Raw genomic sequence first — 72,089 nt, forward strand, 5'->3', positions numbered from 1 at the left:
ATATGTGTGTATGCTTCTTCTATCAAGACTTACAGCTATTTATATGAAGTTGTACAAAAACGCTTTATTTCGTCAAGACAGTGCGTTTCCTACGATTACATGCATTTGAATGGGGAACTCGCCCGAAACAAAGTATAGGTTTTAATTATGTGAATAACTTGAAAATCTTAGCTCAAACAGCTTCAAAACCTGTTTGCCCAGCACGGGGATCTTGAACTGTATAAGATAACGCCTTAAATATGTGTGTATGCTTCTTCTATCAAGACTTACAGCTATTTATATGAAGTTGTACAAAAACGCTTTATTTCGTCAAGACAGTGCGTTTCCTACGATTACATGCATTTGAATGGGGAACTCGCCCGAAACAAAGTATAGGTTTTCATTATGTGAATAACTTGAAAATCTTAGCTCAAACAGCTTCAAAACCTGTTTGCCCAGCACGGGGATCTTGAACTGTATAAGATAACGCCTTAAATATGTGTGTATGCTTCTTCTATCAAGACTTACAGCTATTTATATGAAGTTGTACAAAAACGCTTTATTTCGTCAAGACAGTGCGTTTCCTACGATTACATGCATTTGAATGGGGAACTCGCCCGAAACAAAGTATAGGTTTTCATTATGTGAATAACTTGAAAATCTTAGCTCAAACAGCTTCAAAACCTGTTTGCCCAGCACGGGGATCTTGAACTGTATAAGATAACGCATTAAATATGTGTGTCTGAGTCGTCTATCAAAACTTACAGCTATTTATATGAAGTTGTACAAAAACGCTTGATTTCGTCAAGACAGTGCGTTTCCTACGATTACATGCATTTGAATGGGGAACTCGCCCGAAACAAAGTATAGGTTTTCATTATGTGAATAACTTGAAAATCTTAGCTCAAACAGCTTCAAAACCTGTTTGCCCAGCACGGGGATCTTGAACTGTATAAGATAACGCCTTAAATATGTGTGTCTGAGTCGTCTATCAAAACTTACAGCTATTTATATGAAGTTGTACAAAAACGCTTGATTTCGTCAAGACAGTGCGTTTCCTATGAATACATGCATTTGAATGGGGAACTCGCCCGAAACAAAGTATAGGTTTTCATTATGTGAATAACTTGAAAATCTTAGCTCAAACAGCTTCAAAACCTGTTTGCCCAGCACGGGGATCTTGAACTGTATAAGATAACGCCTTAAATATGTGTGTATGCTTCTTCTATCAAGACTTACAGCTATTTATATGAAGTTGTACAAAAACGCTTTATTTCGTCAAGACAGTGCGTTTCCTACGATTACATGCATTTGAATGGGGAACTCGCCCGAAACAAAGTATAGGTTTTCATTATGTGAATAACTTGAAAATCTTAGCTCAAACAGCTTCAAAACCTGTTTGCCCAGCACGGGGATCTTGAACTGTATAAGATAACGCATTAAATATGTGTGTTTGAGTCGTCTATCAAAACTTACAGCTATTTATATGAAGTTGTACAAAAACGCTTGATTTCGTCAAGACAGTGCGTTTCCTACGATTACATGCATTTGAATGGGGAACTCGCCCGAAACAAAGTATAGGTTTTCATTATGTGAATAACTTGAAAATCTTAGCTCAAACAGCTTCAAAACCTGTTTGCCCAGCACGGGGATCTTGAACTGTATAAGATAACGCATTAAATATGTGTGTCTGAGTCGTCTATCAAAACTTACAGCTATTTATATGAAGTTGTACAAAAACGCTTGATTTCGTCAAGACAGTGCGTTTCCTATGAATACATGCATTTGAATGGGGAACTCGTCCGAAACAAAGTATAGGTTTTCATTATGTGAATAACTTGAAAATCTTAGCTCAAACAGCTTCAAAACCTGTTTGCCCAGCACGGGGATCTTGAACTGTATAAGATAACGCCTTAAATATGTGTGTATGCTTCTTCTATCAAGACTTACAGCTATTTATATGAAGTTGTACAAAAACGCTTTATTTCGTCAAGACAGTGCGTTTCCTACGATTACATGCATTTGAATGGGGAACTCGCCCGAAACAAAGTATAGGTTTTCATTATGTGAATAACTTGAAAATCTTAGCTCAAACAGCTTCAAAACCTGTTTGCCCAGCACGGGGATCTTGAACTGTATAAGATAACGCCTTAAATATGTGTGTATGCTTCTTCTATCAAGACTTACAGCTATTTATATGAAGTTGTACAAAAACGCTTTATTTCGTCAAGACAGTGCGTTTCCTACGATTACATGTATTTGAATGGGGAACTCGCCCGAAACAAAGTATAGGTTTTCATTATGTGAATAACTTGAAAATCTGAGCTCAAACAGCTTCAAAACCTGTTTGCCCAGCACGGGGATCTTGAACTGTATAAGATAACGCCGTAAATATGTGTGTATGCTTCTTCTATCAAGACTCACAGCTATTTATATGAAGTTGTACAAAAACGCTTTATTTCGTCAAGACAGTGCGTTTCCTACGATTACATGCATTTGAATGGGGAACTCGCCCGAAACAAAGTATAGGTTTTCATTATGTGAATAACTTGAAAATATTAGCTCAAACAGCTTCAAAACCTGTTTGCCCAGCACGGGGATCTTGAACTGTATAAGATAACACCGTAAATATGTGTGTATGCTTCTTCTATCAAGACTTACAGCTATTTATATGAAGTTGTACAAAAACGCTTTATTTCGTCAAGACAGTGCGTTTCCTACGATTACATGCATTTGAATGGGGAACTCGCCCGAAACAAAGTATAGGTTTTCATTATGTGAATAACTTGAAAATCTTAGCTCAAACAGCTTCAAAACCTGTTTGCCCAGCACGGGGATCTTGAACTGTATAAGATAACGCCTTAAATATGTGTGTCTGAGTCGTCTATCAAAACTTACAGCTATTTATATGAAGTTGTACAAAAACGCTTTATTTCGTCAAGACAGTGCGTTTCCTACGATTACATGCATTTGAATGGGGAACTCGCCCGAAACAAAGTATAGGTTTTCATTATGTGAATAACTTGAAAATCTTAGCTCAAACAGCTTCAAAACCTGTTTGCCCAGCACGGGGATCTTGAACTGTATAAGATAACGCATTAAATATGTGTGTCTGAGTCGTCTATCAAAACTTACAGCTATTTATATGAAGTTGTACAAAAACGCTTGATTTCGTCAAGACAGTGCGTTTCCTACGATTACATGCATTTGAATGGGGAACTCGCCCGAAACAAAGTATAGGTTTTCATTATGTGAATAACTTGAAAATCTTAGCTCAAACAGCTTCAAAACCTGTTTGCCCAGCACGGGGATCTTGAACTGTATAAGATAACGCCTTAAATATGTGTGTCTGAGTCGTCTATCAAAACTTACAGCTATTTATATGAAGTTGTACAAAAACGCTTGATTTCGTCAAGACAGTGCGTTTCCTATGAATACATGCATTTGAATGGGGAACTCGTCCGAAACAAAGTATAGGTTTTCATTATGTGAATAACTTGAAAATCTTAGCTCAAACAGCTTCAAAACCTGTTTGCCCAGCACGGGGATCTTGAACTGTATAAGATAACGCCTTAAATATGTGTGTATGCTTCTTCTATCAAGACTTACAGCTATTTATATGAAGTTGTACAAAAACGCTTTATTTCGTCAAGACAGTGCGTTTCCTACGATTACCTGTATTTGAATGGGGAACTCGCCCGAAACAAAGTATAGGTTTTCATTATGTGAATAACTTGAAAATCTGAGCTCAAACAGCTTCAAAACCTGTTTGCCCAGCACGGGGATCTTGAACTGTATAAGATAACGCCGTAAATATGTGTGTATGCTTCTTCTATCAAGACTTACAGCTATTTATATGAAGTTGTACAAAAACGCTTGATTTCGTCAAGACAGTGCGTTTCCTACGATTACATGCATTTGAATGGGGAACTCGCCCGAAACAAAGTATAGGTTTTCATTATGTGAATAACTTGAAAATCTTAGCTCAAACAGCTTCAAAACCTGTTTGCCCAGCACGGGGATCTTGAACTGTATAAGATAACATCGTAAATATGTGTGTATGCTTCTTCTATCAAGACTTACAGCTATTTATATGAAGTTGTACAAAAACGCTTTATTTCGTCAAGACAGTGCGTTTCCTACGATTACATGCATTTGAATGGGGAACTCGCCCGAAACAAAGTATAGGTTTTCATTATGTGAATAACTTGAAAATCTTAGCTCAAACAGCTTCAAAACCTGTTTGCCCAGCACGGGGATCTTGAACTGTATAAGATAACGCCTTAAATATGTGTGTATGCTTCTTCTATCAAGACTTACAGCTATTTATATGAAGTTGTACAAAAACGCTTTATTTCGTCAAGACAGTGCGTTTCCTACGATTACATGCATTTGAATGGGGAACTCGCCCGAAACAAAGTATAGGTTTTCATTATGTGAATAACTTGAAAATCTTAGCTCAAACAGCTTCAAAACCTGTTTGCCCAGCACGGGGATCTTGAACTGTATAAGATAACGCCTTAAATATGTGTGTATGCTTCTTCTATCAAGACTTACAGCTATTTATATGAAGTTGTACAAAAACGCTTTATTTCGTCAAGACAGTGCGTTTCCTACGATTACATGCATTTGAATGGGGAACTCGCCCGAAACAAAGTATAGGTTTTGATTATGTGAATAACTTGAAAATCTTAGCTCAAACAGCTTCAAAACCTGTTTGCCCAGCACGGGGATCTTGAACTGTATAAGATAACGCCTTAAATATGTGTGTATGCTTCTTCTATCAAGACTTACAGCTATTTATATGAAGTTGTACAAAAACGCTTTATTTCGTCAAGACAGTGCGTTTCCTACGATTACATGCATTTGAATGGGGAACTCGCCCGAAACAAAGTATAGGTTTTCATTATGTGAATAACTTGAAAATCTTAGCTCAAACAGCTTCAAAACCTGTTTGCCCGGCACGGGGATCTTGAACTGTATAAGATAACGCCTTAAATATGTGTGTATGCTTCTTCTATCAAGACTTACAGCTATTTATATGAAGTTGTACAAAAACGCTTTATTTCGTCAAGACAGTGCGTTTCCTACGATTACATGCATTTGAATGGGGAACTCGCCCGAAACAAAGTATAGGTTTTCATTATGTGAATAACTTGAAAATCTTAGCTCAAACAGCTTCAAAACCTGTTTGCCCGGCACGGGGATCTTGAACTGTATAAGATAACGCCTTAAATATGTGTGTATGCTTCTTCTATCAAGACTTACAGCTATTTATATGAAGTTGTACAAAAACGCTTTATTTCGTCAAGACAGTGCGTTTCCTACGATTACATGCATTTGAATGGGGAACTCGCCCGAAACAAAGTATAGGTTTTAATTATGTGAATAACTTGAAAATCTTAGCTCAAACAGCTTCAAAACCTGTTTGCCCAGCACGGGGATCTTGAACTGTATAAGATAACGCCTTAAATATGTGTGTATGCTTCTTCTATCAAGACTTACAGCTATTTATATGAAGTTGTACAAAAACGCTTTATTTCGTCAAGACAGTGCGTTTCCTACGATTACATGCATTTGAATGGGGAACTCGCCCGAAACAAAGTATAGGTTTTCATTATGTGAATAACTTGAAAATCTTAGCTCAAACAGCTTCAAAACCTGTTTGCCCAGCACGGGGATCTTGAACTGTATAAGATAACGCCTTAAATATGTGTGTATGCTTCTTCTATCAAGACTTACAGCTATTTATATGAAGTTGTACAAAAACGCTTTATTTCGTCAAGACAGTGCGTTTCCTACGATTACATGCATTTGAATGGGGAACTCGCCCGAAACAAAGTATAGGTTTTCATTATGTGAATAACTTGAAAATCTTAGCTCAAACAGCTTCAAAACCTGTTTGTCCAGCACGGGGATCTTGAACTGTATAAGATAACGCCTTAAATATGTGTGTATGCTTCTTCTATCAAGACTTACAGCTATTTATATGAAGTTGTACAAAAACGCTTTATTTCGTCAAGACAGTGCGTTTCCTACGATTACATGCATTTGAATGGGGAACTCGCCCGAAACAAAGTATAGGTTTTCATTATGTGAATAACTTGAAAATCTTAGCTCAAACAGCTTCAAAACCTGTTTGTCCAGCACGGGGATCTTGAACTGTATAAGATAACGCCTTAAATATGTGTGTATGCTTCTTCTATCAAGACTTACAGCTATTTATATGAAGTTGTACAAAAACGCTTTATTTCGTCAAGACAGTGCGTTTCCTACGATTACATGCATTTGAATGGGGAACTCGCCCGAAACAAAGTATAGGTTTTCATTATGTGAATAACTTGAAAATCTTAGCTCAAACAGCTTCAAAACCTGTTTGCCCAGCACGGGGATCTTGAACTGTATAAGATAACGCCTTAAATATGTGTGTATGCTTCTTCTATCAAGACTTACAGCTATTTATATGAAGTTGTACAAAAACGCTTTATTTCGTCAAGACAGTGCGTTTCCTACGATTACATGCATTTGAATGGGGAACTCGCCCGAAACAAAGTATAGGTTTTCATTATGTGAATAACTTGAAAATCTGAGCTCAAACAGCTTCAAAACCTGTTTGCCCAGCACGGGGATCTTGAACTGTATAAGATAACGCCGTAAATATGTGTGTATGCTTCTTCTATCAAGACTTACAGCTATTTATATGAAGTTGTACAAAAACGCTTTATTTCGTCAAGACAGTGCGTTTCCTACGCACTGTCTTGTCCTTAAATATAGATGTAAGTTTTGATAGACGACTCAGACACACATATTTAAGGCGTTATCTTATACAGTTCAAGATCCCCGTGCTGGGCAAACAGGTTTTGAAGCTGTTTGAGCTAAGATTTTCAAGTTATTCACATAATGAAAACCTATACTTTGTTTCGGGCGAGTTCCCCATTCAAATGCATGTAATCGTAGGAAACGCACTGTCTTGACGAAATAAAGCGTTTTTGTACAACTTCATATAAATAGCTGTAAGTTTTGATAGACGACTCAGACACACATATTTAAGGCGTTATCTTATACAGTTCAAGATCCCCGTGCTGGGCAAACAGGTTTTGAAGCTGTTTGAGCTAAGATTTTCAAGTTATTCACATAATGAAAACCTATACTTTGTTTCGGACGAGTTCCCCATTCAAATGCATGTAATCGTACACAGTAAATTTCCCAGTGTTAAATCAGCAGTGTTAAAGTGTATTTACTCTAATAGAGTCATTATAACAACAGCTGGAGCAAAACGCCCCCCAGTGTGGGTGATGATTCGTGGAGTTAAAAGAGGCAGTGTCAACGTTACTCTAGAAAGCTCCTCCCACCACAGACTCGTTTTCAAACCAAGACGATTTTTCAGGACGCCATTTTCTTCACATCAGTTGCAGGGTAAGTTGTTCATATTTACTTATTAAACCAACAATTCGACATTTTAAGCACAGGTAGCACGTTAAAATAAGGTTACATTCCTTTTGTCCATGTTTATTATATATTTTATTTTGCACCAGAAGCAAATGTGACACTGTCTGTATGCTAATGTAAGGTTGTTAATTAGCTAAAAAAAGTTGACTGATATCAGTGTTGGACTGTAAGGCTTGTTATCAAAATTTATTTCAGTGTGTAGTGGTGATTGTGTTGTGTTCTAGCATGTTCGAAATTCCATTAAATTAAACCCTCCATGTGTTGGGATTTACATCTTAACATTAGCTAGCTAACTAGCATTTTGGCTAACCTCAGTGCGCGGGCAATTCGCTAGTTATCGTTAAATTTTAAATTACATAACCCAAGCATTAACTAATTAAAGGTTTACACTAAATGTTACATTTTTATTTTTTTATACCTATGTACCAGATATAGAGGTCGTTTTCAGTAAGGTTATTGTCTTATTTTAACTCGGCTGTCTTCAGCGATTTTACAGTTACAGGAGTACAACCAGCAGGTGTTATAAGCTTGATAAAGTATCCAAAATGTTCAGGATTCAGTTTTTAATGCTTGTTTTTAGTAGGTTGAATTTAAGATGACAGCGTTTGTATTTATTGTGAGTTGATGGTATTGACAAAAGTTACCCCGCTCCTTTTTCCATTTTGGTTACCAGACTGTTCAGTATGTTACCTAATGATTACAAAATACTGACTCCCTAGTGCTAAGTTAGATCAGACAAATGGTAAAAAGTAGTAGTAATTATTTTAGTTTTGTATTGAGGATTATATCTCTTGTAAATGAAATACTCATTTAGTAAAGGGCTAAAAACTACCGCCAAAGAGCTGAAACACCTTGTTACACTGACATAAAAGTAACATACATTAAGAAATAACATTGCAAGGCTATTTTGCTGGTATTTATTGGACTTTTTTAATATTCACATTTTCTGTTTACTGTAGTTCAATGAAGAGCACTGACTATAAGTCTGTCTACAGGAAGCATGCTGCTTAAAGCAAAACTCGGAGGTGTGCAGAAATTTGTTAGAGTATCTGAGCCAAGCCTTAAGGAGTTTTTGATTGCCGGTAAGAAACCAACATTGTATAAAAAAGGTGTACAGGGAGCTTTAAGTTCTTCTTGTTATTTAGTCTCTTCAAACTGCATTTTATGATTAATTGAAAATGATCTGTGTTTTGGAAGCATCTTAGTTATGAATGTATATTTAGTGGGGAAAAAACTGCATAATGTGAGTGTCACCCATTTTAATCTACCACTTATCAAGCATGTTAGTGGTGCTTAATAATTTAGCTTTTATTTATCTGACTCACTTTTGAAGAAGTATCTTGAAATGATCTTCATTTTAAGCTACAAAACATTAGATGTCATGTAATCTTTTTGTTTACACAAAGTTGTGTGCTTGTTTCCAGCATTTGCAAAGTTTGGTGTGCCAGCCGTAACAGAAGGAGTGAAAGTTTTTGATAGTTCAGGGACTGAGTTGGATGAGGATGTATTTGAGGATATAGTAACAGATCCCTCAACCGGAGTACTAACCATCAAATATGAAACAGGTTTGTTTGAGTGATGTGTGTTTCATTGGATGTCATTTTTGTGTGTGTCATTATTACATTGTTTATTCAAAGAGTGTATAAAATTAGTCTAAACTGATTTGTTTTGCTCCTATTCTTGAGGTCTGGAAACATCTGTTGCAGAAGTGTCTCCTGAGCGGTTCCAGTTATCATCGCCACATTCATCAGATTCACAGGATACTGTCATCCTTTCAGACAGCCCTTTGAGGAAACGTCAGAAGCTGGATGCAGAAGCTAAGCAAGTAAGAGTTAACAGATTTCCACATTCTTCTAATAGTGTCTTTTTTGTTTGTAGTTTAAGTGTTCTGAACTGTAGTGGTTATATCAACATGTAGAATGTTTTTATTGTTTTTTTCAGTTGGTGGAATCCATTCTCACCAGCAAACCTGGTGGAGAATGTATAATAAACTAGAAAAATTTGCATTTCCTGCGAAAATGCAGTGTGGATGCTTTAAAGCTGAAGCTGTCTGCAAAAACTAGCTGAAAAAGCTGAAAAGTTGCAGAAATTGTAAAAACTTTGCAGAAGCAAAGGAACTTTGCTAAAAAGTAATAACTTAGCAGAACTGCAATATCTTAGAGGAAACATAATACTTGGCAGAAATACAATAGCATAGCAGAACTTGGCAGAAATATTGTAACTTACCAGAAACATGATAACTTCTCAAATATACAAGAATTTAGGAGAAATAGTATAAGATAACAGAAAAAAATATATTTAGCCAAAAATACTTAAACATTACAGAAACACTATGATTTAGAAAAATAGTACAACATAGCAGAAATACTGTGATTTACCAGAGACGCTGTGATGAACTATGAATATTGTAATTTTAAATTAGTACTATGTTTTAGCACAAATACTATAATTTGACAGACATACTATCATTTGGCAGAAATACTATGTTTCAGCACAAATACTCTGGTTTAGCACAAATATTATAACATAGCAGAAATACAATTATATAGCAGAAATGCTATATTTAGAAAGAAAAATATAATATAGTAGAAATACTATGATTTAGCAGAAATACTGTAATCAGCACATATACTGTAACATGACAGAAATTCCTCCACTTAGTAGTAATACTATAACATGACACAAATGTTATGATTTGGCACAAAAACCATGATTTGGCAAAAATACTATGATTCAGCAGAAATACTATGATTGAGCAGAAGTACTAAGATGTAGTAAAAGTACTTTGATTTAACATAAATACAATTATGGAGGAGTAATACTTTAAAATGGGAGAAATATTGATACACACACACACATACACAGAGCCTAAAGGGAACAGTATTTGTGCCATTGAGTGTTAACAAGAATGTGAGGTCCATATTAGAAAAGCTGGTAAAATCATAAACGTTTGCAGAATTGTAATAAATGATGAATATGAATTACTGGTCTGTGATAGTGTATTAATTTGTAGGGAGAAAAACATGTTGATCAAGGTGGAATCGAACCAACGACCTTTTGGTTGCAGACCCGTGTCATTACCAACTACGCCACTGGGAAAGAGAGCGAGCGCCTGGAAAACAGGGTCATGAGCAGTCAGAATTAGATTGTGGTGAGAGGCGAAAAACGCCGTTTTTTTTGAGTTACAAAGCATCGTGTCACTCAAAAACTAGGTGGACTAGAAACATAATTCTTGTACTGGGTGAATCAGTGGACTTTGGTGTACTTTGACTGCGATTTTCATTGCTCTTTGTACAACCGTCGCTGAGATATGACGAGAGAAGAAACGGCACACCTCAGATATGATTGGCTGGCTGGGAAGCCGTGCAGGCCCTGATTTGTAAATTTGAATGTGTCAGTCCTCACAGAGGATTGTCTGCCTGGGGACCTGGCAGTAATATATAGAAATAGTATGATTAAGCATAAATGCTACATTTAGTAGAAATACTATGTTTTAGCACAAATACTATAAAAAGCAGAAATACTATAATTTAGCAGAAATACTATATTAAGCAGAAATACTATAAAAAGCAGAAATACTATAATTTAGCAGAAATATTATAAAAAGCAGAAATACTATATTAAGCACAAATCCTATATTAAGCACAAATCCTATAAAAAGCAGAAATACTATAATTTAGCAGAAATACTATATTAAGCACAAATACTATATTAAGCAGAAATACTATAAAAAGCAGAAATACTATAAAAAGCAGAAATACTATGATTTAGCAGAAATACTATATTAAGCACAAATACTATATTAAGCACAAATCTTATAAAAAGCAGAAATACTATAAAAAGCAGAAATACTATAATTTAGGAGAAATACTATATTACGCACAAATACTATATTAAGCACAAATACTATAAAAAGCAGAAATACTATAATTTAGCAGAAATACTATAATTAAGAAGAAATACTATATTAAGCACAAAAACTATATTAAGCAGAAATACTATAAAAAGCAGAAATACTATGATTTAGCAGAAATACTATAAAAAGCACAAATACTATAAAAAGCAGAAATACACACACACACACACACAGAGGGAGAGAGAAGCAAGTTTTTAGGTCAGTCAAGCAGCCTGGGAGCTGCTTAATTTGAATGCACCAATCAGAGAGGCTGTGTACTTTTTCCCGCCAAAACAGGTGCAGCCGTTTTTACACACGCAGCAGAGAGACAGGATTTTTGCAGTCTATTTCTCATAGTGACGACTACCCTGCAACAAATGGCCATAATTTCCTAACCGTAAGGGCTAGAACGGTCATTCTTACACCGTTTTGTTCAGAAGAGATGGGGGAATCTTCAAGTGTTGACAATTTATCATTAAAATATGAATTATTAAAGATATTTGACTTGTAATGCACCATAACTGAGTAGAGGCGATGCAAAAACTGCCTTGACTTCCCCTCAAACAACGCTTTGTAACTCTAAATCTATTTGGAGTATCGATATCATTCTTTCACCGTAAGAGACAGCAGGCTTTGGTGAACAACCATGGAAATTTTCAGGTCTTTGTGGAAATCTATCAAAAAGATATGACGAGAGAAAAAAGTGGCTCATTTCCAGAGTTTGAAATCTGAAGAAATCTGAGCGAAGGACGAATTACCTACCCTCAAACAAGTCTAACTCATCGCAGAACGGTAATAGGTGAGAAAAAAATTCTTAAATTGTGAGCGTCAGGAGTGTCTGAAGATATACTGGGACAAGCCTCATGTTTTAACTTCGCTTCGTTAAGGAGATATGATGATTCGAATATGCCTCTCATTACAGAAATCCAGCGATGATTTTGAACAAACTCTCCATTGACTTTCTATGGAGAGTTTTCAGACTTTGTGTTGGTCTGAGGAGATTTGCCAAAATTCTATAAATTCCACAACAATGATAGTGACATTTTCTGAAAGCCAGCAAAAATACCTACATTTTGATGTATAATTTGTGGGAGTTGAGTGAGAATTGAGCAAGTAGCCAGAAGTTGTTCGGACATGAAGAGAAAATTGCCAAAGGTACAGCGGCTCACTTAGAACCAACAGCATAGCAACCATAACAACCCATGTATTTTGTGAAAAATCACAAAGATGAAACTCAAAACTTGAAGAGGGATAAGATGAAAATGGTAACAGATATGAAAAAGCTGAATCATACATGAATAGCCCAATAATTTGTGAACATTTTAAAGTTTGAATGGTTGTTCTAGGTGAAAGTATGAGGAAGTAGTTAAGTTTCAAAAACAAGCAAGTTTTAGCAGAATTCTGGAAGTTTTCCATTCATTTCAATGGGACAAATTAAAGGAAAAAAGCTTAGTATTTTAAAAAGTATAATAGCAAAAAATAGCAAAAGTCATAGCTGGAATTAGCAGAAATAGCAGAATAGTTTAAAATTTGAACGGTGAAAATCGGCTGAAAATTGTGGAAGTAGTTAAGTGCCAAAAAACTTACAAAAAGTGGCAACTAGAATAATAATAAAGTATAAAGAACTAGAAAAATTTGCATTTCCTGCGAAAATGCAGTGTGGATGCTTTAAAGCTGAAGCTGTCTGCAAAAACTAGCTGAAAAAGCTGAAAAGTTGCAGAAATTGTAAAAACTTTGCAGAAGCAAAGGAACTTTGCTAAAAAGTAATAACTTAGCAGAACTGCAATATCTTAGAGGAAAAATAATACTTGGCAGAAATACAATAGCATAGCAGAACTTGGCAGAAATATTGTAACTTACCAGAAACATGATAACTTCTAAAATATACAAGAATTTAGGAGAAATAATATAAGATAACAGAAAGAATATATTTAGCCAAAAATACTTAAACATTACAGAAACACTATGATTTAGAAAAATAGTACAACATAGCAGAAATACTGTGATTTACCAGAGACACTGTGATGAACTATGAATATTGTAATTTTAAATTAATACTATGTTTTAGCACAAATACTATAATTTGACAGAAATACTATGTTTCAGCACAAATACTCTGGTTTAGCACAAATATTATAACATAGCAGAAATACAATTATATAGCAGAAATGCTATATTTAGAAAGAAAAATATAATATAGTAGAAATAATACGATTTAGCAGAAATACTGTAATCAGCACATATACTGTAACATGACAGAAATTCCTCCACTTAGTAGTAATACTATAACATAACACAAATGTTATGATTTGGCACAAAAACCATGATTTGGCAAAAATACTATAATTTAGCAGAAATACTATGATTGAGCAGAAGTACTAAGATGTAGTAAAAGTACTTTGATTTAACATAAATACAATTATGGAGGAGTAATACTTTAAAATGGGAGAAATATTGATACACACACACATACACAGAGCTTAAAGGGAACAGTATTTGTGCCATGGAGTGTTAACAAGAATCTGAGGTCCATATTAGGAAAGCTGGTAAATGATAAAAGTTTGCAGAATTGTAATAAATGATGAATATGAATTAGTGGTCTGTGATAGTGTATTAATTTGTAGGGAAAAAAACATGTTGACCAAGGTGGAATCGAACCAACGACCTTTGGCTTGCAGACCCATGTCACTACCACCTGTGCCACTGGGAAAGAGAGCGGGAGCCTGGAAAACAGGTTGATGAGCAGTCAGAATTAGATTGTGGTGAGAGGCGAAAAACGCCGTTTTTTGGCGTTACAAAACGTCGTGTAACTCAAAAACTAGGTGGACTAGAAACATAATTCTTGTACTGGGTGAATCAGTGGACTTTAATGTACTTTGACTGCGATTTTCATTGCTCTTTGTACAACCGTTGCTGAGATATGATGAGAGAAGAAACGGCACACCTCAGATATAATTGGCTGGCTGGGAAGCCATGCAGGCCCTGATATGTAAATTTCAGGGCTAAATGTCTCAGTCCACAGAGGATTGTCTGCCTGGGGACCTGGCAGTAATATATAGAAATAGTATGATTAAGCATAAATACTACATTTAGTAGAAATACTATAATTTAGCAGAAATACTATATTAAGAACAAATACTAAATGAAGCACAAATACTATAAAAAGCAGAAATACTACAATTTAGCAGAAATACTATATTAAGCAGAAATAGTACAAAAAACAGTAATACCATAAAAATAGAATAGAATAGAATAGAATTCAACTTTATTGTCATTGCCCATGCACAGGTACAGGGCAACGAAATGCAGTTTGCATCCATCCAGAAGTGCTTTAGTGATATAGATATATTACAATATATATTAGCAATAATATAGATATGTAAGTATGTTACAGAAATGGGTCTATTATGGTATGTTATAATGTACACGGTATGAAGTATGTTATGAATATTCTATAACTATAAGTATGTACAGGCTGTAGTGAGTACAAGCTATGTACAGGCTATGAACAGGATATAAATATGAAATAAAAAAACTATACAGAAATCTGAGATATTCAGTTATACAGAAATGTGAACTATGCAAGTTATAAACAGTTGTAGGATTAAAAATATCGTATGATTATTTACATAGAACTATACAGTAGTGCAGTTAAGATAAGTGAGATATGTGGATAATTTCTACAGAGGTATATAAAGTGCTAGTGATTGTGAATGGTGGTTCAGTCCATGTTATTATTGTGTGTTTGAGGGTACGGTTGTCCATTGTGTGTGTGTGTAGGTGGTTGTGGGTGTGTGTATGTCCAGTCCATGAGTTTAACGTGGGTCAGATGTCAGGAGGCAGAGTTCAGGAGTCTGACAGCTGTGGGGAAGAAGCTGTTCCGGTACCTGGTGGTCTTAGTCCGGAGGCTCCTGTAGCGCCTCCTAGAGGGCAGGAGGGTGAAGAGTCTATGTGATGGGTGACTGGGGTCTTTGATGATTTTCCCAGCCCTTTTCAGACACCGCTTCCTGTATATGTCTTTTATGGCAGGAAGTGGTGCTCGTTTTCACTGATGAGGCCAATCACCGTGGTGTCATCTGCAAACTTAATGATGGTGTTGGAACCATCAGCAGGTCTGCAGTCGTGGGTGAAGAGGGAGTAGAGGAAAGGGCTCATCACACAGCCTTGTGGTACACCGGTGTTCATTGTGATTGTAGATGAGCAGTGGTTATCCAGCCGGACATGTTGGGGGCGGTTGGTCAGGAAGTCCAGTAACCATTTGCAGATGAGGGAACTGATGCCCAGGTCTGTCAGTTTTCTGATGAGTTGTGAGGGGTGGATTGTATTGAATGCTGAACTGAAGTCTATAAACAGCATTCTGGCGTATGTGTTGTTGTTGTCCAGGTGTGAGAGGACAGAGTGCAGTGCGATGGAGACTGCATCCTCTGTGCTCCTGTTCTGGCGGTATGCGAATTGGTGGGGGTCAAGGGTGGGGGGAGACAGGATTTGAAGTGTGCTAGGACCAGCTGCTCTAAGCACTTAGTGATGATGGGGGTGAGTGGTACTGGGCGGTAGTGGCAGAAATACTATAATTTAGCAGAAATACTATAAAAAGCAGAAATACTATAATTTAGCAGAAATACTATATTAAGCAGAAATAGTACAAAAAGCAGTAATACTATAAAAAGCAGAAATACTATAATTTAGCAGAAATCCTATAAAAAGCAGAAATACTATATTAAGCAGAAATAGTACAAAAAGCAGTAATACTATAAAAAGCAGAAATACTATAATTTAGCACAAATACTATATTAAGCACAAATCCTATAATAAGCACAAATCGTACAAAAAGCAGAAATACTATAAAAAGCAGAAATACTATGATTTAGCAGAAATACTATAATTTAGCAGAAATACTATAATTTAGCAGAAATACTATAAAAAGCAGAAATACTGTAATTTAGCAGAAACACTATATTAAGCACAAATACTATAAAAAGCAGAAATACTATAATTTAGCAGAAATACTATAAAAAGCAAAAATACTATATTAAGCACAAATCCTATAAAAAGCAGAAATACTATATTAAGCACAAATCTTATAAAAAGCAGAACTACTATATTAAGCACAAATCCTATTAAAAGCAGAAATAGTATGAAAAGCAGAAATACTATGATTTAGCAGAAATACTATAATTTAGCAGAAATACTATAAAAAGCAGAAATACTGTAATTTAGCAGAAACACTATATTAAGCACAAATACTATAAAAAGCAGAAATACTGTAATTTAGCAGAAATACTATAAAAAGCAAAAATACTATATTAAGCACAAATACTATAAAAAGCAGAAATACTATATTAAGCACAAATCCTATTAAAAGCAGAAATACTATAATTTAGCAGGAATACTATAAAAAGCAGAAATACTATAATTTAGAAATACTATAACACACACAGAAAGAGAGAGAAGCAACTTTATAGATCAGTCAAGCAGCCTGGGACCTGCTGGATTTGAATCAACCAATCAGAGATGCTGTGTACATTTTCCCGCCAAAACAGGTGCAGCCGTTTTTACACACACAGCAGAGAGACTGGATTTTTGCAGTCTATTTCTCATAGTGAGGACTACCCTCCAAACAAATGGCCATAGTTTCCTAACCGTAGGGGCTAGAACGGTAATTCTTACACCGTTTTGTTCAGAAGAGATGGGGGAATCTTCAAGTGTTGACAATTTATCATTAAAATATGAATTATTAAAGATATTTGACTTGTAATGCACCATAACTGAGTAGAGGCGAAGCGAAAACTGCCTTGACCTGCCCTCAAACAACACTTTCTAACTCTAAATCTATTTGGAGTATCGATATCATTCTTTCACCGTAAGAGACAGCAGGCTTTGGTGAACAGTCATGGAAATTTTCAGGTCTCTCTGGAAATCTATCAAAAAGATATGACGAGAGAAAAAAGTGGTTCATTTCCAGAGTTCGAAATCTGAAGAAATCTGAGCGAAGGACGAATTTCCTACCCTCAAACAAACGTAATTCATGGCCAAATGGTAATAGGTGAGAAAAAAATTCTTGAATTGTGAGCGTCAGGAGTGTCTGAAGATATATTGGCACAAGCCTCATGTCTTGACTTCGCTTCGTTAAGGAGATATGGCGATTCGAATATGCCTCTCATTAGAGAAATCCAGCGGTGATTTTGAACAAAGCCTCCATTGACTTTCTATGGAGAGTTTTCAGAGTTGGTGTTGGTCTGAGGAGATTTGCGTAAATTCTATAAATTCCACAACAATGATAGTGACATTTTCTGAAAGCCAGCAAAAATACCTACATTTTGATGTATAATTTGTGGGAGTTGAGTGAAAATTGAGCAAGTAGCAAGAAGTTGTTCGGACATGAAGAGAAGACTGCGAAACCTACAGTGTCTCACTTAGAACCAACTGCATAGCAACCATAACAACCCATGTATTTTGTGAAAAATCACAAAGATGAAACTCAAAACTTGAAGAGGGATAAGATGAAAATGGTAACAGATATGAAAAAGTTGAATCATACATGAATAGCGCAATAATTTGTGAACATTTTAAAGTTTGAATGGTTGTTCTAGGTGAAAGTATGAGGAAGTAGTTAAGTTTCAAAAACAAGCAAGTTTTAGCAGAATTGCGGAAGTTTTCCATGCATTTCAATGGGACAAATTAAAGGAAAAAAGCTTAATATTTTAAAAAGTATAATAGCAAAAAATACCAAAAGTGATAGCGCACATTAGCAGAAATAGCAGAATAGTTTAAAATTTGAACGGTGAAAATCGGCTGAAAATTGTGGAAGTAGTTAAGTGCCAAAAAACGTACGGAAGCAACTGGAATAATAAAGTATAAAGAATAAAGAGAAACAGGAACTCAATAGTGTGGATGCCTTAAAGCATCCACACAATAAAGAGAAACAGGAACTCAATAGTGTGGATGCCTTAAAGCATCCACACAATGAGTACAATCGGACCAAGTCCCTGGTGGATGAAACCAGAAGAAAAATGGTCAACATACTGGTAGCTGACATGACAGAAAAAAATGGGTAATTTATTTCTGGCCCTGTGATTTTTACTATCATTTTCAAATTATTTTAAATCTCTATTAATTCCAGGGAAGCTGACTAGTTCTTTTCCTTTTGATCTTGCAGTACATCACCACCACGGCAGGTGAAAGAAATGTATGCCAGAGGAATTGTAACCTTTTTCCCTTACCTCAGTGACCCATACTCAAAAAATGGCTATGTAAGTAGCTAACAGTAATAACTGATACAACTAAAATCAAAATTTTTAAATCCTGCCAAAATGTATGTCCTTATCAACTGTTCATGGTTACATAACTTACTGATAAATTAAACAAAATGTCTGTATATGTCCCTCTCCAAGGAACATTATTATGATGGCGAGAGTGGCACTGGGTACTTGGCCTGGAGGATTAAAACCATACAGAGATGCACTGCTAAAGAGAGGCAATTATCATCTGGAGGTAACATTTATAATTAAGTGGAAACATATAATACAGTTCCAAATTGTGGTACTGTATTAATAATGGTTATTAAATGTTATTATTAGTTTTGGTAAAGTTGTATTTCATATTGTCTAGCACCAGGAGATGGATCATCGGGTGAAGACCAGTGTGGTGGACCAACTGTCAGACGAAAGTTGCAGTTTGTTACAGAGAACGTGCTGAGTGAGGATGAGTGTAAGGAAGCAATCTCTCTGATGAAACATTCAGCTGATGAAGACACAGTCAAGAAGAAGATGAAGTTGACATTTGTTTATCGACACAACATGGTCCTTGACCCCCTGCTGTCAAGCAACATACTGTCTGTTTTTCCACGTTTCAAAGATATCAAAGGCTTGGTGAATATTTTTCATTACGTTGACAATGTAAACACATTTTATTTTTTGCAGATAGCAGATATAATTCTCTATTCTCTATCCCTGTTACAGATCGAACAGGATTTTGTACTGATGTTTGGTGAGGATGTATCAGGCAGGTTGCTGGAGAGGTGGCCAACAACATTCAAAAGAAAGATTATCCAACAAGGCAGAAAGCTTCCTTCTACCAGTGACCTGGAAGAACTCTTGCTGGCAGCTGACTCTCCTGAGGATGCCACTGAAGTTAATGCTGACATTGGTGAGCTGTTATTTTTTAGCACATTCACAGCATATATAATGTTTGTCACAGAACAGCTGTCCTTTTGTATTTTGGGTCTACTCAAACATTTTGTCAATGCATTGAAATTTGTTATTGATGATGATGATTCAACTTTATTAAAAACAAATATTTTTTTCAGACTGGGACAGTGACCTCTCAGCGATTCTATTGCTATTACATCTGATTCCACCATCTGGTCAGGGTCGGAAGAGACCAGGAAAGGTGTCAGCTTCTCAAGCAGAAAGGCATCTTGTGGTCTTCAAGAAGGTTTGTTTCTTTTCTATTTTTATGGTATGAATTACCAGTTTAAGAAACACTTGATTCTTATTGCCTGTCTGTATTTGTCTTTTCAGACTGGAACAAATATCCAAGAGCATCTTGATGCCATCACTACCAGCACTCAACCCTACCTCCTGGCTGTTGGGGTGAAAAAGAATGACATCCACCAGTTCTTCATTATTCTTGACAAGAATGCCATACCATGCAAGTCTACCTCTTCACTTGGTGCTTTTGATGAACTGTTTAAAGCACATTTTGTGTTTGGCACATCTTACAACACCATGCTTCACAACATGTACACGTTCATCCAAACCACTGTGTACAATATAGATGTTGGCAAAGTCAAAGAAAGTCCCAGAGTTGCTGAAATAAGGGCAAGGTTGCTTCATTAGGGCTTGAAGGTTAATTCTCCATCATGAAGTGTTTTGTCTGTCAGGCTGAGTTTACTGGTTCAAACATGCTTGTTAGGCATTTACGGTTAGTCCATGGTTACTTACCTGGAAGAAATCTTCGCCTTAAATGTGCCCAGCGTGACTGTGGCTGTGTGTTTGGCACTTTTTCAGGTTTTAGAAAACATTTAAATACCAAACACCTTAACTATTTCGACCAACAGGCTGACACTGATGTTAATTTACAGCCTGATGTGGCAGTTAAAGAAGTTAGCACTACAGGGAAGGTGGTGTCAACTAATGTAGAAGAAACACCCACAACATCTGAAATGTTGAAAAGTTCAAATAAGAGCACTTTGGATATGTGTGCCTCTACTGTTGCACAGCTCAGGGCAGCTGGATTAAGCCAATCTACTGTGAATAGTTTTGTCTCCTCAATGGAGGAAGTGTTTTTTGAGATTCATACTCAGGCTAAAGATGCAGCTTTACAGAGCTTACCTTCACAGGACACTAGGGCTGGGCGATATATCGAGTTTTTAAAAAATATCGATATATTTTCATATGAGATATAAGATGTGACAATATCCTTTATATCGATATAGTCCATGTTACGTTATAATTATACTTGTGGAGCCACAAGTTTGCCTCTCTTTCGTCCACTTTTTTCTCTGCGCAACATTACTCGGCCTCGCCTCTCCTTCACTGAACACAACTCCCCCTCCTCCCCCATAGCTTCACCTGCAGGCAGCGACAAGATGGACACGGCAAATCTCCGTTAGCGAGTTGTGGGGCTGGACGGCGTCAACGTGTTAGCGAGCTAACCGCGCTAACGAGCTAACCACGCTAACCACGCTAACGACATGCAGCCCACAGGGGCTGCACGGCCTAAAATCCTTTCATTTTCTCAAAAGTTGACAGCGCGCCTTATGTATGAATTCTGGTTGTGCTTACTGACCGCGAACCGATTTTAGGTGGTACACGGCGCTCAGCAATCTGTCAAAAAATGTTTTAGTACGACTTTGGTAAGCTACGGAGCTGCAGCGCTTGATGGATTGTCGGAGCATTACGGCTACCGTAGTCTGGAGCAGTGTTGCCAACTCCTCAGTAAGGAAAATCGCTATTGGCTGTCCTAAAAGTCACTAGAAGTCGCTAAATGACGTCATCACCTAATTTGCATAATTGGTCGTGCTAATATAATTGTAACCTACGCTGCTGGAGAGAGAAATAACATCGTGGACGAGACATAAAGTGAGCAAAAAGCGTCCTAAATGCATTTAGAATTTATTTAGAACTACAAATTAAATTTCTTTTAGCAATTATTGTTTTTTGTAATGTCACAATTCCAACCCTGCTCCTTTACCTGGGCTTGGACCGGCAAAAGTGACCCGAAATAGGCACTCTGGTGGAGTTACTTTGTGTGTGTGTGTGTTTATAAGTAGTTTTAAACCTGATCCACAAAGCAGCATAAGAGTAAAAGAAGAACTGACTGCGTTACAGCACCCGCTGCTTGTTGAGAGTAAAAGCGATATGCGCTTTCACGTCTTTTTTTTAGCGACTTTTTTTCTAAAAAAGTCGCTAGGGGGTCTGAAAACTCGCTAAATATAGCGACAAAGTCGCTAAGTTGGCAACACTGGTCTGGAGCCTCGCGGAGTGATACGTACTGTGCTTCAACGTAATATTACCGTATTGTGTGTGTATAAGGGCCATAAAGAGGATTTCAAACTCAAGGCTGTTAGTCACGCAGTAGAAGTTGGGAACAGAGCACCTGGGAAATCTGTCTTTGTTATTATGCTCAGGGTCTGTTAGTTTACATTTTGACTGCACAATTATGAGCTTTTTGTTATGCACAAAAACAACATTGTTTTCTTTTATTTATGGAGCGTCATTATTTAATAAATGCTGATAATTTATTTTTTGAGTAATTTCTTCATGTAAATTATGCTGTATGTAAATAAAAATGCCTGTGTGACATCTGGGACACAGTGTGACTAAGAACTCTCTTTTTGTTCTTAACTTACGGCTTTAAAACAATATCGAGATATATATCTTATATCGCCACCCAGCTAAAAAATATCGAGATATGAATTTTAGGTCATATCGCCCAGCCCTACAGGACACTACAAGTAAAAAGAAATTAGAGCAGTCATTCAAAAACTTTGAAAATCCATTCACACTGTTAAATTCAGAAGCTAAACGAAATAGGCACTTTAAACAAAAATGGGCAACTGTTGAACCTGTTGAAATGGTGCTTGGCACAAGATTTGACAGTAGAAGAAACAAGATCACAGGGACTTTTGATCAAGTCATTGTAACTGATAGGTTTGCATATGTTCCTATTTTGGAAACACTGAAAACTATCTTTCAAAACCACCATGTTGTCGACATGTTCAAGTCAAGGAATATGTCCAGAGAAGGTGTGTATGCAGACTTAATCGATGCTGCCTATGTTAAAAGATGTCCCCTATTTTCTGCAGAAAAAGATGCCTTACAAATTCAACTGTTTTATGATGACTTTGAAACTGCAAATCCCCTGGGCTCTAAAAAGGATGTACATAAATTGGGTGCAATATACTTTACACTAAGGAATTTTCCTCCAATCTTTAATTCGTTGTTGGTCAATATTCATTTGTGTGCTCTTTTTCATGCACAAGACTCAAAGCGTTATGGCTTTAATTCAATCCTTGAGCCACTTGTCAATGATCTGAAAGTTCTTGAGACAGAGGGACTGAAACTTCCCATGTTTAAAAACTTGGTTCATGGCACTGTAATCCAGGTCACTGGGGACAATCTTGGCTTGCATAGTCTGTTTGGGTTCGTGGAGTCATTTGCAGCTCGATATTGTTGTCATTTTTGTCTGCTGGAGAAGGATTGTTTTCAAAGTGTGTTCTGTGAAGATGATTCTGGTGTTGCACTAAGAACTCTTGATATGCATAAGCAGCACTGTGAAAGTGTACAAAGAGATCCTACGCTACCTCATGTATGTGGTGTGAAACGCACTTGTCTCTTGAATTCACTTAAATATTTCAACACAGCCAACAATTTTTCTGTAGATATCATGCATGACATTTTGGAGGGAGTTGCTCAGTTAGAGGTGAAACTTGTGCTGCAGTACATAAAGGAGAACTTCCTAAGTGCTGAACAACTTGCTGGTAGAATACATGCCTTTGACTATGGCTTCAATCAGCAGCGAAATCGCCCACCAAGGGTAAAGTTGTTTGATGGCAGTAATGATTTAGGACTAAATGCAATTCAATCTTGGTGCTTATTGCGTAATGTACCTTTGATGTTTGGCGATTTAGTACAGGTGGGTGATAGCTACTGGCATCTTCTACTTCTGCTTCTACAAATTGTCAATATTGTGTTTTCACCAGTGCTGTCAGAAGGTATGACCATCTACCTCAAACATTTAATTATTGATCATCATCAGCTCTTTAAGCAGTTATTTCCTACACTCAGTCTCCTACCAAAGCATCACTTCATGATACATTACCCTCGCAGTATACGAAATATTGGCCCAATTCTGCACATGTGGTGCATGCGTTACGAAGCCAAACATAACTTCTTTAAGAAGCAATTAAAAAGCTTTAAAAACATTACAATGACTTTGGCCAAGAAACACCAAAGTTGTATGGCCATGTATTGGGAGTCTTTTAGCCTTGAAAGATTAGCTTTAGGACCAGGAAAGATGGTGACACTTGGAGAGCTGAAAGAAGGTCCAGAAATTGCTTTAAAATTTGGAGCTGCGTTGTCTACCAGTGTTTTTTCAGCTAAGTGGATAAAGCATCATGGTATAGAGTACCGCCCTGACTTTATCATCTGTACAGAGGTAGTGTCTGAGATTCCAGTGTTTTATAAGATCAAAAGTATTGTTGTGAAAGATGACATTGTATTGCTCTGTGGAAAACTGATGGAAACCCTGTGTTTTGATGACCATTTTCATGCATTTAAGGTCAGAATGCACCCCAATATGGTGCTGAAGGTGTTGAACATAAAAGAGCTGTGTTACTTCAAACCATTTGATCTTCAAATGAAGTATGGCACTTCTGATTCCTCCCTGTATGTGGTTCCATATTGTCATTTTATGCCGAACTAAATTCATTGTTTTAAAGTGTTTTATGACTCTTTTTGTGTGTGTAGTGTTTTATGTACACTACATGAGATGTTTTAATATTTTGAGCCTGACATCAAAATAAAGCCGTTAAACGTATTATCTAGTTGTGGTTTTTGCTTACTTGTTTTATATTTTAAAGCATTATTAGAAACCAGGTTTTCATGCTGCAAAACACTAAATTGAGTGTAAAGGTAACACTACAGGAAGAGTTTTAGTAACACTACTTGGTGTAAAATTAATTTAAAATTTTACTCTATGAGAGCTAATTTTTCACTAGAGATTAGTGTATGAATAACACAGTATAGAGTAACATCAACACTCATCAGAGTTATTTGAACCCCCAGTGTTAATTTCAAATAACTCAATTCAGTGTTAAAAATGAGTGGAATTTTACTCAAATAGAGTTAATTTATCACTATGATAGAGTAAATAATATGACACTACTAGTAGTGTTAGGTTCATTTAACACTCTGCGGTGTTACTCAGTGTTAAATTTTTACTCTATTTAGAGTTAATTTTACTCTAAAATTTTAACACTATAGAAAGAGTCGATTTAACACCAATTCCGAATGGGACCAAATAGACTCGGGACCAGTGTTAAATTTAACTCTTTAAGTGTTATTTTAACACTCCGAATTTTCAAGTTATTCACATAATGAAAACCTATACTTTGTTTCGGGCGAGTTCCCCATTCAAATGCATGTAATCGTAGGAAACGCACTGTCTTGACGAAATAAAGCGTTTTTGTACAACTTCATATAAATAGCTGTAAGTCTTGATAGAAGAAGCATACACACATATTTAAGGCGTTATCTTATACAGTTCAAGATCCCCGTGCTGGGCAAACAGGTTTTGAAGCTGTTTGAGCTAAGATTTTCAAGTTATTCACATAATGAAAACCTATACTTTGTTTCGGGCGAGTTCCCCATTCAAATGCATGTAATCGTAGGAAACGCACTGTCTTGACGAAATAAAGCGTTTTTGTACAACTTCATATAAATAGCTGTAAGTCTTGATAGAAGAAGCATACACACATATTTAAGGCGTTATCTTATACAGTTCAAGATCCCCGTGCTGGACAAACAGGTTTTGAAGCTGTTTGAGCTAAGATTTTCAAGTTATTCACATAATGAAAACCTATACTTTGTTTCGGGCGAGTTCCCCATTCAAATGCATGTAATCGTAGGAAACGCACTGTCTTGACGAAATAAAGCGTTTTTGTACAACTTCATATAAATAGCTGTAAGTTTTGATAGACGACTCAGACACACATATTTAAGGCGTTATCTTATACAGTTCAAGATCCCCGTGCTGGACAAACAGGTTTTGAAGCTGTTTGAGCTAAGATTTTCAAGTTATTCACATAATGAAAACCTATACTTTGTTTCGGGCGAGTTCCCCATTCAAATGCATGTAATCGTAGGAAACGCACTGTCTTGACGAAATAAAGCGTTTTTGTACAACTTCATATAAATAGCTGTAAGTTTTGATAGACGACTCAGACACACATATTTAAGGCGTTATCTTATACAGTTCAAGATCCCCGTGCTGGGCAAACAGGTTTTGAAGCTGTTTGAGCTAAGATTTTCAAGTTATTCACATAATGAAAACCTATACTTTGTTTCGGGCGAGTTCCCCATTCAAATGCATGTAATCGTAGGAAACGCACTGTCTTGACGAAATAAAGCGTTTTTGTACAACTTCATATAAATAGCTGTAAGTTTTGATAGACGACTCAGACACACATATTTAAGGCGTTATCTTATACAGTTCAAGATCCCCGTGCTGGGCAAACAGGTTTTGAAGCTGTTTGAGCTAAGATTTTCAAGTTATTCACATAATGAAAACCTATACTTTGTTTCGGGCGAGTTCCCCATTCAAATGCATGTAATCGTAGGAAACGCACTGTCTTGACGAAATAAAGCGTGTATACAACTTCATATAAATAGCTGTAAGTCTTGATAGAAGAAGCATACACACATATTTAAGGCGTTATCTTATACAGTTCAAGATCCCCGTGCTGGGCAAACAGGTTTTGAAGCTGTTTGAGCTAAGATTTTCAAGTTATTCACATAATGAAAACCTATACTTTGTTTCGGGCGAGTTCCCCATTCAAATGCATGTAATCGTAGGAAACGCACTGTCTTGACGAAATAAAGCGTTTTTGTACAACTTCATATAAATAGCTGTAAGTCTTGATAGAAGAAGCATACACACATATTTAAGGCGTTATCTTATACAGTTCAAGATCCCCGTGCTGGGCAAACAGGTTTTGAAGCTGTTTGAGCTAAGATTTTCAAGTTATTCACATAATGAAAACCTATACTTTGTTTCGGGCGACTTCCCCATTCAAATGCATGTAATCGTAGGAAACGCACTGTCTTGACGAAATAAAGCGTTTTTGTACAACTTCATATAAATAGCTGTAAGTTTTGATAGACGACTCAGACACACATATTTAAGCCGTTATCTTATACAGTTCAAGATCCCCGTGCTGGACAAACAGGTTTTGAAGCTGTTTGAGCTAAGATTTTCAAGTTATTCACATAATGAAAACCTATACTTTGTTTCGGGCGAGTTCCCCATTCAAATGCATGTAATCGTAGGAAACGCACTGTCTTGACGAAATAAAGCGTTTTTGTACAACTTCATATAAATAGCTGTAAGTTTTGATAGACGACTCAGACACATATATTTAAGGCGTTATCTTATACAGTTCAAGATCCCCGTGCTGGGCAAACAGGTTTTGAAGCTGTTTGAGCTAAGATTTTCAAGTTATTCACATAATGAAAACCTATACTTTGTTTCGGACGAGTTCCCCATTCAAATGCATGTAATCGTAGGAAACGCACTGTCTTGACGAAATAAAGCGTTTTTGTACAACTTCATATAAATAGCTGTAAGTCTTGATAGAAGAAGCATACACACATATTTAAGGCGTTATCTTATACAGTTCAAGATCCCCATGCTGGGCAAACAGGTTTTGAAGCTGTTTGAGCTAAGATTTTCAAGTTATTCACATAATGAAAACCTATACTTTGTTTCGGGCGAGTTCCCCATTCAAATGCATGTAATCGTAGGAAACGCACTGTCTTGACGAAATAAAGCGTGTATACAACTTCATATAAATAGCTGTAAGTCTTGATAGAAGAAGCATACACACATATTTAAGGCGTTATCTTATACAGTTCAAGATCCCCGTGCTGGGCAAACAGGTTTTGAAGCTGTTTGAGCTAAGATTTTCAAGTTATTCACATAATGAAAACCTATACTTTGTTTCGGGCGAGTTCCCCATTCAAATGCATGTAATCGTAGGAAACGCACTGTCTTGACGAAATAAAGCGTTTTTGTACAACTTCATATAAATAGCTGTAAGTCTTGATAGAAGAAGCATACACACATATTTAAGGCGTTATCTTATACAGTTCAAGATCCCCGTGCTGGGCAAACAGGTTTTGAAGCTGTTTGAGCTAAGATTTTCAAGTTATTCACATAATGAAAACCTATACTTTGTTTCGGGCGACTTCCCCATTCAAATGCATGTAATCGTAGGAAACGCACTGTCTTGACGAAATAAAGCGTTTTTGTACAACTTCATATAAATAGCTGTAAGTTTTGATAGACGACTCAGACACACATATTTAAGCCGTTATCTTATACAGTTCAAGATCCCCGTGCTGGACAAACAGGTTTTGAAGCTGTTTGAGCTAAGATTTTCAAGTTATTCACATAATGAAAACCTATACTTTGTTTCGGGCGAGTTCCCCATTCAAATGCATGTAATCGTAGGAAACGCACTGTCTTGACGAAATAAAGCGTTTTTGTACAACTTCATATAAATAGCTGTAAGTTTTGATAGACGACTCAGACACACATATTTAAGGCGTTATCTTATACAGTTCAAGATCCCCGTGCTGGGCAAACAGGTTTTGAAGCTGTTTGAGCTAAGATTTTCAAGTTATTCACATAATGAAAACCTATACTTTGTTTCGGGCGACTTCCCCATTCAAATGCATGTAATCGTAGGAAACGCACTGTCTTGACGAAATAAAGCGTTTTTGTACAACTTCATATAAATAGCTGTAAGTTTTGATAGACGACTCAGACACACATATTTAAGGCGTTATCTTATACAGTTCAAGATCCCCGTGCTGGGCAAACAGGTTTTGAAGCTGTTTGAGCTAAGATTTTCAAGTTATTCACATAATGAAAACCTATACTTTGTTTCGGGCGAGTTCCCCATTCAAATGCATGTAATCGTAGGAAACGCACTGTCTTGACGAAATAAAGCGTGTATACAACTTCATATAAATAGCTGTAAGTCTTGATAGAAGAAGCATACACATATATTTAAGGCGTTATCTTATACAGTTCAAGATCCCCGTGCTGGGCAAACAGGTTTTGAAGCTGTTTGAGCTAAGATTTTCAAGTTATTCACATAATGAAAACCTATACTTTGTTTCGGACGAGTTCCCCATTCAAATGCATGTAATCGTAGGAAACGCACTGTCTTGACGAAATAAAGCGTTTTTGTACAACTTCATATAAATAGCTGTAAGTCTTGATAGAAGAAGCATACACACATATTTAAGGCGTTATCTTATACAGTTCAAGATCCCCATGCTGGGCAAACAGGTTTTGAAGCTGTTTGAGCTAAGATTTTCAAGTTATTCACATAATGAAAACCTATACTTTGTTTCGGGCGAGTTCCCCATTCAAATGCATGTAATCGTAGGAAACGCACTGTCTTGACGAAATAAAGCGTGTATACAACTTCATATAAATAGCTGTAAGTCTTGATAGAAGAAGCATACACACATATTTAAGGCGTTATCTTATACAGTTCAAGATCCCCGTGCTGGGCAAACAGGTTTTGAAGCTGTTTGAGCTAAGATTTTCAAGTTATTCACATAATGAAAACCTATACTTTGTTTCGGACGAGTTCCCCATTCAAATGCATGTAATCGTAGGAAACGCACTGTCTTGACGAAATAAAGCGTTTTTGTACAACTTCATATAAATAGCTGTAAGTCTTGATAGAAGAAGCATACACACATATTTAAGGCGTTATCTTATACAGTTCAAGATCCCCGTGCTGGACAAACAGGTTTTGAAGCTGTTTGAGCTAAGATTTTCAAGTTATTCACATAATGAAAACCTATACTTTGTTTCGGGCGAGTTCCCCATTCAAATGCATGTAATCGTAGGAAACGCACTGTCTTGACGAAATAAAGCGTTTTTGTACAACTTCATATAAATAGCTGTAAGTTTTGATAGACGACTCAGACACACATATTTAAGGCGTTATCTTATACAGTTCAAGATCCCCGTGCTGGGCAAACAGGTTTTGAAGCTGTTTGAGCTAAGATTTTCAAGTTATTCACATAATGAAAACCTATACTTTGTTTCGGGCGAGTTCCCCATTCAAATGCATGTAATCGTAGGAAACGCACTGTCTTGACGAAATAAAGCGTGTATACAACTTCATATAAATAGCTGTAAGTCTTGATAGAAGAAGCATACACACATATTTAAGGCGTTATCTTATACAGTTCAAGATCCCCGTGCTGGGCAAACAGGTTTTGAAGCTGTTTGAGCTAAGATTTTCAAGTTATTCACATAATGAAAACCTATACTTTGTTTCGGACGAGTTCCCCATTCAAATGCATGTAATCGTAGGAAACGCACTGTCTTGACGAAATAAAGCGTTTTTGTACAACTTCATATAAATAGCTGTAAGTCTTGATAGAAGAAGCATACACACATATTTAAGGCGTTATCTCATACAGTTCAAGATCCCCGTGCTGGACAAACAGGTTTTGAAGCTGTTTGAGCTAAGATTTTCAAGTTATTCACATAATGAAAACCTATACTTTGTTTCGGGCGAGTTCCCCATTCAAATGCATGTAATCGTAGGAAACGCACTGTCTTGACGAAATAAAGCGTTTTTGTACAACTTCATATAAATAGCTGTAAGTTTTGATAGACGACTCAGACACACATATTTAAGGCGTTATCTTATACAGTTCAAGATCCCCGTGCTGGGCAAACAGGTTTTGAAGCTGTTTGAGCTAAGATTTTCAAGTTATTCACATAATGAAAACCTATACTTTGTTTCGGGCGAGTTCCCCATTCAAATGCATGTAATCGTAGGAAACGCACTGTCTTGACGAAATAAAGCGTTTTTGTACAACTTCATATAAATAGCTGTAAGTCTTGATAGAAGAAGCATACACACATATTTAAGGCGTTATCTTATACAGTTCAAGATCCCCGTGCTGGACAAACAGGTTTTGAAGCTGTTTGAGCTAAGATTTTCAAGTTATTCACATAATGAAAACCTATACTTTGTTTCGGGCGAGTTCCCCATTCAAATGCATGTAATCGTAGGAAACGCACTGTCTTGACGAAATAAAGCGTTTTTGTACAACTTCATATAAATAGCTGTAAGTTTTGATAGACGACTCAGACACACATATTTAAGGCGTTATCTTATACAGTTCAAGATCCCCGTGCTGGACAAACAGGTTTTGAAGCTGTTTGAGCTAAGATTTTCAAGTTATTCACATAATGAAAACCTATACTTTGTTTCGGGCGAGTTCCCCATTCAAATGCATGTAATCGTAGGAAACGCACTGTCTTGACGAAATAAAGCGTTTTTGTACAACTTCATATAAATAGCTGTAAGTTTTGATAGACGACTCAGACACACATATTTAAGGCGTTATCTTATACAGTTCAAGATCCCCGTGCTGGACAAACAGGTTTTGAAGCTGTTTGAGCTAAGATTTTCAAGTTATTCACATAATGAAAACCTATACTTTGTTTCGGGCGAGTTCCCCATTCAAATGCATGTAATCGTAGGAAACGCACTGTCTTGACGAAATAAAGCGTTTTTGTACAACTTCATATAAATAGCTGTAAGTCTTGATAGAAGAAGCATACACACATATTTAAGGCGTTATCTTATACAGTTCAAGATCCCCGTGCTGGACAAACAGGTTTTGAAGCTGTTCGAGCTAAGATTTTCAAGTTATTCACATAATGAAAACCTATACTTTGTTTCGGGCGAGTTCCCCATTCAAATGCATGTAATCGTAGGAAACGCACTGTCTTGACGAAATAAAGCGTTTTTGTACAACTTCATATAAATAGATGTAAGTTTTGATAGACTATTCAGACACACATATTTAAGGCGTTATCTTATACAGTTCAAGATCCCCGTGCTGGGCAAACAGGTTTTGAAGCTGTTTGAGCTAAGATTTTCAAGTTATTCACATAATGAAAACCTATACTTTGTTTCGGGCGAGTTCCCCATTCAAATGCATGTAATCGTAGGAAACGCACTGTCTTGACGAAATAAAGCGTTTTTGTACAACTTCATATAAATAGCTGTAAGTCTTGATAGAAGAAGCATACACACATATTTAAGGCGTTATCTTATACAGTTCAAGATCCCCGTGCTGGACAAACAGGTTTTGAAGCTGTTCGAGGTAAGATTTTCAAGTTATTCACATAATGAAAACCTATACTTTGTTTCGGGCGAGTTCCCCATTCAAATGCATGTAATCGTAGGAAACGCACTGTCTTGACGAAATAAAGCGTTTTTGTACAACTTCATATAAATAGCTGTAAGTCTTGATAGAAGAAGCATACACACATATTTAAGGCGTTATCTTATACAGTTCAAGATCCCCGTGCTGGGCAAACAGGTTTTGAAGCTGTTTGAGCTAAGATTTTCAAGTTATTCACATAATGAAAACCTATACTTTGTTTCGGGCGAGTTCCCCATTCAAATGCATGTAATCGTAGGAAACGCACTGTCTTGACGAAATAAAGCGTTTTTGTACAACTTCATATAAATAGCTGTAAGTTTTGATAGACGACTCAGACACACATATTTAAGGCGTTATTTTAATCAGTTCCAGATCCCCGTGCTGGGCAAACAGGTTTTGAAGCTGTTTGAGCTAAGATTTTCAAGTTATTCACATAATGAAAACCTATACTTTGTTTCGGGCGAGTTCCCCATTCAAATGCATGTAATCGTAGGAAACGCACTGTCTTGACGAAATAAAGCGTTTTTGTACAACTTCATATAAATAGCTGTAAGTCTTGATAGAAGAAGCATACACACATATTTAAGGCGTTATCTTATACAGTTCAAGATCCCCGTGCTGGACAAACAGGTTTTGAAGCTGTTTGAGCTAAGATTTTCAAGTTATTCACATAATGAAAACCTATACTTTGTTTCGGGCGAGTTCCCCATTCAAATGCATGTAATCGTAGGAAACGCACTGTCTTGACGAAATAAAGCGTTTATACAACTTCATATAAATAGCTGTAAGTCTTGATAGAAGAAGCATACACACATATTTAAGGCGTTATTTTATACAGTTCAAGATCCCAGTGCTGGGCAAACAGGTTTTGAAGCTGTTTGAGCTAAGATTTTCAAGTTATTCACCTAATGAAAACCTATACTTTGTTTCGGGCGAGTTCCCCATTCAAATGCATGTAATCGTAGGAAACGCACTGTCTTGACGAAATAAAGCGTTTTTGTACAACTTCATATAAATAGCTGTAAGTCTTGATAGAAGAAGCATACACACATATTTAAGGCGTTATCTTATACAGTTCAAGATCCCCGTGCTGGGCAAACAGGTTTTGAAGCTGTTTGAGCTAAGATTTTCAAGTTATTCACATAATGAAAACCTATACTTTGTTTCGGGCGACTTCCCCATTCAAATGCATGTAATCGTAGGAAACGCACTGTCTTGACGAAATAAAGCGTTTTTGTACAACTTCATATAAATAGCTGTAAGTCTTGATAGAAGAAGCATACACACATATTTAAGGCGTTATCTTATACAGTTCAAGATCCCCGTGCTGGACAAACAGGTTTTGAAGCTGTTTGAGCTAAGATTTTCAAGTTATTCACATAATGAAAACCTATACTTTGTTTCGGGCGAGTTCCCCATTCAAATGCATGTAATCGTAGGAAACGCACTGTCTTGACGAAATAAAGCGTTTTTGTACAACTTCATATAAATAGCTGTAAGTTTTGATAGACGACTCAGACACACATATTTAAGGCGTTATCTTATACAGTTCAAGATCCCCGTGCTGGACAAACAGGTTTTGAAGCTGTTTGAGCTAAGATTTTCAAGTTATTCACATAATGAAAACCTATACTTTGTTTCGGGCGAGTTCCCCATTCAAATGCATGTAATCGTAGGAAACGCACTGTCTTGACGAAATAAAGCGTTTTTGTACAACTTCATATAAATAGCTGTAAGTTTTGATAGACGACTCAGACACACATATTTAAGGCGTTATCTTATACAGTTCAAGATCCCCGTGCTGGGCAAACAGGTTTTGAAGCTGTTTGAGCTAAGATTTTCAAGTTATTCACATAATGAAAACCTATACTTTGTTTCGGGCGAGTTCCCCATTCAAATGCATGTAATCGTAGGAAACGCACTGTCTTGACGAAATAAAGCGTGTATACAACTTCATATAAATAGCTGTAAGTCTTGATAGAAGAAGCATACACACATATTTAAGGCGTTATCTTATACAGTTCAAGATCCCCGTGCTGGGCAAACAGGTTTTGAAGCTGTTTGAGCTAAGATTTTCAAGTTATTCACATAATGAAAACCTATACTTTGTTTCGGGCGACTTCCCCATTCAAATGCATGTAATCGTAGGAAACGCACTGTCTTGACGAAATAAAGCGTTTTTGTACAACTTCATATAAATAGCTGTAAGTCTTGATAGAAGAAGCATACACACATATTTAAGGCGTTATTTTAATCAGTTCAAGATCCCCGTGCTGGGCAAACAGGTTTTGAAGCTGTTTGAGCTAAGATTTTCAAGTTATTCACATAATGAAAACCTATACTTTGTTTCGGGCGACTTCCCCATTCAAATGCATGTAATCGTAGGAAACGCACTGTCTTGACGAAATAAAGCGTTTTTGTACAACTTCATATAAATAGCTGTAAGTTTTGATAGAAGAAGCATACACACATATTTAAGGCGTTATCTTTTCAAGTTATTCACATAATGAAAACCTATACTTTGTTTCGGACGAGTTCCCCATTCAAATGCATGTAATCGTAGGAAACGCACTGTCTTGACGAAATAAAGCGTGTATACAACTTCATATAAATAGCTGTAAGTCTTGATAGAAGAAGCATACACACATATTTAAGGCGTTATCTTTTCAAGTTATTCACATAATGAAAACCTATACTTTGTTTCGGACGAGTTCCCCATTCAAATGCATGTAATCGTAGGAAACGCACTGTCTTGATGAAATAAAGCGTGTATACAACTTCATATAAATAGCTGTAAGTCTTGATAGAAGAAGCATACACACATATTTAAGGCGTTATCTTATACAGTTCAAGATCCCCGTGCTGGGCAAACAGGTTTTGAAGCTGTTTGAGCTAAGATTTTCAAGTTATTCACATAATGAAAACCTATACTTTGTTTCGGGCGAGTTCCCCATTCAAATGCATGTAATCGTAGGAAACGCACTGTCTTGACGAAATAAAGCGTTTTTGTACAACTTCATATAAATAGCTGTAAGTTTTGATAGACGACTCAGACACACATATTTAAGGCGTTATCTTATACAGTTCAAGATCCCCGTGCTGGGCAAACAGGTTTTGAAGCTGTTTGAGCTAAGATTTTCAAGTTATTCACATAATGAAAACCTATACTTTGTTTCGGGCGAGTTCCCCATTCAAATGCATGTAATCGTAGGAAACGCACTGTCTTGACGAAATAAAGCGTGTATACAACTTCATATAAATAGCTGTAAGTCTTGATAGAAGAAGCATACACATATATTTAAGGCGTTATCTTATACAGTTCAAGATCCCCGTGCTGGGCAAACAGGTTTTGAAGCTGTTTGAGCTAAGATTTTCAAGTTATTCACATAATGAAAACCTATACTTTGTTTCGGACGAGTTCCCCATTCAAATGCATGTAATCGTAGGAAACGCACTGTCTTGACGAAATAAAGCGTTTTTGTACAACTTCATATAAATAGCTGTAAGTCTTGATAGAAGAAGCATACACACATATTTAAGGCGTTATCTTATACAGTTCAAGATCCCCATGCTGGGCAAACAGGTTTTGAAGCTGTTTGAGCTAAGATTTTCAAGTTATTCACATAATGAAAACCTATACTTTGTTTCGGGCGAGTTCCCCATTCAAATGCATGTAATCGTAGGAAACGCACTGTCTTGACGAAATAAAGCGTGTATACAACTTCATATAAATAGCTGTAAGTCTTGATAGAAGAAGCATACACACATATTTAAGGCGTTATCTTATACAGTTCAAGATCCCCGTGCTGGGCAAACAGGTTTTGAAGCTGTTTGAGCTAAGATTTTCAAGTTATTCACATAATGAAAACCTATACTTTGTTTCGGACGAGTTCCCCATTCAAATGCATGTAATCGTAGGAAACGCACTGTCTTGACGAAATAAAGCGTTTTTGTACAACTTCATATAAATAGCTGTAAGTCTTGATAGAAGAAGCATACACACATATTTAAGGCGTTATCTTATACAGTTCAAGATCCCCGTGCTGGACAAACAGGTTTTGAAGCTGTTTGAGCTAAGATTTTCAAGTTATTCACATAATGAAAACCTATACTTTGTTTCGGGCGAGTTCCCCATTCAAATGCATGTAATCGTAGGAAACGCACTGTCTTGACGAAATAAAGCGTTTTTGTACAACTTCATATAAATAGCTGTAAGTTTTGATAGACGACTCAGACACACATATTTAAGGCGTTATCTTATACAGTTCAAGATCCCCGTGCTGGGCAAACAGGTTTTGAAGCTGTTTGAGCTAAGATTTTCAAGTTATTCACATAATGAAAACCTATACTTTGTTTCGGGCGAGTTCCCCATTCAAATGCATGTAATCGTAGGAAACGCACTGTCTTGACGAAATAAAGCGTGTATACAACTTCATATAAATAGCTGTAAGTCTTGATAGAAGAAGCATACACACATATTTAAGGCGTTATCTTATACAGTTCAAGATCCCCGTGCTGGGCAAACAGGTTTTGAAGCTGTTTGAGCTAAGATTTTCAAGTTATTCACATAATGAAAACCTATACTTTGTTTCGGACGAGTTCCCCATTCAAATGCATGTAATCGTAGGAAACGCACTGTCTTGACGAAATAAAGCGTTTTTGTACAACTTCATATAAATAGCTGTAAGTCTTGATAGAACAAGCATACACACATATTTAAGGCGTTATCTTATACAGTTCAAGATCCCCGTGCTGGGCAAACAGGTTTTGAAGCTGTTTGAGCTAAGATTTTCAAGTTATTCACATAATGAAAACCTATACTTTGTTTCGGGCGACTTCCCCATTCAAATGCATGTAATCGTAGGAAACGCACTGTCTTGACGAAATAAAGCGTTTTTGTACAACTTCATATAAATAGCTGTAAGTCTTGATAGAAGAAGCATACACACATATTTAAGGCGTTATTTTAATCAGTTCAAGATCCCCGTGCTGGGCAAACAGGTTTTGAAGCTGTTTGAGCTAAGATTTTCAAGTTATTCACATAATGAAAACCTATACTTTGTTTCGGGCGAGTTCCCCATTCAAATGCATGTAATCGTAGGAAACGCACTGTCTTGACAAAATAAAGCGTTTTTGTACAACTTCATATAAATAGCTGTAAGTTTTGATAGACGACTCAGACACACATATTTAAGGCGTTATCTTATACAGTTCAAGATCCCCGTGCTGGGCAAACAGGTTTTGAAGCTGTTTGAGCTAAGATTTTCAAGTTATTCACATAATGAAAACCTATACTTTGTTTCGGGCGAGTTCCCCATTCAAATGCATGTAATCGTAGGAAACGCACTGTCTTGACGAAATAAAGCGTTTTTGTACAACTTCATATAAATGGCTGTAAGTCTTGATAGAACAAGCATACACACATATTTAAGGCGTTATCTTATACAGTTCAAGATCCCCGTGCTGGGCAAACAGGTTTTGAAGCTGTTTGAGCTAAGATTTTCAAGTTATTCACATAATGAAAACCTATACTTTGTTTCGGGCGACTTCCCCATTCAAATGCATGTAATCGTAGGAAACGCACTGTCTTGACGAAATAAAGCGTTTTTGTACAACTTCATATAAATAGCTGTAAGTCTTGATAGAAGAAGCATACACACATATTTAAGGCGTTATTTTAATCAGTTCAAGATCCCCGTGCTGGGCAAACAGGTTTTGAAGCTGTTTGAGCTAAGATTTTCAAGTTATTCACATAATGAAAACCTATACTTTGTTTCGGGCGAGTTCCCCATTCAAATGCATGTAATCGTAGGAAACTTACTGTCTTGACGAAATAAAGCGTTTTTGTACAACTTCATATAAATAGCTGTAAGTTTTGATAGACGACTCAGACACACATATTTAAGGCGTTATCTTATACAGTTCAAGATCCCCGTGCTGGGCAAACAGGTTTTGAAGCTGTTTGAGCTAAGATTTTCAAGTTATTCACATAATGAAAACCTATACTTTGTTTCGGGCGAGTTCCCCATTCAAATGCATGTAATCGTAGGAAACGCACTGTCTTGACGAAATAAAGCGTGTATACAACTTCATATAAATAGCTGTAAGTCTTGATAGAAGAAGCATACACACATATTTAAGGCGTTATCTTATACAGTTCAAGATCCCCGTGCTGGGCAAACAGGTTTTGAAGCTGTTTGAGCTAAGATTTTCAAGTTATTCACATAATGAAAACCTATACTTTGTTTCGGACGAGTTCCCCATTCAAATGCATGTAATCGTAGGAAACGCACTGTCTTGACGAAATAAAGCGTTTTTGTACAACTTCATATAAATAGCTGTAAGTCTTGATAGAAGAAGCATACACACATATTTAAGGCGTTATCTTATACAGTTCAAGATCCCCGTGCTGGACAAACAGGTTTTGAAGCTGTTTGAGCTAAGATTTTCAAGTTATTCACATAATGAAAACCTATACTTTGTTTCGGGCGAGTTCCCCATTCAAATGCATGTAATCGTAGGAAACGCACTGTCTTGACGAAATAAAGCGTTTTTGTACAACTTCATATAAATAGCTGTAAGTTTTGATAGACGACTCAGACACACATATTTAAGGCGTTATCTTATACAGTTCAAGATCCCCGTGCTGGGCAAACAGGTTTTGAAGCTGTTTGAGCTAAGATTTTCAAGTTATTCACATAATGAAAACCTATACTTTGTTTCGGGCGAGTTCCCCATTCAAATGCATGTAATCGTAGGAAACGCACTGTCTTGACGAAATAAAGCGTGTATACAACTTCATATAAATAGCTGTAAGTCTTGATAGAAGAAGCATACACACATATTTAAGGCGTTATCTTATACAGTTCAAGATCCCCGTGCTGGGCAAACAGGTTTTGAAGCTGTTTGAGCTAAGATTTTCAAGTTATTCACATAATGAAAACCTATACTTTGTTTCGGACGAGTTCCCCATTCAAATGCATGTAATCGTAGGAAACGCACTGTCTTGACGAAATAAAGCGTTTTTGTACAACTTCATATAAATAGCTGTAAGTCTTGATAGAACAAGCATACACACATATTTAAGGCGTTATCTTATACAGTTCAAGATCCCCGTGCTGGGCAAACAGGTTTTGAAGCTGTTTGAGCTAAGATTTTCAAGTTATTCACATAATGAAAACCTATACTTTGTTTCGGGCGACTTCCCCATTCAAATGCATGTAATCGTAGGAAACGCACTGTCTTGACGAAATAAAGCGTTTTTGTACAACTTCATATAAATAGCTGTAAGTCTTGATAGAAGAAGCATACACACATATTTAAGGCGTTATTTTAATCAGTTCAAGATCCCCGTGCTGGGCAAACAGGTTTTGAAGCTGTTTGAGCTAAGATTTTCAAGTTATTCACATAATGAAAACCTATACTTTGTTTCGGGCGAGTTCCCCATTCAAATGCATGTAATCGTAGGAAACGCACTGTCTTGACAAAATAAAGCGTTTTTGTACAACTTCATATAAATAGCTGTAAGTTTTGATAGACGACTCAGACACACATATTTAAGGCGTTATCTTATACAGTTCAAGATCCCCGTGCTGGGCAAACAGGTTTTGAAGCTGTTTGAGCTAAGATTTTCAAGTTATTCACATAATGAAAACCTATACTTTGTTTCGGGCGAGTTCCCCATTCAAATGCATGTAATCGTAGGAAACGCACTGTCTTGACGAAATAAAGCGTTTTTGTACAACTTCATATAAATGGCTGTAAGTCTTGATAGAACAAGCATACACACATATTTAAGGCGTTATCTTATACAGTTCAAGATCCCCGTGCTGGGCAAACAGGTTTTGAAGCTGTTTGAGCTAAGATTTTCAAGTTATTCACATAATGAAAACCTATACTTTGTTTCGGGCGACTTCCCCATTCAAATGCATGTAATCGTAGGAAACGCACTGTCTTGACGAAATAAAGCGTTTTTGTACAACTTCATATAAATAGCTGTAAGTCTTGATAGAAGAAGCATACACACATATTTAAGGCGTTATTTTAATCAGTTCAAGATCCCCGTGCTGGGCAAACAGGTTTTGAAGCTGTTTGAGCTAAGATTTTCAAGTTATTCACATAATGAAAACCTATACTTTGTTTCGGGCGAGTTCCCCATTCAAATGCATGTAATCGTAGGAAACTTACTGTCTTGACGAAATAAAGCGTTTTTGTACAACTTCATATAAATAGCTCTAAGTCTTGATAGAAGAAGCATACACACATATTTAAGGCGTTATCTTATACAGTTCAAGATCCCCGTGCTGGACAAACAGGTTTTGAAGCTGTTCGAACTAAGATTTTCAAGTTATTCACATAATGAAAACCTATACTTTGTTTCGGGCGAGTTCCCCATTCAAATGCATGTAATCGTAGGAAACGCACTGTCTTGACGAAATAAAGCGTTTTTGTACAACTTCATATAAATAGCTGTAAGTCTTGATAGAAGAAGCATACACACATATTTAAGGCGTTATCTTATACAGTTCAAGATCCCCGTGCTGGGCAAACAGGTTTTGAAGCTGTTTGAGCTAAGATTTTCAAGTTATTCACATAATGAAAACCTATACTTTGTTTCGGGCGAGTTCCCCATTCAAATGCATGTAATCGTAGGAAACGCACTGTCTTGACGAAATAAAGCGTTTTTGTACAACTTCATATAAATAGCTGTAAGTTTTGATAGACGACTCAGACACACATATTTAAGGCGTTATTTTAATCAGTTCCAGATCCCCGTGCTGGGCAAACAGGTTTTGAAGCTGTTTGAGCTAAGATTTTCAAGTTATTCACATAATGAAAACCTATACTTTGTTTCAGGCTAGTTCCCCATTCAAATGCATGTAATCGTAGGAAACGCACTGTCTTGACGAAATAAAGCGTTTTTGTACAACTTCATATAAATAGCTGTAAGTCTTGATAGAAGAAGCATACACACATATTTAAGGCGTTATCTTATACAGTTGAAGATCCCCGTGCTGGGCAAACAGGTTTTGAAGCTGTTTGAGCTAAGATTTTCAAGTTATTCACATAATGAAAACCTATACTTTGTTTCGGGCGAGTTCCCCATTCAAATGCATGTAATCGTAGGAAACGCACTGTCTTGACGAAATAAAGCGTTTTTGTACAACTTCATATAAATAGCTGTAAGTTTTGATAGACGACTCAGACACACATATTTAAGGCGTTATCTTATACAGTTCAAGATCCCCGTGCTGGGCAAACAGGTTTTGAAGCTGTTTGAGCTAAGATTTTCAAGTTATTCACATAATTAAAACCTATACTTTGTTTCGGGCGAGTTCCCCATTCAAATGCATATAATCGTAGGAAACGCACTGTCTTGACGAAATAAAGCGTTTTTGTACAACTTCGTATAAATAGCTGTAAGTCTTGATAGAAGAAGCATACACACATATTTAAGGCGTTATTTTAATCAGTTCAAGATCCCCGTGCTAGGCAAACAGGTTTTGAAGCTGTTTGAGCTAAGATTTTCAAGTTATTCACATAATGAAAACCTATACTTTGTTTCGGGCGACTTCCCCATTCAAATGCATGTAATCGTAGGAAACGCACTGTCTTGACGAAATAAAGCGTTTTTGTACAACTTCATATAAATAGCTGTAAGTCTTGATAGAAGAAGCATACACACATATTTAAGGCGTTATTTTAATCAGTTCAAGATCCCCGTGCTGGGCAAACAGGTTTTGAAGCTGTTTGAGCTAAGATTTTCAAGTTATTCACATAATGAAAACCTATACTTTGTTTCGGGCGAGTTCCCCATTCAAATGCATGTAACCGTAGGAAACGCACTGTCTTGACGAAATAAAGCGTTTTTGTACAACTTCATATAAATAGCTGTAAGTTTTGATAGACGACTCAGACACACATATTTAAGGCGTTATCTTATACAGTTCAAGATCCCCGTGCTGGGCAAACAGGTTTTGAAGCTGTTTGAGCTAAGATTTTCAAGTTATTCACATAATGAAAACCTATACTTTGTTTCGGGCGAGTTCCCCATTCAAATGCATGTAATCGTAGGAAACGCACTGTCTTGACGAAATAAAGCGTTTTTGTACAACTTCATATAAATAGCTGTAAGTCTTGATAGAAGAAGCATACACACATATTTAAGGCGTTATCTTATACAGTTCAAGATCCCCGTGCTGGGCAAACAGGTTTTGAAGCTGTTTGAGCTAAGATTTTCAAGTTATTCACATAATGAAAACCTATACTTTGTTTCGGGCGAGTTCCCCATTCAAATGCATGTAATCGTAGGAAACGCACTGTCTTGACGAAATAAAGCGTTTTTGTACAACTTCATATAAATAGCTGTAAGTTTTGATAGACGACTCAGACACACATATTTAAGGCGTTATTTTAATCAGTTCCAGATCCCCGTGCTGGGCAAACAGGTTTTGAAGCTGTTTGAGCTAAGATTTTCAAGTTATTCACATAATGAAAACCTATACTTTGTTTCAGGCTAGTTCCCCATTCAAATGCATGTAATCGTAGGAAACGCACTGTCTTGACGAAATAAAGCGTTTTTGTACAACTTCATATAAATAGCTGTAAGTCTTGATAGAAGAAGCATACACACATATTTAAGGCGTTATCTTATACAGTTGAAGATCCCCGTGCTGGGCAAACAGGTTTTGAAGCTGTTTGAGCTAAGATTTTCAAGTTATTCACATAATGAAAACCTATACTTTGTTTCGGGCGAGTTCCCCATTCAAATGCATGTAATCGTAGGAAACGCACTGTCTTGACGAAATAAAGCGTTTTTGTACAACTTCATATAAATAGCTGTAAGTTTTGATAGACGACTCAGACACACATATTTAAGGCGTTATCTTATACAGTTCAAGATCCCCGTGCTGGGCAAACAGGTTTTGAAGCTGTTTGAGCTAAGATTTTCAAGTTATTCACATAATTAAAACCTATACTTTGTTTCGGGCGAGTTCCCCATTCAAATGCATATAATCGTAGGAAACGCACTGTCTTGACGAAATAAAGCGTTTTTGTACAACTTCGTATAAATAGCTGTAAGTCTTGATAGAAGAAGCATACACACATATTTAAGGCGTTATTTTAATCAGTTCAAGATCCCCGTGCTGGGCAAACAGGTTTTGAAGCTGTTTGAGCTAAGATTTTCAAGTTATTCACATAATGAAAACCTATACTTTGTTTCGGGCGACTTCCCCATTCAAATGCATGTAATCGTAGGAAACGCACTGTCTTGACGAAATAAAGCGTTTTTGTACAACTTCATATAAATAGCTGTAAGTCTTGATAGAAGAAGCATACACACATATTTAAGGCGTTATTTTAATCAGTTCAAGATCCCCGTGCTGGGCAAACAGGTTTTGAAGCTGTTTGAGCTAAGATTTTCAAGTTATTCACATAATGAAAACCTATACTTTGTTTCGGGCGAGTTCCCCATTCAAATGCATGTAACCGTAGGAAACGCACTGTCTTGACGAAATAAAGCGTTTTTGTACAACTTCATATAAATAGCTGTAAGTTTTGATAGACGACTCAGACACACATATTTAAGGCGTTATCTTATACAGTTCAAGATCCCCGTGCTGGGCAAACAGGTTTTGAAGCTGTTTGAGCTAAGATTTTCAAGTTATTCACATAATGAAAACCTATACTTTGTTTCGGGCGAGTTCCCCATTCAAATGCATGTAATCGTAGGAAACGCACTGTCTTGACGAAATAAAGCGTTTTTGTACAACTTCATATAAATAGCTGTAAGTCTTGATAGAAGAAGCATACACACATATTTAAGGCGTTATCTTATACAGTTCAAGATCCCCGTGCTGGGCAAACAGGTTTTGAAGCTGTTTGAGCTAAGATTTTCAAGTTATTCACATAATGAAAACCTATACTTTGTTTCGGGCGAGTTCCCCATTCAAATGCATGTAATCGTAGGAAACGCACTGTCTTGACGAAATAAAGCGTTTTTGTACAACTTCATATAAATAGCTGTAAGTCTTGATAGAAGAAGCATACACACATATTTAAGGCGTTATCTTATACAGTTCAAGATCCCCGTGCTGGGCAAACAGGTTTTGAAGCTGTTTGAGCTAAGATTTTCAAGTTATTCACATAATGAAAACCTATACTTTGTTTCGGGCGAGTTCCCCATTCAAATGCATGTAATCGTAGGAAACGCACTGTCTTGACGAAATAAAGCGTTTTTGTACAACTTCATATAAATAGCTGTAAGTCTTGATAGAAGAAGCATACACACATATTTAAGGCGTTATCTTATACAGTTCAAGATCCCCGTGCTGGGCAAACAGGTTTTGAAGCTGTTTGAGCTAAGATTTTCAAGTTATTCACATAATGAAAACCTATACTTTGTTTCGGGCGAGTTCCCCATTCAAATGCATGTAATCGTAGGAAACGCACTGTCTTGACGAAATAAAGCGTTTTTGTACAACTTCATATAAATAGCTGTAAGTCTTGATAGAAGAAGCATACACACATATTTAAGGCGTTATCTTATACAGTTCAAGATCCCCGTGCTGGGCAAACAGGTTTTGAAGCTGTTTGAGCTAAGATTTTCAAGTTATTCACATAATGAAAACCTATACTTTGTTTCGGGCGAGTTCCCCATTCAAATGCATGTAATCGTAGGAAACGCACTGTCTTGACGAAATAAAGCGTTTTTGTACAACTTCATATAAATAGCTGTAAGTTTTGATAGACGACTCAGACACACATATTTAAGGCGTTATCTTATACAGTTCAAGATCCCCGTGCTGGGCAAACAGGTTTTGAAGCTGTTTGAGCTAAGATTTTCAAGTTATTCACATAATGAAAACCTATACTTTGTTTCGGGCGAGTTCCCCATTCAAATGCATGTAATCGTAGGAAACGCACTGTCTTGACGAAATAAAGCGTTTTTGTACAACTTCATATAAATAGATGTAAGTCTTGATAGAAGAAGCATACACACATATTTAATGCGTTATCTTATACAGTTCAAGATCCCCGTGCTGGACAAACAGGTTTTGAAGCTGTTCGAGCTAAGATTTTCAAGTTATTCACATAATGAAAACCTATACTTTGTTTCGGGCGAGTTCCCCATTCAAATGCATGTAATCGTAGGAAACGCACTGTCTTGACGAAATAAAGCGTTTTTGTACAACTTCATATAAATAGCTGTAAGTTTTGATAGACGACTCAGACACACATATTTAAGGCGTTATCTTATACAGTTCAAGATCCCCGTGCTGGGCAAACAGGTTTTGAAGCTGTTTGAGCTAAGATTTTCAAGTTATTCACATAATGAAAACCTATACTTTGTTTCGGGCGAGTTCCCCATTCAAATGCATGTAATCGTAGGAAACGCACTGTCTTGACGAAATAAAGCGTTTTTGTACAACTTCATATAAATGGCTGTAAGTCTTGATAGAACAAGCATACACACATATTTAAGGCGTTATCTTATACAGTTCAAGATCCCCGTGCTGGGCAAACAGGTTTTGAAGCTGTTTGAGCTAAGATTTTCAAGTTATTCACATAATGAAAACCTATACTTTGTTTCGGGCGAGTTCCCCATTCAAATGCATGTAATCGTAGGAAACGCACTGTCTTGACGAAATAAAGCGTTTTTGTACAACTTCATATAAATAGCTGTAAGTCTTGATAGAAGAAGCATACACACATATTTAAGGCGTTATCTTATACAGTTCAAGATCCCCGTGCTGGACAAACAGGTTTTGAAGCTGTTCGAGCTAAGATTTTCAAGTTATTCACATAATGAAAACCTATACTTTGTTTCGGGCGAGTTCCCCATTCAAATGCATGTAATCGTAGGAAACGCACTGTCTTGACGAAATAAAGCGTTTTTGTACAACTTCATATAAATAGCTGTAAGTCTTGATAGAAGAAGCATACACACATATTTAAGGCGTTATCTTATACAGTTCAAGATCCCCGTGCTGGGCAAACAGGTTTTGAAGCTGTTTGAGCTAAGATTTTCAAGTTATTCACATAATGAAAACCTATACTTTGTTTCGGACGAGTTCCCCATTCAAATGCATGTAATCGTAGGAAACGCACTGTCTTGACGAAATAAAGCGTTTTTGTACAACTTCATATAAATAGCTGTAAGTTTTGATAGACGACTCAGACACACATATTTAAGGCGTTATTTTAATCAGTTCCAGATCCCCGTGCTGGGCAAACAGGTTTTGAAGCTGTTTGAGCTAAGATTTTCAAGTTATTCACATAATGAAAACCTATACTTTGTTTCGGGCGAGTTCCCCATTCAAATGCATGTAATCGTAGGAAACGCACTGTCTTGACGAAATAAAGCGTTTTTGTACAACTTCATATAAATAGCTGTAAGTTTTGATAGACGACTCAGACACACATATTTAAGGCGTTATCTTATACAGTTCAAGATCCCCGTGCTGGGCAAACAGGTTTTGAAGCTGTTTGAGCTAAGATTTTCAAGTTATTCACATAATTAAAACCTATACTTTGTTTCGGGCGAGTTCCCCATTCAAATGCATATAATCGTAGGAAACGCACTGTCTTGACGAAATAAAGTGTTTTTGTACAACTTCGTATAAATAGCTGTAAGTCTTGATAGAAGAAGCATACACACATATTTAAGGCGTTATTTTAATCAGTTCAAGATCCCCGTGCTGGGCAAACAGGTTTTGAAGCTGTTTGAGCTAAGATTTTCAAGTTATTCACATAATGAAAACCTATACTTTGTTTCGGGCGACTTCCCCATTCAAATGCATGTAACCGTAGGAAACGCACTGTCTTGACGAAATAAAGCGTTTTTGTACAACTTCATATAAATAGCTGTAAGTTTTGATAGACGACTCAGACACACATATTTAAGGCGTTATCTTATACAGTTCAAGATCCCCGTGCTGGGCAAACAGGTTTTGAAGCTGTTTGAGCTAAGATTTTCAAGTTATTCACATAATGAAAACCTATACTTTGTTTCGGGCGAGTTCCCCATTCAAATGCATGTAATCGTAGGAAACGCACTGTCTTGACGAAATAAAGCGTTTTTGTACAACTTCATATAAATAGCTGTAAGTCTTGATAGAAGAAGCATACACACATATTTAAGGCGTTATCTTATACAGTTCAAGATCCCCGTGCTGGGCAAACAGGTTTTGAAGCTGTTTGAGCTAAGATTTTCAAGTTATTCACATAATGAAAACCTATACTTTGTTTCGGGCGAGTTCCCCATTCAAATGCATGTAATCGTAGGAAACGCACTGTCTTGACGAAATAAAGCGTTTTTGTACAACTTCATATAAATAGCTGTAAGTCTTGATAGAAGAAGCATACACACATATTTAAGGCGTTATCTTATACAGTTCAAGATCCCCGTGCTGGGCAAACAGGTTTTGAAGCTGTTTGAGCTAAGATTTTCAAGTTATTCACATAATGAAAACCTATACTTTGTTTCGGGCGAGTTCCCCATTCAAATGCATGTAATCATAGGAAACGCACTGTCTTGACGAAATACAGCGTTTTTGTACAACTTCATATAAATAGCTGTAAGTCTTGATAGAAGAAGCATACACACATATTTAAGGCGTTATCTTATACAGTTCAAGATCCCCGTGCTGGGCAAACAGGTTTTGAAGCTGTTTGAGCTAAGATTTTCAAGTTATTCACATAATGAAAACCTATACTTTGTTTCGGGCGAGTTCCCCATTCAAATGCATGTAATCGTAGGAAACGCACTGTCTTGACGAAATAAAGCGTTTTTGTACAACTTCATATAAATAGCTGTAAGTCTTGATAGAAGAAGCATACACACATATTTAAGGCGTTATCTTATACAGTTCAAGATCCCCGTGCTGGGCAAACAGGTTTTGAAGCTGTTTGAGCTAAGATTTTCAAGTTATTCACATAATGAAAACCTATACTTTGTTTCGGGCGAGTTCCCCATTCAAATGCATGTAATCGTAGGAAACGCACTGTCTTGACGAAATAAAGCGTTTTTGTACAACTTCATATAAATAGCTGTAAGTCTTGATAGAAGAAGCATACACACATATTTAAGGCGTTATCTTATACAGTTCAAGATCCCCGTGCTGGGCAAACAGGTTTTGAAGCTGTTTGAGCTAAGATTTTCAAGTTATTCACATAATGAAAACCTATACTTTGTTTCGGGCGAGTTCCCCATTCAAATGCATGTAATCGTAGGAAACGCACTGTCTTGACGAAATAAAGCGTTTTTGTACAACTTCATATAAATAGCTGTAAGTTTTGATAGACGACTCAGACACACATATTCAAGGCGTTATCTTATACAGTTCAAGATCCCCGTGCTGGGCAAACAGGTTTTGAAGCTGTTTGAGCTAAGATTTTCAAGTTATTCACATAATGAAAACCTATACTTTGTTTCGGGCGAGTTCCCCATTCAAATGCATGTAATCGTAGGAAACGCACTGTCTTGATGAAATAAAGCGTTTTTGTACAACTTCATATAAATAGCTGTAAGTCTTGATAGAAGAAGCATACACACATATTTAAGGCGTTATCTTATACAGTTCAAGATCCCCGTGCTGGGCAAACAGGTTTTGAAGCTGTTTGAGCTAAGATTTTCAAGTTATTCACATAATGAAAACCTATACTTTGTTTCGGGCGAGTTCCCCATTCAAATGCATGTAATCGTAGGAAACGCACTGTCTTGACGAAATAAAGCGTTTTTGTACAACTTCATATAAATAGCTGTAAGTTTTGATAGACGACTCAGACACACATATTTAAGGCGTTATCTTATACAGTTCAAGATCCCCGTGCTGGGCAAACAGGTTTTGAAGCTGTTTGAGCTAAGATTTTCAAGTTATTCACATAATGAAAACCTATACTTTGTTTCGGGCGAGTTCCCCATTCAAATGCATGTAATCGTAGGAAACGCACTGTCTTGACGAAATAAAGCGTTTTTGTACAACTTCATATAAATAGCTGTAAGTCTTGATAGAACAAGCATACACACATATTTAAGGCGTTATCTTATACAGTTCAAGATCCCCGTGCTGGGCAAACAGGTTTTGAAGCTGTTTGAGCTAAGATTTTCAAGTTATTCACATAATGAAAACCTATACTTTGTTTCGGGCGACTTCCCCATTCAAATGCATGTAATCGTAGGAAACGCACTGTCTTGACGAAATAAAGCGTTTTTGTACAACTTCATATAAATAGCTGTAAGTCTTGATAGAAGAAGCATACACACATATTTAAGGCGTTATTTTAATCAGTTCAAGATCCCCGTGCTGGGCAAACAGGTTTTGAAGCTGTTTGAGCTAAGATTTTCAAGTTATTCACATAATGAAAACCTATACTTTGTTTCGGGCGAGTTCCCCATTCAAATGCATGTAATCGTAGGAAACGCACTGTCTTGACGAAATAAAGCGTTTTTGTACAACTTCATATAAATAGCTGTAAGTCTTGATAGAACAAGCATACACACATATTTAAGGCGTTATCTTATACAGTTCAAGATCCCCGTGCTGGGCAAACAGGTTTTGAAGCTGTTTGAGCTAAGATTTTCAAGTTATTCACATAATGAAAACCTATACTTTGTTTCGGGCGAGTTCCCCATTCAAATGCATGTAATCGTAGGAAACGCACTGTCTTGACGAAATAAAGCGTTTTTGTACAACTTCATATAAATAGCTGTAAGTCTTGATAGAAGAAGCATACACACATATTTAAGGCGTTATCTTATACAGTTCAAGATCCCCGTGCTGGGCAAACAGGTTTTGAAGCTGTTTGAGCTAAGATTTTCAAGTTATTCACATAATGAAAACCTATACTTTGTTTCGGGCGAGTTCCCCATTCAAATGCATGTAATCGTAGGAAACGCACTGTCTTGACGAAATAAAGCGTTTTTGTACAACTTCATATAAATAGCTGTAAGTCTTGATAGAAGAAGCATACACACATATTTAAGGCGTTATCTTATACAGTTCAAGATCCCCGTGCTGGGCAAACAGGTTTTGAAGCTGTTTGAGCTAAGATTTTCAAGTTATTCACATAATGAAAACCTATACTTTGTTTCGGGCGAGTTCCCCATTCAAATGCATGTAATCGTAGGAAACGCACTGTCTTGACGAAATAAAGCGTTTTTGTACAACTTCATATAAATAGCTGTAAGTCTTGATAGAAGAAGCATACACACATATTTAAGGCGTTATCTTATACAGTTCAAGATCCCCGTGCTGGGCAAACAGGTTTTGAAGCTGTTTGAGCTAAGATTTTCAAGTTATTCACATAATGAAAACCTATACTTTGTTTCGGGCGAGTTCCCCATTCAAATGCATGTAATCGTAGGAAACGCACTGTCTTGACGAAATAAAGCGTTTTTGTACAACTTCATATAAATAGCTGTAAGTCTTGATAGAAGAAGCATACACACATATTTAAGGCGTTATCTTATACAGTTCAAGATCCCCGTGCTGGACAAACAGGTTTTGAAGCTGTTTGAGCTAAGATTTTCAAGTTATTCACATAATGAAAACCTATACTTTGTTTCGGGCGAGTTCCCCATTCAAATGCATGTAATCGTAGGAAACGCACTGTCTTGACGAAATTAAGCGTTTTTGTACAACTTCATATAAATAGCTGTAAGTTTTGATAGACGACTCAGACACACATATTTAAGGCGTTATCTTATACAGTTCAAGATCCCCGTGCTGGGAAAACAGGTTTTGAAGCTGTTCGAGCTAAGATTTTCAAGTTATTCACATAATGAAAACCTATACTTTGTTTCGGGCGAGTTCCCCATTCAAATGCAAGTAATCGTAGGAAACGCACTGTCTTGACGAAATAAAGCGTTTTTGTACAACTTCATATAAATAGCTGTAAGTCTTGATAGAAGAAGCATACACACATATTTAAGGCATTATCTTATACAGTTCAAGATCCCCGTGCTGGGCAAACAGGTTTTGAAGCTGTTTGAGCTAAGATTTTCAAGTTATTCACATAATGAAAACCTATACTTTGTTTCGGGCGAGTTCCCCATTCAAATGCATGTAATCGTAGGAAACGCACTGTCTTGACGAAATAAAGCGTTTTTGTACAACTTCATATAAATAGCTGTAAGTTTTGATAGACGACTCAGACACACATATTTAAGGCGTTATTTTAATCAGTTCCAGATCCCCGTGCTGGGCAAACAGGTTTTGAAGCTGTTCGAGCTAAGATTTTCAAGTTATTCACATAATGAAAACCTATACTTTGTTTCGGGCGAGTTCCCCATTCAAATGCATGTAATCGTAGGAAACGCACTGTCTTGACGAAATAAAGCGTTTTTGTACAACTTCATATAAATAGCTGTAAGTCTTGATAGAAGAAGCATACACACATATTTAAGGCGTTATTTTAATCAGTTCAAGATCCCCGTGCTGGGCAAACAGGTTTTGAAGCTGTTTGAGCTAAGATTTTCAAGTTATTCACATAATGAAAACCTATACTTTGTTTCGGGCGAGTTCCCCATTCAAATGCATGTAATCGTAGGAAACGCACTGTCTTGACGAAATAAAGCGTTTTTGTACAACTTCATATAAATAGCTGTAAGTTTTGATAGACGACTCAGACACACATATTTAAGGCGTTATCTTATACAGTTCAAGATCCCCGTGCTGGGCAAACAGGTTTTGAAGCTGTTTGAGCTAAGATTTTCAAGTTATTCACATAATGAAAACCTATACTTTGTTTCGGGCGAGTTCCCCATTCAAATGCATGTAATCGTAGGAAACGCACTGTCTTGACGAAATAAAGCGTTTTTGTACAACTTCATATAAATAGCTGTAAGTCTTGATAGAAGAAGCATACACACATATTTAAGGCGTTATCTTATACAGTTCAAGATCCCCGTGCTGGGCAAACAGGTTTTGAAGCTGTTTGAGCTAAGATTTTCAAGTTATTCACATAATGAAAACCTATACTTTGTTTCGGGCGAGTTCCCCATTCAAATGCATGTAATCGTAGGAAACGCACTGTCTTGACGAAATAAAGCGTTTTTGTACAACTTCATATAAATAGCTGTAAGTCTTGATAGAAGAAGCATACACACATATTTAAGGCGTTATCTTATACAGTTCAAGATCCCCGTGCTGGGCAAACAGGTTTTGAAGCTGTTTGAGCTAAGATTTTCAAGTTATTCACATAATGAAAACCTATACTTTGTTTCGGGCGAGTTCCCCATTCAAATGCATGTAATCGTAGGAAACGCACTGTCTTGACGAAATAAAGCGTTTTTGTACAACTTCATATAAATAGCTGTAAGTTTTGATAGACGACTCAGACACACATATTTAAGGCGTTATCTTATACAGTTCAAGATCCCCGTGCTGGGCAAACAGGTTTTGAAGCTGTTTGAGCTAAGATTTTCAAGTTATTCACATAATGAAAACCTATACTTTGTTTCGGGCGAGTTCCCCATTCAAATGCATGTAATCGTAGGAAACGCACTGTCTTGACGAAATAAAGCGTTTTTGTACAACTTCATATAAATAGCTGTAAGTTTTGATAGACGACTCAGACACACATATTTAAGGCGTTATCTTATACAGTTCAAGATCCCCGTGCTGGGCAAACAGGTTTTGAAGCTGTTCGAGCTAAGATTTTCAAGTTATTCACATAATGAAAACCTATACTTTGTTTCGGGCGAGTTCCCCATTCAAATGCATGTAATCGTAGGAAACGCACTGTCTTGACGAAATAAAGCGTTTTTGTACAACTTCATATAAATAGCTGTAAGTTTTGATAGACGACTCAGACACACATATTTAAGGCGTTATCTTATACAGTTCAAGATCCCCGTGCTGGGCAAACAGGTTTTGAAGCTGTTTGAGCTAAGATTTTCAAGTTATTCACATAATGAAAACCTATACTTTGTTTCGGGCGAGTTCCCCATTCAAATGCATGTAATCGTAGGAAACGCACTGTCTTGACGAAAATAAAGCGTTTTTGTACAACTTCATATAAATAGCTGTAAGTCTTGATAGAAGAAGCATACACACATATTTAAGGCGTTATCTTATACAGTTCAAGATCCCCGTGCTGGGCAAACAGGTTTTGAAGCTGTTTGAGCTAAGATTTTCAAGTTATTCACATAATGAAAACCTATACTTTGTTTCGGGCGAGTTCCCCATTCAAATGCATGTAATCGTAGGAAACGCACTGTCTTGACGAAATAAAGCGTTTTTGTACAACTTCATATAAATAGCTGTAAGTCTTGATAGAAGAAGCATACACACATATTAAAGGCGTTATCTTATACAGTTCAAGATCCCCGTGCTGGGCAAACAGGTTTTGAAGCTGTTTGAGCTAAGATTTTCAAGTTATTCACATAATGAAAACCTATACTTTGTTTCGGGCGAGTTCCCCATTCAAATGCATGTAATCGTAGGAAACGCACTGTCTTGACGAAATAAAGCGTTTTTGTACAACTTCATATAAATAGCTGTAAGTCTTGATAGAAGAAGCATACACACATATTTAAGGCGTTATCTTATACAGTTCAAGATCCCCGTGCTGGGCAAACAGGTTTTGAAGCTGTTTGAGCTAAGATTTTCAAGTTATTCACATAATGAAAACCTATACTTTGTTTCGGGCGAGTTCCCCATTCAAATGCATGTAATCGTAGGAAACGCACTGTCTTGACGAAATAAAGCGTTTTTGTACAACTTCATATAAATAGCTGTAAGTCTTGATAGAAGAAGCATACACACATATTTAAGGCGTTATCTTATACAGTTCAAGATCCCCGTGCTGGGCAAACAGGTTTTGAAGCTGTTTGAGCTAAGATTTTCAAGTTATTCACATAATGAAAACCTATACTTTGTTTCGGGCGAGTTCCCCATTCAAATGCATGTAATCGTAGGAAACGCACTGTCTTGACGAAATAAAGCGTTTTTGTACAACTTCATATAAATAGCTGTAAGTCTTGATAGAAGAAGCATACACACATATTTAAGGCGTTATCTTATACAGTTCAAGATCCCCGTGCTGGGCAAACAGGTTTTGAAGCTGTTTGAGCTAAGATTTTCAAGTTATTCACATAATGAAAACCTATACTTTGTTTCGGGCGAGTTCCCCATTCAAATGCATGTAATCGTAGGAAACGCACTGTCTTGACGAAATAAAGCGTTTTTGTACAACTTCATATAAATAGCTGTAAGTCTTGATAGAAGAAGCATACACACATATTTAAGGCGTTATCTTATACAGTTCAAGATCCCCGTGCTGGGCAAACAGGTTTTGAAGCTGTTTGAGCTAAGATTTTCAAGTTATTCACATAATGAAAACCTATACTTTGTTTCGGGCGAGTTCCCCATTCAAATGCATGTAATCGTAGGAAACGCACTGTCTTGACGAAATAAAGCGTTTTTGTACAACTTCATATAAATAGCTGTAAGTCTTGATAGAAGAAGCATACACACATATTTAAGGCGTTATCTTATACAGTTCAAGATCCCCGTGCCGGGCAAACAGGTTTTGAAGCTGTTTGAGCTAAGATTTTCAAGTTATTCACATAATGAAAACCTATACTTTGTTTCGGGCGAGTTCCCCATTCAAATGCATGTAATCATAGGAAACGCACTGTCTTGACGAAATAAAGCGTTTTTGTACAACTTCATATAAATAGCTGTAAGTCTTGATAGAAGAAGCATACACACATATTTAAGGCGTTATCTTATACAGTTCAAGATCCCCGTGCTGGGCAAACAGGTTTTGAAGCTGTTTGAGCTAAGATTTTCAAGTTATTCACATAATGAAAACCTATACTTTGTTTCGGGCGAGTTCCCCATTCAAATGCATGTAATCGTAGGAAACGCACTGTCTTGACGAAATAAAGCGTTTTTGTACAACTTCATATAAATAGCTGTAAGTCTTGATAGAAGAAGCATACACACATATTTAAGGCGTTATCTTATACAGTTCAAGATCCCCGTGCTGGGCAAACAGGTTTTGAAGCTGTTTGAGCTAAGATTTTCAAGTTATTCACATAATGAAAACCTATACTTTGTTTCGGGCGAGTTCCCCATTCAAATGCATGTAATCGTAGGAAACGCACTGTCTTGACGAAATAAAGCGTTTTTGTACAACTTCATATAAATAGCTGTAAGTCTTGATAGAAGAAGCATACACACATATTTAAGGCGTTATCTTATACAGTTCAAGATCCCCGTGCTGGGCAAACAGGTTTTGAAGCTGTTTGAGCTAAGATTTTCAAGTTATTCACATAATGAAAACCTATACTTTGTTTCGGGCGAGTTCCCCATTCAAATGCATGTAATCGTAGGAAACGCACTGTCTTGACGAAATAAAGCGTTTTTGTACAACTTCATATAAATAGCTGTAAGTCTTGATAGAAGAAGCATACACACATATTTAAGGCGTTATCTTATACAGTTCAAGATCCCCGTGCTGGGCAAACAGGTTTTGAAGCTGTTTGAGCTAAGATTTTCAAGTTATTCACATAATGAAAACCTATACTTTGTTTCGGGCGAGTTCCCCATTCAAATGCATGTAATCGTAGGAAACGCACTGTCTTGACGAAATAAAGCGTTTTTGTACAACTTCATATAAATAGCTGTAAGTCTTGATAGAAGAAGCATACACACATATTTAAGGCGTTATCTTATACAGTTCAAGATCCCCGTGCTGGGCAAACAGGTTTTGAAGCTGTTTGAGCTAAGATTTTCAAGTTATTCACATAATGAAAACCTATACTTTGTTTCGGGCGAGTTCCCCATTCAAATGCATGTAATCGTAGGAAACGCACTGTCTTGACGAAATAAAGCGTTTTTGTACAACTTCATATAAATAGCTGTAAGTCTTGATAGAAGAAGCATACACACATATTTAAGGCGTTATCTTATACAGTTCAAGATCCCCGTGCTGGGCAAACAGGTTTTGAAGCTGTTTGAGCTAAGATTTTCAAGTTATTCACATAATGAAAACCTATACTTTGTTTCGGGCGAGTTCCCCATTCAAATGCATGTAATCGTAGGAAACGCACTGTCTTGACGAAATAAAGCGTTTTTGTACAACTTCATATAAATAGCTGTAAGTCTTGATAGAAGAAGCATACACACATATTTAAGGCGTTATCTTATACAGTTCAAGATCCCCGTGCCGGGCAAACAGGTTTTGAAGCTGTTTGAGCTAAGATTTTCAAGTTATTCACATAATGAAAACCTATACTTTGTTTCGGGCGAGTTCCCCATTCAAATGCATGTAATCATAGGAAACGCACTGTCTTGACGAAATAAAGCGTTTTTGTACAACTTCATATAAATAGCTGTAAGTCTTGATAGAAGAAGCATACACACATATTTAAGGCGTTATCTTATACAGTTCAAGATCCCCGTGCTGGGCAAACAGGTTTTGAAGCTGTTTGAGCTAAGATTTTCAAGTTATTCACATAATGAAAACCTATACTTTGTTTCGGGCGAGTTCCCCATTCAAATGCATGTAATCGTAGGAAACGCACTGTCTTGACGAAATAAAGCGTTTTTGTACAACTTCATATAAATAGCTGTAAGTCTTGATAGAAGAAGCATACACACATATTTAAGGCGTTATCTTATACAGTTCAAGATCCCCGTGCTGGGCAAACAGGTTTTGAAGCTGTTTGAGCTAAGATTTTCAAGTTATTCACATAATGAAAACCTATACTTTGTTTCGGGCGAGTTCCCCATTCAAATGCATGTAATCGTAGGAAACGCACTGTCTTGACGAAATAAAGCGTTTTTGTACAACTTCATATAAATAGCTGTAAGTCTTGATAGAAGAAGCATACACACATATTTAAGGCGTTATCTTATACAGTTCAAGATCCCCGTGCTGGGCAAACAGGTTTTGAAGCTGTTTGAGCTAAGATTTTCAAGTTATTCACATAATGAAAACCTATACTTTGTTTCGGGCGAGTTCCCCATTCAAATGCATGTAATCGTAGGAAACGCACTGTCTTGACGAAATAAAGCGTTTTTGTACAACTTCATATAAATAGCTGTAAGTCTTGATAGAAGAAGCATACACACATATTTAAGGCGTTATCTTATACAGTTCAAGATCCCCGTGCTGGGCAAACAGGTTTTGAAGCTGTTTGAGCTAAGATTTTCAAGTTATTCACATAATGAAAACCTATACTTTGTTTCGGGCGAGTTCCCCATTCAAATGCATGTAATCGTAGGAAACGCACTGTCTTGACGAAATAAAGCGTTTTTGTACAACTTCATATAAATAGCTGTAAGTCTTGATAGAAGAAGCATACACACATATTTAAGGCGTTATCTTATACAGTTCAAGATCCCCGTGCTGGACAAACAGGTTTTGAAGCTGTTCGAGCTAAGATTTTCAAGTTATTCACATAATGAAAACCTATACTTTGTTTCGGGCGAGTTCCCCATTCAAATGCATGTAATCGTAGGAAACGCACTGTCTTGACGAAATAAAGCGTTTTTGTACAACTTCATATAAATAGCTGTAAGTCTTGATAGAAGAAGCATACACACATATTTAAGGCGTTATCTTATACAGTTCAAGATCCCCGTGCTGGGCAAACAGGTTTTGAAGCTGTTTGAGCTAAGATTTTCAAGTTATTCACATAATGAAAACCTATACTTTGTTTCGGGCGAGTTCCCCATTCAAATGCATGTAATCGTAGGAAACGCACTGTCTTGACGAAATAAAGCGTTTTTGTACAACTTCATATAAATAGCTGTAAGTTTTGATAGACGACTCAGACACACATATTTAAGGCGTTATCTTATACAGTTCAAGATCCCCGTGCTGGGCAAACAGGTTTTGAAGCTGTTTGAGCTAAGATTTTCAAGTTATTCACATAATGAAAACCTATACTTTGTTTCGGGCGAGTTCCCCATTCAAATGCATGTAATCGTAGGAAACGCACTGTCTTGACGAAATAAAGCGTTTTTGTACAACTTCATATAAATGGCTGTAAGTCTTGATAGAACAAGCATACACACATATTTAAGGCGTTATCTTATACAGTTCAAGATCCCCGTGCTGGGCAAACAGGTTTTGAAGCTGTTTGAGCTAAGATTTTCAAGTTATTCACATAATGAAAACCTATACTTTGTTTCGGGCGAGTTCCCCATTCAAATGCATGTAATCGTAGGAAACGCACTGTCTTGACGAAATAAAGCGTTTTTGTACAACTTCATATAAATAGCTGTAAGTCTTGATAGAAGAAGCATACACACATATTTAAGGCGTTATCTTATAGAGTTCAAGATCCCCGTGCTGGGCAAACAGGTTTTGAAGCTGTTTGAGCTAAGATTTTCAAGTTATTCACATAATGAAAACCTATACTTTGTTTCGGGCGAGTTCCCCATTCAAATGCATGTAATCGTAGGAAACGCACTGTCTTGACAAAATAAAGCGTTTTTGTACAACTTCATATAAATAGCTGTAAGTCTTGATAGAAGAAGCATACACACATATTTAAGGCGTTATTTTAATCAGTTCAAGATCCCCGTGCTGGGCAAACAGGTTTTGAAGCTGTTTGAGCTAAGATTTTCAAGTTATTCACATAATGAAAACCTATACTTTGTTTCGGGCGAGTTCCCCATTCAAATGAATGTAACCGTAGGAAACGCACTGTCTTGACGAAATAAAGCGTTTTTGTACAACTTCATATAAATAGCTGTAAGTTTTGATAGACGACTCAGACACACATATTTAAGGCGTTATCTTATACAGTTTAAGATCCCCGTGCTGGGCAAACAGGTTTTGAAGCGGTTTGAGCTAAGATTTTCAAGTTATTCACATAATGAAAACCTATACTTTGTTTCGGGCGAGTTCCCCATTCAAATGCATGTAATCGTAGGAAACGCACTGTCTTGACGAAATAAAGCGTTTTTGTACAACTTCATATAAATAGCTGTAAGTCTTGATAGAAGAAGCATACACACATATTTAAGGCGTTATCTTATACAGTTCAAGATCCCCGTGCTGGGCAAACAGGTTTTGAAGCTGTTTGAGCTAAGATTTTCAAGTTATTCACATAATGAAAACCTATACTTTGTTTCGGGCGAGTTCCCCATTCAAATGCATGTAATCGTAGGAAACGCACTGTCTTGACGAAAGAAAGCGTTTTTGTACAACTTCATATAAATAGCTGTAAGTCTTGATAGAAGAAGCATACACACATATTTAAGGCGTTATCTTATACAGTTCAAGATCCCCGTGCTGGGCAAACAGGTTTTGAAGCTGTTTGAGCTAAGATTTTCAAGTTATTCACATAATGAAAACCTATACTTTGTTTCGGGCGAGTTCCCCATTCAAATGCATGTAATCGTAGGAAACGCACTGTCTTGACGAAATAAAGCGTTTTTGTACAACTTCATATAAATAGCTGTAAGTCTTGATAGAAGAAGCATACACACATATTTAAGGCGTTATCTTGTACAGTTCAAGATCCCCGTGCTGGGCAAACAGGTTTTGAAGCTGTTTGAGCTAAGATTTTCAAGTTATTCACATAATGAAAACCTATACTTTGTTTCGGGCGAGTTCCCCATTCAAATGCATGTAATCGTAGGAAACGCACTGTCTTGACGAAATAAAGCGTTTTTGTACAACTTCATATAAATAGCTGTAAGTTTTGATAGACGACTCAGACACACATATTTAAGGCGTTATTTTAATCAGTTCCAGATCCCCGTGCTGGGCAAACAGGTTTTGAAGCTGTTTGAGCTAAGATTTTCAAGTTATTCACATAATGAAAACCTATACTTTGTTTCGGGCGAGTTCCCCATTCAAATGCATGTAATCGTAGGAAACGCACTGTCTTGACGAAATAAAGCGTTTTTGTACAACTTCATATAAATAGCTGTAAGTCTTGATAGAAGAAGCATACACACATATTTAAGGCGTTATCTTATACAGTTCAAGATCCCCGTGCTGGACAAACAGGTTTTGAAGCTGTTTGAGCTAAGATTTTCAAGTTATTCACATAATGAAAACCTATACTTTGTTTCGGGCGAGTTCCCCATTCAAATGCATGTAATCGTAGGAAACGCACTGTCTTGACGAAATAAAGCGTTTTTGTACAACTTCATATAAATAGCTGTAAGTCTTGATAGAAGAAGCATACACACATATTTAAGGCGTTATCTTATACAGTTCAAGATCCCCGTGCTGGGCAAACAGGTTTTGAAGCTGTTTGAGCTAAGATTTTCAAGTTATTCACATAATGAAAACCTATACTTTGTTTCGGGCGAGTTCCCCATTCAAATGCATGTAATCGTAGGAAACGCACTGTCTTGACGAAATAAAGCGTTTTTGTACAACTTCATATAAATAGCTGTAAGTCTTGATAGAAGAAGCATACACACATATTTAAGGCGTTATCTTATACAGTTCAAGATCCCCGTGCTGGGCAAACAGGTTTTGAAGCTGTTTGAGCTAAGATTTTCAAGTTATTCACATAATGAAAACCTATACTTTGTTTCGGGCGAGTTCCCCATTCAAATGCATGTAATCGTAGGAAACGCACTGTCTTGACGAAATAAAGCGTTTTTGTACAACTTCATATAAATAGCTGTAAGTTTTGATAGACGACTCAGACACACATATTTAAGGCGTTATCTTATACAGTTCAAGATCCCCGTGCTGGGCAAACAGGTTTTGAAGCTGTTTGAGCTAAGATTTTCAAGTTATTCACATAATGAAAACCTATACTTTGTTTCGGGCGAGTTCCCCATTCAAATGCATGTAATCGTAGGAAACGCACTGTCTTGACGAAATAAAGCGTTTTTGTACAACTTCATATAAATAGCTGTAAGTCTTGATAGAAGAAGCATACACACATATTTAAGGCGTTATCTTATACAGTTCAAGATCCCCGTGCTGGGCAAACAGGTTTTGAAGCTGTTTGAGCTAAGATTTTCAAGTTATTCACATAATGAAAACCTATACTTTGTTTCGGGCGAGTTCCCCATTCAAATGCATGTAATCGTAGGAAACGCACTGTCTTGACGAAATAAAGCGTTTTTGTACAACTTCATATAAATAGCTGTAAGTTTTGATAGACGACTCAGACACACATATTTAAGGCGTTATCTTATACAGTTCAAGATCCCCGTGCTGGGCAAACAGGTTTTGAAGCTGTTTGAGCTAAGATTTTCAAGTTATTCACATAATGAAAACCTATACTTTGTTTCGGGCGAGTTCCCCATTCAAATGCATGTAATCAAACGCACTGTCTTGACGAAATAAAGCGTTTTTGTACAACTTCATATAAATAGCTGTAAGTCTTGATAGAAGAAGCATACACACATATTTACGGCGTTATCTTATACAGTTCAAGATCCCCGTGCTGGGCAAACAGGTTTTGAAGCTGTTTGAGCTAAGATTTTCAAGTTATTCACATAATGAAAACCTATACTTTGTTTCGGGCGAGTTCCCCATTCAAATGCATGTAATCGTAGGAAACGCACTGTCTTGACGAAATAAAGCGTTTTTGTACAACTTCATATAAATAGCTGTAAGTCTTGATAGAAGAAGCATACACACATATTTAAGGCGTTATCTTATACAGTTCAAGATCCCCGTGCTGGGCAAACAGGTTTTGAAGCTGTTTGAGCTAAGATTTTCAAGTTATTCACATAATGAAAACCTATACTTTGTTTCGGGCGAGTTCCCCATTCAAATGCATGTAATCGTAGGAAACGCACTGTCTTGACGAAATAAAGCGTTTTTGTACAACTTCATATAAATAGCTGTAAGTTTTGATAGACGACTCAGACACACATATTTAAGGCGTTATCTTATACAGTTCAAGATCCCTGTGCTGGGCAAACAGGTTTTGAAGCTGTTTGAGCTAAGATTTTCAAGTTATTCACATAATGAAAACCTATACTTTGTTTCGGGCGAGTTCCCCATTCAAATGCATGTAATCGTAGGAAACGCACTGTCTTGACGAAATAAAGCGTTTTTGTACAACTTCATATAAATAGCTGTAAGTCTTGATAGAAGAAGCATACACACATATTTAAGGCGTTATCTTATACAGTTCAAGATCCCCGTGCTGGGCAAACAGGTTTTGAAGCTGTTTGAGCTAAGATTTTCAAGTTATTCACATAATGAAAACCTATACTTTGTTTCGGGCGAGTTCCCCATTCAAATGCATGTAATCGTAGGAAACGCACTGTCTTGACGAAATAAAGCGTTTTTGTACAACTTCATATAAATAGCTGTAAGTCTTGATAGAAGAAGCATACACACATATTTAAGGCGTTATCTTATACAGTTCAAGATCCCCGTGCTGGGCAAACAGGTTTTGAAGCTGTTTGAGCTAAGATTTTCAAGTTATTCACATAATGAAAACCTATACTTTGTTTCGGGCGAGTTCCCCATTCAAATGCATGTAATCGTAGGAAACGCACTGTCTTGACGAAATAAAGCGTTTTTGTACAACTTCATATAAATAGCTGTAAGTCTTGATAGAAGAAGCATACACACATATTTAAGGCGTTATCTTATACAGTTCAAGATCCCCGTGCTGGGCAAACAGGTTTTGAAGCTGTTTGAGCTAAGATTTTCAAGTTATTCACATAATGAAAACCTATACTTTGTTTCGGGCGAGTTCCCCATTCAAATGCATGTAATCGTAGGAAACGCACTGTCTTGACGAAATAAAGCGTTTTTGTACAACTTCATATAAATAGCTGTAAGTCTTGATAGAAGAAGCATACACACATATTTAAGGCGTTATCTTATACAGTTCAAGATCCCCGTGCTGGGCAAACAGGTTTTGAAGCTGTTTGAGCTAAGATTTTCAAGTTATTCACATAATGAAAACCTATACTTTGTTTCGGGCGAGTTCCCCATTCAAATGCATGTAATCGTAGGAAACGCACTGTCTTGACGAAATAAAGCGTTTTTGTACAACTTCATATAAATAGCTGTAAGTCTTGATAGAAGAAGCATACACACATATTTAAGGCGTTATCTTGTACAGTTCAAGATCCCCGTGCTGGGCAAACAGGTTTTGAAGCTGTTTGAGCTAAGATTTTCAAGTTATTCACATAATGAAAACCTATACTTTGTTTCGGGCGAGTTCCCCATTCAAATGCATGTAATCGTAGGAAACGCACTGTCTTGACGAAATAAAGCGTTTTTGTACAACTTCATATAAATAGCTGTAAGTTTTGATAGACGACTCAGACACACATATTTAAGGCGTTATTTTAATCAGTTCCAGATCCCCGTGCTGGGCAAACAGGTTTTGAAGCTGTTTGAGCTAAGATTTTCAAGTTATTCACATAATGAAAACCTATACTTTGTTTCGGGCGAGTTCCCCATTCAAATGCATGTAATCGTAGGAAACGCACTGTCTTGACGAAATAAAGCGTTTTTGTACAACTTCATATAAATAGCTGTAAGTCTTGATAGAAGAAGCATACACACATATTTAAGGCGTTATCTTATACAGTTCAAGATCCCCGTGCTGGACAAACAGGTTTTGAAGCTGTTTGAGCTAAGATTTTCAAGTTATTCACATAATGAAAACCTATACTTTGTTTCGGGCGAGTTCCCCATTCAAATGCATGTAATCGTAGGAAACGCACTGTCTTGACGAAATAAAGCGTTTTTGTACAACTTCATATAAATAGCTGTAAGTCTTGATAGAAGAAGCATACACACATATTTAAGGCGTTATCTTATACAGTTCAAGATCCCCGTGCTGGGCAAACAGGTTTTGAAGCTGTTTGAGCTAAGATTTTCAAGTTATTCACATAATGAAAACCTATACTTTGTTTCGGGCGAGTTCCCCATTCAAATGCATGTAATCGTAGGAAACGCACTGTCTTGACGAAATAAAGCGTTTTTGTACAACTTCATATAAATAGCTGTAAGTCTTGATAGAAGAAGCATACACACATATTTAAGGCGTTATCTTATACAGTTCAAGATCCCCGTGCTGGGCAAACAGGTTTTGAAGCTGTTTGAGCTAAGATTTTCAAGTTATTCACATAATGAAAACCTATACTTTGTTTCGGGCGAGTTCCCCATTCAAATGCATGTAATCGTAGGAAACGCACTGTCTTGACGAAATAAAGCGTTTTTGTACAACTTCATATAAATAGCTGTAAGTTTTGATAGACGACTCAGACACACATATTTAAGGCGTTATCTTATACAGTTCAAGATCCCCGTGCTGGGCAAACAGGTTTTGAAGCTGTTTGAGCTAAGATTTTCAAGTTATTCACATAATGAAAACCTATACTTTGTTTCGGGCGAGTTCCCCATTCAAATGCATGTAATCGTAGGAAACGCACTGTCTTGACGAAATAAAGCGTTTTTGTACAACTTCATATAAATAGCTGTAAGTCTTGATAGAAGAAGCATACACACATATTTAAGGCGTTATCTTATACAGTTCAAGATCCCCGTGCTGGGCAAACAGGTTTTGAAGCTGTTTGAGCTAAGATTTTCAAGTTATTCACATAATGAAAACCTATACTTTGTTTCGGGCGAGTTCCCCATTCAAATGCATGTAATCGTAGGAAACGCACTGTCTTGACGAAATAAAGCGTTTTTGTACAACTTCATATAAATAGCTGTAAGTTTTGATAGACGACTCAGACACACATATTTAAGGCGTTATCTTATACAGTTCAAGATCCCCGTGCTGGGCAAACAGGTTTTGAAGCTGTTTGAGCTAAGATTTTCAAGTTATTCACATAATGAAAACCTATACTTTGTTTCGGGCGAGTTCCCCATTCAAATGCATGTAATCAAACGCACTGTCTTGACGAAATAAAGCGTTTTTGTACAACTTCATATAAATAGCTGTAAGTCTTGATAGAAGAAGCATACACACATATTTACGGCGTTATCTTATACAGTTCAAGATCCCCGTGCTGGGCAAACAGGTTTTGAAGCTGTTTGAGCTAAGATTTTCAAGTTATTCACATAATGAAAACCTATACTTTGTTTCGGGCGACTTCCCCATTCAAATGCATGTAATCGTAGGAAACGCACTGTCTTGACGAAATAAAGCGTTTTTGTACAACTTCATATAAATAGCTGTAAGTTTTGATAGACGACTCAGACACACATATTTAAGGCGTTATCTTATACAGTTCAAGATCCCCGTGCTGGGCAAACAGGTTTTGAAGCTGTTTGAGCTAAGATTTTCAAGTTATTCACATAATGAAAACCTATACTTTGTTTCGGGCGAGTTCCCCATTCAAATGCATGTAATCGTAGGAAACGCACTGTCTTGACGAAATAAAGCGTTTTTGTACAACTTCATATAAATAGCTGTAAGTCTTGATAGAAGAAGCATACACACATATTTAAGGCGTTATCTTATACAGTTCAAGATCCCCGTGCTGGGCAAACAGGTTTTGAAGCTGTTTGAGCTAAGATTTTCAAGTTATTCACATAATGAAAACCTATACTTTGTTTCGGGCGAGTTCCCCATTCAAATGCATGTAATCGTAGGAAACGCACTGTCTTGACGAAATAAAGCGTTTTTGTACAACTTCATATAAATAGCTGTAAGTCTTGATAGAAGAAGCATACACACATATTTAAGGCGTTATCTTATACAGTTCAAGATCCCCGTGCTGGGCAAACAGGTTTTGAAGCTGTTTGAGCTAAGATTTTCAAGTTATTCACATAATGAAAACCTATACTTTGTTTCGGGCGAGTTCCCCATTCAAATGCATGTAATCGTAGGAAACGCACTGTCTTGACGAAATAAAGCGTTTTTGTACAACTTCATATAAATAGCTGTAAGTCTTGATAGAAGAAGCATACACACATATTTAAGGCGTTATCTTGTACAGTTCAAGATCCCCGTGCTGGGCAAACAGGTTTTGAAGCTGTTTGAGCTAAGATTTTCAAGTTATTCACATAATGAAAACCTATACTTTGTTTCGGGCGAGTTCCCCATTCAAATGCATGTAATCGTAGGAAACGCACTGTCTTGACGAAATAAAGCGTTTTTGTACAACTTCATATAAATAGCTGTAAGTTTTGATAGACGACTCAGACACACATATTTAAGGCGTTATTTTAATCAGTTCCAGATCCCCGTGCTGGGCAAACAGGTTTTGAAGCTGTTTGAGCTAAGATTTTCAAGTTATTCACATAATGAAAACCTATACTTTGTTTCGGGCGAGTTCCCCATTCAAATGCATGTAATCGTAGGAAACGCACTGTCTTGACGAAATAAAGCGTTTTTGTACAACTTCATATAAATAGCTGTAAGTCTTGATAGAAGAAGCATACACACATATTTAAGGCGTTATCTTATACAGTTCAAGATCCCCGTGCTGGACAAACAGGTTTTGAAGCTGTTTGAGCTAAGATTTTCAAGTTATTCACATAATGAAAACCTATACTTTGTTTCGGGCGAGTTCCCCATTCAAATGCATGTAATCGTAGGAAACGCACTGTCTTGACGAAATAAAGCGTTTTTGTACAACTTCATATAAATAGCTGTAAGTCTTGATAGAAGAAGCATACACACATATTTAAGGCGTTATCTTATACAGTTCAAGATCCCCGTGCTGGGCAAACAGGTTTTGAAGCTGTTTGAGCTAAGATTTTCAAGTTATTCACATAATGAAAACCTATACTTTGTTTCGGGCGAGTTCCCCATTCAAATGCATGTAATCGTAGGAAACGCACTGTCTTGACGAAATAAAGCGTTTTTGTACAACTTCATATAAATAGCTGTAAGTCTTGATAGAAGAAGCATACACACATATTTAAGGCGTTATCTTATACAGTTCAAGATCCCCGTGCTGGGCAAACAGGTTTTGAAGCTGTTTGAGCTAAGATTTTCAAGTTATTCACATAATGAAAACCTATACTTTGTTTCGGGCGAGTTCCCCATTCAAATGCATGTAATCGTAGGAAACGCACTGTCTTGACGAAATAAAGCGTTTTTGTACAACTTCATATAAATAGCTGTAAGTTTTGATAGACGACTCAGACACACATATTTAAGGCGTTATCTTATACAGTTCAAGATCCCCGTGCTGGGCAAACAGGTTTTGAAGCTGTTTGAGCTAAGATTTTCAAGTTATTCACATAATGAAAACCTATACTTTGTTTCGGGCGAGTTCCCCATTCAAATGCATGTAATCGTAGGAAACGCACTGTCTTGACGAAATAAAGCGTTTTTGTACAACTTCATATAAATAGCTGTAAGTCTTGATAGAAGAAGCATACACACATATTTAAGGCGTTATCTTATACAGTTCAAGATCCCCGTGCTGGGCAAACAGGTTTTGAAGCTGTTTGAGCTAAGATTTTCAAGTTATTCACATAATGAAAACCTATACTTTGTTTCGGGCGAGTTCCCCATTCAAATGCATGTAATCGTAGGAAACGCACTGTCTTGACGAAATAAAGCGTTTTTGTACAACTTCATATAAATAGCTGTAAGTTTTGATAGACGACTCAGACACACATATTTAAGGCGTTATCTTATACAGTTCAAGATCCCCGTGCTGGGCAAACAGGTTTTGAAGCTGTTTGAGCTAAGATTTTCAAGTTATTCACATAATGAAAACCTATACTTTGTTTCGGGCGAGTTCCCCATTCAAATGCATGTAATCAAACGCACTGTCTTGACGAAATAAAGCGTTTTTGTACAACTTCATATAAATAGCTGTAAGTCTTGATAGAAGAAGCATACACACATATTTACGGCGTTATCTTATACAGTTCAAGATCCCCGTGCTGGGCAAACAGGTTTTGAAGCTGTTTGAGCTAAGATTTTCAAGTTATTCACATAATGAAAACCTATACTTTGTTTCGGGCGAGTTCCCCATTCAAATGCATGTAATCGTAGGAAACGCACTGTCTTGACGAAATAAAGCGTTTTTGTACAACTTCATATAAATAGCTGTAAGTCTTGATAGAAGAAGCATACACACATATTTAAGGCGTTATCTTATACAGTTCAAGATCCCCGTGCTGGACAAACAGGTTTTGAAGCTGTTTGAGCTAAGATTTTCAAGTTATTCACATAATGAAAACCTATACTTTGTTTCGGGCGAGTTCCCCATTCAAATGCATGTAATCGTAGGAAACGCACTGTCTTGACGAAATAAAGCGTTTTTGTACAACTTCATATAAATAGCTGTAAGTTTTGATAGACGACTCAGACACACATATTTAAGGCGTTATCTTATACAGTTCAAGATCCCCGTGCTGGGCAAACAGGTTTTGAAGCTGTTTGAGCTAAGATTTTCAAGTTATTCACATAATGAAAACCTATACTTTGTTTCGGGCGAGTTCCCCATTCAAATGCATGTAATCGTAGGAAACGCACTGTCTTGACGAAATAAAGCGTTTTTGTACAACTTCATATAAATAGCTGTAAGTCTTTATAGAAGAAGCATACACACATATTTAAGGCGTTATCTTATACAGTTCAAGATCCCCGTGCTGGGCAAACAGGTTTTGAAGCTGTTTGAGCTAAGATTTTCAAGTTATTCACATAATGAAAACCTATACTTTGTTTCGGGCGAGTTCCCCATTCAAATGCATGTAATCGTAGGAAACGCACTGTCTTGACGAAATAAAGCGTTTTTGTACAACTTCATATAAATAGCTGTAAGTCTTGATAGAAGAAGCATACACACATATTTAAGGCGTTATCTTATACAGTTCAAGATCCCCGTGCTGGGCAAACAGGTTTTGAAGCTGTTTGAGCTAAGATTTTCAAGTTATTCACATAATGAAAACCTATACTTTGTTTCGGGCGAGTTCCCCATTCAAATGCATGTAATCGTAGGAAACGCACTGTCTTGACGAAATAAAGCGTTTTTGTACAACTTCATATAAATAGCTGTAAGTTTTGATAGACGACTCAGACACACATATTTAAGGCGTTATCTTATACAGTTCAAGATCCCCGTGCTGGGCAAACAGGTTTTGAAGCTGTTTGAGCTAAGATTTTCAAGTTATTCACATAATGAAAACCTATACTTTGTTTCGGGCGAGTTCCCCATTCAAATGCATGTAATCGTAGGAAACGCACTGTCTTGACGAAATAAAGCGTTTTTGTACAACTTCATATAAATAGCTGTAAGTTTTGATAGACGACTCAGACACACATATTTAAGGCATTATTTTAATCAGTTCCAGATCCCCGTGCTGGGCAAACAGGTTTTGAAGCTGTTTGAGCTAAGATTTTCAAGTTATTCACATAATGAAAACCTATACTTTGTTTCGGGCGAGTTCCCCATTCAAATGCATGTAATCGTAGGAAACGCACTGTCTTGACGAAATAAAGCGTTTTTGTACAACTTCATATAAATAGCTGTAAGTTTTGATAGACGACTCAGACACACATATTTAAGGCATTATTTTAATCAGTTCCAGATCCCCGTGCTGGGCAAACAGGTTTTGAAGCTGTTTGAGCTAAGATTTTCAAGTTATTCACATAATGAAAACCTATACTTTGTTTCGGGCGAATTCCTCCATTCAAATGCATGTAATCGTAGGAAACGCACTGTCTTGACGAAATAAAGCGTTTTTGTACAACTTCATATAAATAGCTGTAAGTCTTGATAGAAGAAGCATACACACATATTTAAGGCGTTATCTTATACAGTTCAAGATCCCCGTGCTGGACAAACAGGTTTTGAAGCTGTTTGAGCTAAGATTTTCAAGTTATTCACATAATGAAAACCTATACTTTGTTTCGGGCGAGTTCCCCATTCAAATGCATGTAATCGTAGGAAACGCACTGTCTTGACGAAATAAAGCGTTTTTGTACAACTTCATATAAATAGCTGTAAGTTTTGATAGACGACTCAGACACACATATTTAAGGCGTTATCTTATACAGTTCAAGATCCCCGTGCTGGGCAAACAGGTTTTGAAGCTGTTTGAGCTAAGATTTTCAAGTTATTCACATAATGAAAACCTATACTTTGTTTCGGGCGAGTTCCCCATTCAAATGCATGTAATCGTAGGAAACGCACTGTCTTGACGAAATAAAGCGTTTTTGTACAACTTCATATAAATAGCTGTAAGTTTTGATAGACGACTCAGACACACATATTTAAGGCGTTATCTTATACAGTTCAAGATCCCCGTGCTGGGCAAACAGGTTTTGAAGCTGTTTGAGCTAAGATTTTCAAGTTATTCACATAATGAAAACCTATACTTTGTTTCGGGCGAGTTCCCCATTCAAATGCATGTAATCGTAGGAAACGCACTGTCTTGACGAAATAAAGCGTTTTTGTACAACTTCGTATAAATAGCTGTAAGTCTTGATAGAAGAAGCATACACACATATTTAAGGCGTTATCTTATACAGTTCAAGATCCCCGTGCTGGGCAAACAGGTTTTGAAGCTGTTTGAGCTAAGATTTTCAAGTTATTCACATAATGAAAACCTATACTTTGTTTCGGGCGAGTTCCCCATTCAAATGCATGTAATCGTAGGAAACGCACTGTCTTGACGAAATAAAGCGTTTTTGTACAACTTCATATAAATAGCTGTAAGTTTTGATAGACGACTCAGACACACATATTTAAGGCGTTATCTTATACAGTTCAAGATCCCCGTGCTGGGCAAACAGGTTTTGAAGCTGTTTGAGCTAAGATTTTCAAGTTATTCACATAATGAAAACCTATACTTTGTTTCGGGCGAGTTCCCCATTCAAATGCATGTAATCGTAGGAAACGCACTGTCTTGACGAAATAAAGCGTTTTTGTACAACTTCATATAAATAGCTGTAAGTCTTGATAGAAGAAGCATACACACATATTTACGGCGTTATCTTATACAGTTCAAGATCCCCGTGCTGGGCAAACAGGTTTTGAAGCTGTTTGAGCTAAGATTTTCAAGTTATTCACATAATGAAAACCTATACTTTGTTTCGGGCGAGTTCCCCATTCAAATGCATGTAATCGTAGGAAACGCACTGTCTTGACGAAATAAAGCGTTTTTGTACAACTTCATATAAATAGCTGTAAGTCTTGATAGAAGAAGCATACACACATTTAAGGCGTTATCTTATACAGTTCAAGATCCCCGTGCTGGGCAAACAGGTTTTGAAGCTGTTTGAGCTAAGATTTTCAAGTTATTCACATAATGAAAACCTATACTTTGTTTCGGGCGAGTTCCCCATTCAAATGCATGTAATCGTAGGAAACGCACTGTCTTGACGAAATAAAGCGTTTTTGTACAACTTCATATAAATAGCTGTAAGTTTTGATAGACGACTCAGACACACATATTTAAGGCGTTATCTTATACAGTTCAAGATCCCCGTGCTGGGCAAACAGGTTTTGAAGCTGTTTGAGCTAAGATTTTCAAGTTATTCACATAATGAAAACCTATACTTTGTTTCGGGCGAGTTCCCCATTCAAATGCATGTAATCGTAGGAAACGCACTGTCTTGACGAAATAAAGCGTTTTTGTACAACTTCGTATAAATAGCTGTAAGTCTTGATAGAAGAAGCATACACACATATTTAAGGCGTTATCTTATACAGTTCAAGATCCCCGTGCTGGGCAAACAGGTTTTGAAGCTGTTTGAGCTAAGATTTTCAAGTTATTCACATAATGAAAACCTACACTTTGTTTCGGGCGAGTTCCCCATTCAAATGCATGTAATCGTAGGAAACGCACTGTCTTGACGAAATAAAGCGTTTTTGTACAACTTCATATAAATAGCTGTAAGTCTTGATAGAAGAAGCATACACACATATTTAAGGCGTTATCTTATACAGTTCAAGATCCCCGTGCTGGGCAAACAGGTTTTGAAGCTGTTTGAGCTAAGATTTTCAAGTTATTCACATAATGAAAACCTATACTTTGTTTCGGGCGAGTTCCCCATTCAAATGCATGTAATCGTAGGAAACGCACTGTCTTGACGAAATAAAGCGTTTTTGTACAACTTCATATAAATAGCTGTAAGTCTTGATAGAAGAAGCATACACACATATTTAAGGCGTTATCTTATACAGTTCAAGATCCCCGTGCTGGGCAAACAGGTTTTGAAGCTGTTTGAGCTAAGATTTTCAAGTTATTCACATAATGAAAACCTATACTTTGTTTCGGACGAGTTCCCCATTCAAATGCATGTAATCATAGGAAACGCACTGTCTTGACGAAATAAAGCGTTTATACAACTTCATATAAATAGCTGTAAGTCTTGATAGAAGAAGCATACACACATATTTAAGGCGTTATCTTATACA

The 72,089-nt window shown here is 36.9% G+C and overlaps 1 protein-coding gene across 1 annotated transcript; it reads left to right on the forward strand.

Annotated features, from left to right (window-relative positions):
• Positions 1 to 7,274: 7,274 nt before the first annotated feature.
• Positions 7,275 to 20,345, forward strand: LOC148094656 (uncharacterized). Its single transcript, XM_087837469.1, has 12 exons — positions 7,275 to 7,395; positions 8,424 to 8,510; positions 8,853 to 8,993; positions 9,114 to 9,253; positions 9,370 to 9,416; positions 18,285 to 18,374; positions 18,480 to 18,573; positions 18,715 to 18,814; positions 18,932 to 19,191; positions 19,282 to 19,468; positions 19,629 to 19,756; positions 19,843 to 20,345. Exons 1-12 carry the CDS (start codon positions 7,275 to 7,277, stop codon positions 20,158 to 20,160), a joined length of 1,713 nt encoding a protein of 570 aa, XP_087693595.1. The 3' UTR covers positions 20,161 to 20,345.
• The last annotated feature ends 51,744 nt before the right edge of the window (positions 20,346 to 72,089 follow it).

Source organism: Neolamprologus brichardi, unplaced genomic scaffold (assembly GCF_056152115.1).
Source record: "Neolamprologus brichardi isolate AB-2024 unplaced genomic scaffold, ASM5615211v1 NODE_ptg000033l+_length_6344489_cov_1, whole genome shotgun sequence".
NCBI lineage: Eukaryota > Metazoa > Chordata > Actinopteri > Cichliformes > Cichlidae > Neolamprologus > Neolamprologus brichardi.

Excerpts from the sequence above, each read along its gene's own strand:
- LOC148094656 (XM_087837469.1), top strand. The coding sequence starts at position 7,275 with ATGATTCGTGGAGTTAAAAGAGGCAGTGTCAACGTTACTCTAGAAAGC. Across the intron at positions 9,417-18,284 it reads CCTGGTGGAGAATGTATAAT|CAATGAGTACAATCGGACCA; the intron begins AAACTAGAAAAA and ends AAAGCATCCACA. Across the intron at positions 19,469-19,628 it reads TGAAGTTAATGCTGACATTG|ACTGGGACAGTGACCTCTCA; the intron begins GTGAGCTGTTAT and ends TATTTTTTTCAG.